A 72,089-nucleotide genomic window follows, 5' to 3' on the forward strand; every position below is an offset into this window, starting at 1 on the left:
CTCACACCAGAGTTCAATCTTATCCGAATCCATCTCCCCTCATTTAAACTGGGATAAATTACCCCGTATGTGACAAATTCAATCCTGGACGAGCCCCCACAATGCATCCACCGTGCCCTCAGTTGATCCCCGTTTGCCCGTAGTGCAATACTTTGGTGTAAGTACTGTGTAATGCCCTCCCCCAGTACACGCTCACAATATAATTACCAGACAATACCCAAAAGTGAGTAAATAATTGCAACTTTATAGTGATTTCTTAGTGATGGGTTAGTAGAAACAGATAACCTAAAGGCACCAAAGTAATTGCTGACAGCGCTTCTCCCTATAGATGCTGCCTGGCCTGCTGTGTTCCACCAGCATTTTGTGTGTGTTGTTGTTTGAATTTCCAGCATCTGCAGATTTCCTCATTGTCAGTTTGTGTATGTATTTTAATACGTTGGAGCTCACACCTCCGGTTCCTTCCACAATGACCTTCCGAGCCATCAGCCACTGTCTGAACCACCGGCGTCCAGTATCCGTCGCTCTGGAACCGCTGCCCGCTCCATGCATGTCCGTCCTCCTCGCTCGCCTCCCGAAAAAAGCCCGTGAACTCCCACTCAGCTTACACAGACAAGATAGCTTACCAATTCTCCATTGGTTATTTTTCCCCTTATCAGAACCATAACCCAAACATACGAGACACAGAATCCCATTACAGCATTACAGAGAAGCCATTTCATTATAAAATACAGAGAAGCCATTTTATTAGCCTGAACAGTTAACACCACTGTTAATGGTACTGAGAGCCCTACATAAATAATTGGATCATTGATACCTTTTGTATAAAATTACTTAACACATTTCCCTTTTCTGCTAAGCTTCCATGCAGGTCCATGGATGAAATTGACTTTGATGTTTCTACAGGAACATCAACTGCTTCTGCTGTAATTGTCTTCTTATTTTCTGCATACCAAATTCTATAAATAACAATGTAACATAATTTTAGCATTGAAGTGTAATTCAGAAGGGAATAATGTTGCATTATCATTTGTCAGCAAAACACAAAAATAAATGGAAAGACTGCTCAAAGCTTTTTTTAGTAATGCCACATCTAACAGGCATTAGTTGCACATAGCTGTGCTATATAACTCTGTGACTCTAAGTCTAGCTCTCATTTCTATTATATGGTCATTTCCATTTTTATTGTCCAGTTTCATTTTATTTATCTTCTGTCAATAATAAGGGCCAGAATAAATGTCTATGAATTAATTACATAAAACCGTGAAATATGCTGATCAACAAAGAATTTATATTGTTTTAACAGATTTTCAAGAAGTAATATTACAACAATCTTAGCAAAACTCATAACATTCTTTTCCATTATTTATACCTGTATTGTTCACAATTTTGCAAGGCTTCAGTAAGTGCAGGAATCTTACAATCTTCTATTTCTTGACAAAGTAAAGGCCATTCTCTGTGATGTTTAAGAGGACAAAAACAAATAGCAAAAGCATTGTGATTAATATAAGCTACTGATGTGTTTTGCAATCAGTTGCATTTATAGATTTAAGATAAAACTATGCAAACCCACTTTGTATTATAGGCTCCACATTATACTGTATTAGAATATAGACTTAAACTAATTTAAGCCCCCTATCTTACTGTGTTAATCAAATTAGTCATTCAGACTTCAGAGGTTAGGTCGGTGGTTGCTTCTTCTACAGGATGTGGGAGAATGGGGACATTTCCATTGAATACACCTGCAAGATGCGTGTACAGCTGCTGTGCCTGGCAGGCAGCCCAGAGCAGTTAGAAAGTGGTCACTCGGCAGGTACAGAAAGAAAGGAGATAGGTGACTGCCAGGGAGGGTACTCAGGTATGCAGGACTCTCCTATGGTCATTCCCCATACTAACAGGTATACCACATTGGATACTGTTGCATTGGAGGATATAGCTTACCAGCGAAAACAGCAACAGCACAGTTCAAAGTACCATGGTGGAGGTTGCTGTACAAAGGAAGAAATGAATAGGACTGGGAGAGCAACAGTGGCAAGGGTTTCTAGCTTGTTATTAGTGGGCGAAAGTGCAGAGTGGAAGATAGATATTGTATAGTCGCAAATGAGGCTCAAGTTTGCTATGTTGCTTCCCTGGTACAGGGGTCAAGGATGTTTCAGAGCAGCAGGAAAGGGGAAGGTGAACAACCAGAGGTCATGGTATGTGTACTGCAAGTAACAATGACACACGCAAGAGGATGGATAAGCTCCTGCAATGTGGGTTTCAGGAGCCAAGTAGACAATTAAAGAGTCACAGGCTAGCGAATATAGGAATAAAAGTATGATTGAAGGTATGGTGCAGGAATTTGGGTGTTAGGTTCCTGGATCATCGGCATGGTTTCTAGGGTATACAGGACCTGGACAACCAGGAGAGGTAATGTTGCCAATAGGAGAAATAATTAAAAAGTCCGTTAGGCTGAAAAAGTAAATTTGTGAACATCAAGGAAATTAAATGTTAAATTGTATTTATTTTATCACAAGGAGTATAACTAAAAATAAACTCAAAACGTTAATACAGGGGTCTATGATATTGTGCCTCACTGAGACATACACTAGTTGAAAGATGTGCAGGAATGGCAACTCAATGTCCCAAGATATAGAATTTTCAGGTAAGTTCTGCCTGATAGCAATGAAAGAAATGAGATAGCAATGAAAGGGGAGGAAGTTACTCAAAGTCTGCATTACTCAGTGAGGATATATTGGAAGGCTCCACAAACAAGGCCATATAAATCAAAATCAGAAAGAAAAAGGGTGCTTTCAACTTGGCTAGGGATTTATTACAGAGCTGTCAACAGACAATAGAGGACTAACAATAGATACATTAAAATAGGATTAATGTATTGGGGTTTCCAATTTCCAAATTCAGTGGATTGCAGTTAATTAAGCCATTGGTTATTCAGTGAAACCACTTATTTGGGACAACTCTTAAAGAAAAAACAAATCAAGAAAATGGCCAGGATTCCCTTTGTTTATGTGGGACAAAATGCCATTTAATTAGGGCAGCAGACTATTGCCAAACCTTCTCTAACTAGCGTCAGTCTTGTGCACGTCATTTGGTTGTTAGACACTACACCATGCTTAGAGCAATGAGTTTTTAAAATAGCATCAGTTAAGTGTTTTGTGTGTTCAAAGAGCAGTGACTTTTGTCACTATTTGGTAAGAAGTAGGCAGTAAGAAGATTCAGGACTGTTTCGTTCACTGAGATTTCAAGCATTCACTTGGAAATGCCGGAAATGCCAGAAATGGCTGGGAATAAAAATGAAACTATTTAAAGTCAAGTCACTTATATTGTCATTTCGACCAAAACTGCTATGTACGGTACATAGTAAAAATAAGACGACGTTTTTCAGGACCATGGTGTTACATGACACAGTACAAAAACTAGACTGAGCTACATAAAAAACAACAGAGAGAAAAAAAAAACAACTACACTAGATTACAGACCTACCCAGGACTGCATAAAGTGCAGGCATTACAATAAATAATAAACAGGACAATAGGGCAGTAAGATGTCAGTCCAGGCTTTGGGTATTGAGAAGTCTGATGGCTTGGGGGAAGAAAATGTTACATAGTCTGGTTGTGAGAGCCTGAATGCTTTGGTGCCTTTTCCCAGATGGCAGGAGTGAGAAGAGTTTGTATGAGGGGTGCGTGGGGTCCATCATAATACTGTTTGCTTTGCGGATGCAGCATGTAGTGTAAATGTCCGTGATGGTGGGAAGAGAGACCCTGATGATCTTCTCAGCTAACCTCACCATCCGCTGCAGGGTCTTGTGATCCGAGATGATGCAATTTCCAAACCAGGCAGTGATGCAGCTGCTCAGGATACTCTCAATACAACCCCTGTAGAATGTGATGAGGATGGGGGGGGGGGGGGGGGGTGGAAGATGGACTTCCCTCAGCCTTCGCAGGAAGTAGAAATGCTGCTGGGCTTTCTTTGCTATGGAGCTGGTGTTGACGGACCAGGTGAGATTCTCTGCCAGGTGAACACCAAGAAATTTGGTGCTCTTAATTATCTCTACCGAGGAGCTGTCGATGTTCAGCAGGGAGTGGTTGCTCTGTGCCCTCCTGAAGTCAACAACCATCTCCTTTGTTTTGTTCACATTCAGACAGGGGTTGTTGGCTCTGCACCAATCCGTTAGCTACTATTTCAACAAGTTAAGAACACTATGAAGAATTTGAAGGTATCAACAATCATCTTGATTGTTACCTTTGGTCTCCACCACACTAAGCTCTCACCTGTGGCTCCAAGTAGCTGCTTGCATGTACACAGCTTCGACAGGCAGACTAAACCAGATGAGAGCACTGGCCAGATGAGATCAACTGTGAGATTCAACTGCCAGGAAGCTGGCTCCAATGCTTCAAGGAGAGTAAAGATTATGGCGAGGCACAGAGATCTCATGGTTATCCACTGCAACCAGGGAAGACCCCAGTTGTAATGTCTACTCCTCCCACTAGACCTGGACGTTCAAGGTTGGGAGAGCGGAACTGCCCCAGCTTTTCCACTTTAAAAACTCTCACACACAGATTTTCTGTCAATGTTGGATACAATGGACAACCATCAATTGTACTGGTAGCTTTCTAATTTGTTTTGTTATTCATTTAAATATATATTTTGTTACTCAGTTAAATGGTTTGTCTTTTTTATACTTCTTTAACTATTTCCATGAAACTTCAGGTAATTGGGGCAGCCGCTTAAATTGGGTCAAAATGTACTGGTCCCAACATGTCCCAATTAATTCAAATCCGCTGTATATCCAATTTCTTGACTGACCAAAAATATCCAAGAGCATTATCATGCTGTTCAATAGTGGTAGGGCCTTGGGATGTGCTACCTGTGATCTGGCAAGAATCAGCAAGCCTGCACAATGTTTAAAAAGTAACTTGAGTCGTGAACGTAAAGAAAAGCTGGATGAATCCAGTAGGCCGGGCAGCATCTGTTGAAAGGAGCAGTCAACGTTTCAGGCTGAGACCCTTCGTCAGGACTAAAGGAGGAGGGGGACAGGGGCCCTATAAAGAAGGTGGGGAGAGGGGGTGGAATGTGCCAGGTGAAAAACCAATCAGAGGAAAGATCGAGGGGTGGGGGAGGGGAAGCAGGGAGGGGATAGGCAGGAGAGGTGAAGGAGGAATCAAAGGGGAAAGCGCTATGGGTAGTAGAAGAAGGCAGAATCATGAGAGAGGTGATAGGCAGCTAGAAGAGGAGACAGAGTGAAAGTGGGATAGGGAAGGGAGCGGGAGGGAATTACCAGATGTTGGAGAATTTGATGTTCATACCAAGGGGCTGGCAACTATGCAGATGGTATATTAGTTGTTGTTCCTCCAACGGAAGTTTGGCCTCATCATGGCAGTAGAGGAGGCCATGTGTGAACATATTCGAATGGGAATGTGAAGGAGAGTTGAAGTGAGTGGCAACCGGAAGATTCTGTCTGTTGTGGTGGTCGGAGCATAGGTGCTTGACGAAGCGGTCCCCCAATCTGCGTCGGGTCTCACTGATGTAGTGGAGGCCGCACCGGATGCAATAGATTACCCTAACAGACTCACCAGTGAAGTGTTGCCTCACCTGAAAAGACTGTTTGGGGCTCTGAATGGTGGTAAGAGAGGAGGTGTAGGGATAGGTGTAGCACCTAACGCTTGCAGGGATAAGTGCCAGGTGGGAGATCTGTGGGGAGGGACGTGTGGACCAGGCAGTTGTGGAGGGAACGATCCCCGCGAAAAGCAGAGTGGGGTATAGAAGGAAAGATGGCCTTAGTGGTGGGGTCCTTTTGAAGGTTGTGGAGGATAATATGCTGGATCCGGAGGCTGGTGGGGTGATAGGTGAGGACAAGAGGAACACGATCCCTGTTCAACTTCAACTTTCTTTAACATTCCCATTCAGATATGTCCATACATGGCCTCCTCTACTGCCATGATGAGGCCAAACTTCCATTGGAGCAACAACATCTCATATACCTTCTGGGTTGTCTCCAGCCCCTTGGTATGAACATCAAATTCTCCAACTTCCGGTAATTTCCTCCCTCTCCCTTCCCCCATCCCACTTTCACTCTGTCTCCTCTTCTGGCTGCCTATCACCTCTCTCATTATTCTGCCTTCTTCTACTACCCATAGTGCTTTCCCCTTAGATTCCTTCTTTAGCTCCCCCACCCCTTGATCTTTCCTCTGATTGGTTTTTCACCTGGCACATTCCACCACTCCCCCCACCTTTTTTATAGGGCCCCTGCTCCCTCCTTCTTTAGACCTGACAAAGGGTCTCAGCCCGAAACGTTGACTGCTCCTTTCAACGGATGTTGGGTTCATCCAGCTTTTTTTGTACGTCTTGATTTGACCAGAACATCTGCAGTGTACTTTGTGAATGTAAAGAGTTGGTCAGATCAAGCATAATTGAAGATAATAATGGTTATAGTTGATGCTATTATGAAAGGTCTGAGTAACAAACACTAGATATTAATAATTCTCTAATCAACATCTTTATGCACACTTCTCTCATGTCAGACAAAATCTGCATCAAGCTTTTGCACTAGAAACACTAGTTTCTAATGAGAAAGATCAATGTAAATTTTGCAGTAACAGCACAGCTAACCAACTTACTGTTTGCAAACCAATATCATGGAGTATATATTGAATCTAATTAAGGAATCTTTAAACTGTATTAACTGAAATTGCAAGAGTGAGAAGTGACATGCTGCATTGGCAATTCACTTGTTCTTTTATGAGATGGCCCATCCAAGATTGGACTAGTTCTGAAAGGTATTCTACTGTAAGGGCAATGACCAGAGGAACAAATGGGTCATCAACAGAAGAGTACAATGACCATAGAACTGCATAAAGGTAGGCATAACCATTACCAAGCTTGAAGCCAATAATTGAAAAACTCTCAATTTAATTCCCTGACCAAAGTCTTTTGTGATTTTGCATCCTATCTCAGTTGAAGCAAGTATAAAACAAAACCAATCAGGAGCAACAGACTATAGGGGTACAAATGCCCAGGCATCATCCCTGTTGAGGATAGTGGAGTTTGTCATTGAAATGCCGGTTTTAATTGATACCTGTATCTGGCTGAGAAGTGTTAATTCATCAGAAGCAAGTATAGTGTTGGCAAGTAAGTCTGAATATGTAATGCTTCTTAAGACTGAGATTACCACTTTAGGATTCCCAAAAGCTTTGTGCCATACTAAATATCAATAGAATTTTGTCAAAATTGCATGTATTATTATAGCAATTCCTTAAAACCTATGTGAAGAACTCTGTTGTTCGAAATAATAGGTAGAAACTCTTAGACACTACTCTTTGGTAACAGCTCTCCTTTCCCCTAGTTAGTGCTTATCACTTCAATTAAAAACAGAAAACCTACAGCATAATACAGGCCCTTTGGCCCACAAAGCTGTGCTGAACATGTCCTTATCTTAGAAATTACCTAGGGTTACCCATAGCCCTCTACTTTTTAAGCTCTATGTACCTACCCAGGAGTCTCTTAAAAGACCCTATCGTATCCGTCTCCACCACCGTCACTGGCAGCCCATTCCCCGCACTCACCACTCTTTGCGTAGAAAACTTAACCCTGACATCTCCTCTGTACCTTCTTCCAAGTACCTTAAAACTGTTCCCTCATGCTAGCCATTTCAGCCCTGGGAAGAAGCCTCTGACTATTGTCACGTACCCCATGACTGGGTTAAAGAACCAGCAGAAATGGAATAGGTACAGTCTTACGATAATGAAGAGAGTTCAGTTCAGTTCATGGTATTTAGTTGAGTAATATTGGGGAGAGAGAGAGAGAGAGAGAGAGAGAGAGAGAGAGAGAGAGAGAGAGAGAGGTGAGAGGTGAGCTGTTGCCGTCGATCTTCCCGTTGTCTTCTGAAATCCTGTTGTCGTCACCGACTATGACCATGGCATGTATGACTGTTCTTCAGTGGTGGAATTATCACCCAGGCAAGGGTGGACACACAAATAATTCCCCACGGGTCGCAGCTTATCACACTGTGAGCCACTGACCGACTTCCCCAAATCGATCCTCCAAAACCCCACCTTCATGTGGGTGCACAAAGCTCGTTCAGTGTACAACACTGTGTGTGTCTCGGTGTCTGTCTGTGGCCCAGCGGATCTGCTTTTTATCTCCACATGTTGGACACCAGCTGTCCATCAACCTGCTCCACCCACCGCTTTCTGCAGAAACTCTACAAGCAGGCAAGTGAACTCGGAGAAAAGTAAACAATCAGCAGAGGAACCATAACATCATTCTTTCGAGCAGTTTCTGTCTCTCTCTCTCTCTCATTGTGCTGGATGCCTCCCTCTCTCTCTCTTAATAGCAGCTCAGTTCATAGGGTCTCTTCTGGACTCCTTTTCCAGCCAGGGTGACCCCTGACACTATCTACATGATCAATGCCTCACATCATCTTATACATCTCTATCAGGTCACCTGTCATCCTCCATCACTCCACGGGGAAAAGGCTGAGTTCACACAACCTATTCTCATAAGGCATGCCCTCCAATCCAGGCAAGATCCTTGTAAATCTCCTCTGTACCCTTTCTATGGTTTCCACATCCTTCCTGTTGTGAGGCGACCAGAATTGAGCATAGTACTCCAGGTGAGGTCTGACCAGGGTCCTACAAAGCTGCAACATTACCTCTCAGCTCCTAAACTCAATCTCACGATTGATGAAGGCCAATGCACTGTATGCCTTCTTAACCACACAGTCAAACTGCGCAGCAGTTCAAGTGTCCTATGAACTTGGACTCCAAGATCCCTCTGATTCTCCATATGGCCAAGAGTCTTACCATTAATACTATATTCTGCCATCATATTTGACCTACCAAAATGAACCACCTCACACTTATCTGAGTTGAACTCCGTCTGCCACTTGTCAGCCCAGTTTTACATCCTATCAATGTCCCGCTGTAACCTCTGACAGCCCTCCACACTATCCACAACACCCTCAACCTTTGTGTCATCAGCAAATTTACTAACCCATCCCTCCACTTCCTCATCTAGGTCATTTATAAAAATCACAAAGAGTAGGGGTCCCAGAACAGATCCCTGAGGCACACCATTTGTTCTTTCTAAAAAATATTTACTGTTTAACAAAGCACTTCCAATACTATCTCATTATCATACCCCAAAATGGACACTTCTAAATGGCGCTTCTTGTAGTGTTTTTGAAAAACTAAACAAAGTAACTGCTTCTTGGTACTAGTTGCCTTATGTTAGAAGCATTGCTTATTATGTATATAGTAACAAGACTAATGTGGTATCTTACAGCAGAGTTGATGTGGTGTGATGTAGGTCACTAAGTACATGATCTTGAAGAAACCTGGTTGAATTGGAATGAAACTCCCAGACTCTCCTGCCCTTTTACCGACTACACCCCAATTATTTAGAAGACTTGTTTTTAAAGCTGGAAATAAAATGGAGGTTCATAATTGATGCAGATACTTTTCTGGAAGATGCAAACACATTTCCTAGAAAAGTGCTGCCAGAATTAAGATATAATAGAAGATGCAGTCCTACATAAAAGCTCATTCACAAGTAAAACATAAATGTAACATAAATCATTTACAATTTTTATAGGAAAACAAAAACAAATGCAAAGTCCATTTTAGAACAAAGTGATCAGAGTGGTCATAGTGTTGCTAAATTAAGTGGTGATTAGGGTTTTGCCAGTTGGTTTAAGAATGAAATGGTTGAAGAGGCTGCCTTGGTAGTGTGCGACTTCAGGCTTCTGTACCTCATGCCCAATGGTAGCTACGAAAAGATGGCATGGCCCAGATGATGTGGATCTTTGATGATGGATGTTGCCTTCTTGAGGTAAAGTCTCCTGTAGATACTACCCATGATGGGGAAGGATATCCCTGTTATGTGTTGGGCACAGTCCACTACTTTCTTCAGCTTTTTGCTTTCCTGTTACCATACCAGACCATGATGCAACCATTCAGGGTACTTTCAAGAGTACATCTGTAAAAGCTTGCTAGTGTTCGGCGATGAGCTGAACCTCCTTAAACTCCCAAGTAAAGATACTGGCATACTTTCTTTATGATTGCATTTAATATGTTGGTCCCAGGACTGATGATCTGATATGCTATCAGGAATATTGACTCTTTAGTGAAAGTTAGGATTAAGTGACCCTTTTTATTTTTTAAAATAAGAAAAATGTTCTTCTATAATCTACACAAAGGAACTGTTGAACACCTGTCAATAAAAAAAAATCATTGCCAAGTAGGCAAGCTTGCATTGTGTTAAGAAGCAAACAATCTGCTGAAATTCAGGAGGACCTGACCCTAAATACCAACAATTCCTTTTCCTCACCACAGATGCCGCTCGTCTTGGCAGTTCCTCCAGCAGATCGTTTGCTTCTTCAACTTACAGTATCTTCTGTCTATTGGCTTTGTACGACCAGATAAAGCACTCCTTTAAGGAGTGCATCAGTTGTCAATTTTTCAGTTTGTCTACTTTCCTCTATGTGATATCAGTAATTCCAAGATCAGTGCAGTTTTATATTTTGGAAGTCAGAATTTAAACTTGCAGCCAACAAATGGACAAAATGTTCATCTTATTAAACTAGTTGGATTTAAATATTTTTACTTGTATGTAACTCTGTAAATAATAGAAAATCTATATGAATTGAAAATGACATTAAAATGGCTAAAATATGAAGTATTGCACTCACTTGAATCCTGATGGAATATACAGTTTGTCGAATCGCAGGAAGTTGATAATATGCCTAAACATCTGACCATCTCCAATGATGAAAAGCGTCTTGCCATATGTAATCCATTGTGCTTTGTTTCGATTATACAGTAGTTCAGGATACTAACAGACATGAATCTTGTCAAAAAGGCTACTACACTGTTTATTTAATTATAGTCACTCAAGAAATTAAAATCATTGCCTTAAAGATTCGTAAGAACTTATATTATCACCTTAGAATTAATTTGTTAATTTTTTTCATATCATCTGCAAATTTGATGAAATAATTCACCAGGAGAAAGTCACATCACAGTTTATCACAGCAAATCACTGGCCCTTTGAACTAAACAGATATAATTTTACATCATTTTAGCATATTTCTTTCTTCCCATGTATTAATCTAGTTTTCCTTAAATATATTAATGATATCTGTCTTAACCACTCCATGAGGTAGAGAGCTTGTCACAGCATATTCAGAACTTCTAATCACAACACGATTCATTAGAACATAAGCATTTATAAAGTTGTCCTTTTAAGTTTTACAAAATATACTGACATAATCCTAGATATATTCCAATTAATGTACCAAAAGTATAACCGTAATAAAACAAGAAACTATTTAACTGGGCAACGCGTTACTAGACTATTCAATTTCTAGTCAAAGCTGAATCAGAAAATTCATGAGCTGTAGATCTAATGAGATCTGTCATAAGACCATAAGACATAATGGTTTCAGTCTGGAACCATTCTAGAATTTCTTCAGCTACCTCTTTCAGAACCCGGGGTGTAAATCACCTGATTCAGGTGACTTTACTCAACTTTGCCTCCTGACACTCTTGAGCTTCTGGCATACTGTTAGCAACTTCTACAGTGAAGACTGACACAAAATACCATTTCTTTGTCCACCGTACTATCTCTCCAGCATAATTTTCCAGTGGCCCAATATCCACCTTCTCCCTTCTTTTTCTCTTCACAGGGCTGCAAAAAACTTTTGGTATCCTTGCATATTATTGGCTAGCTTATCTTCATATTTCATATTTTCTTTCCTTATGGATTATTTAGTTCCTCTGTATTAAAAGTTTCCCAATCCTCTAATTTCCATCTAATTTTTGCAACAATATATGCCGTCTTGCTTTAATGCTGTCTTTGACTTCCCTTGTCAGCTACAGTTCCATCATCCTCCCTTTAGAGTACTACTTCATCTTCGGGAGGTATCTATCTTGCACCTTTCAAATTGTCCCCAGAATCTCCAGCCAATGCTGTTCTGCCATCATCTATGCTAGTTTTCCCTTCCAATCAACTTTGGCTAGCTCCTCTCATATGCCTCTGTAATTCTCTTTACTCCACTGTAATACTGATACATCAAACCTTATCTTCTCCCTCTAAAACTGCGGAGTGAGTTGTATCACATTATGATTATTGCCTCTTAAGGGTTCTTTTAACTTCAAGCTCTGTTAGATATGTGGGTTATGGCCAAAGGAAAAGTGGCTGGAGTTGCTTAACACTTCAGTGCAAGTGTGTTTATTAGGTGCATCAAAAATCAAATTTACAAAATTACAGAAAATAGTGTAAAAATAACTGCCAATATTTTCCTAAGGCTCCTGAGGGACCGAGTTAGGGAACTGGAGCTGCAGCTCGATGACCTTCGCCTGGTCAGGGAGAGTGAGGAGGTGATAGAAAGGAGTTACAGGCAGGTGGTCACTCAGGGGCCACGGGAGGCAGATAGGTGGGTCACGGTCAGGAAGGGGAAGAGGCAGGTACTAGAGAGTACCCCAGTGGCTGTACCCCTTTACAATAAGTACTCATGTTTGAGTACTGTTGGGGGGGGGGGGAACAGCCTACCTGGAGGAAGTGACAGTGGCCGGGCCTCCGGCACAGAGGACAGCCCTGTAGCTCAGAAGGGTAGGGATAGAAGAAAGAGGACCATAGTAATAGGGGACTCGATAGTCAGGGGTTCAGACAGGCGGTTCTGTGGAGGTGATCGGGAGTCCCAGATGGTAGTTTGCCTCCCTGGTGCCAGGGTTCGGGACGTTTCTGATCGCGTCCAAGATATCCTGAAGTGGGAGGGTGAGGAGCCAGAGGTCGTGGTACATATAGGTACCAATGACATAGGTAGGAAAAGGGAAGAAGTCCTGAAATGAGAGTATAGGGAGTTAGGAAGGCAGTTAAGAAGAAGGACCGCAAAGGTAGTAATCTCGGGATTACTGCATGTGCCACACGACAGTGAGTGTAGGAATGGAATTAGGTGGAGGATGAATGCGTGGCTGAGGGATTGGAGCAGGGGGCAGGGATTCAAGTTTCTGGATCATTGGGACCTCTTCTGGGGCAGGCGCGACCTGTTCAAGAAAGACGGGTTACACTCGAATCCTGGGGGGACCAATATCCTAGCGGGGAGGTTTGCTGGGGCTACAGGGCAGACTTTAAACTAGTAAGATGGGGGGGTGGGAATCAATTTGAGGAAACTATGGGAGAGGAGGTTAGTTCACCAATAGAGCAAGTAAGTAGACTGTGTGTGAGGGAGGAAAGGCAGGTGATGGAGAGGGGATGCGCTCAGCCTGAAGATGTAGGGGAGAAGAAAGAAAAGGATAATAAATTTGAATGCATTGTTAGGGATGAAAAGAGAGGAGGAGGTGGAGAGTATCTTAAATGTATCTATTTTAATGCTAGAAACATTGTAAGAAAGGTGGATGAGCTTAAAGCGTGGATTGATACCTGGAATTATGATGTTGTAGCTATTAGTGAAACATGGTTGCAGGAAGGGTGTGATTGGCAACTAAATATTACTGGATTTAGTTGCTTCAGGTGTGATGGAGTAGGAGGGGCCAGAGGAGGAGGTGTTGCATTGCTTGTCCGAGAAAATCTTATGGCGGTGCTTTGGAAGGATAGATTAGAGACCTCCTCTAGGGAGGCTATTTGGGTGGAATTGAGGAATGGGAAAAGTGTAGCAACACTGATAGGAGTGTTTTATAGGCCACCTAATGGGGAGTGTGAGTTGGAAGAGCAAATGTGTAAGGAGATAACAGATATTTGTAGTAAACACAAGGTGGTGATTGTGGGAGATTTTAATTTTCCACACGTAGATTGGGAAGCTCATTCTGTAAAAGGGCTGGATGGTTTAGAGTTTGTGAAATGTGTGCAGGATAGTTTTTTGCAACAATACATAGAAGTACCGACTAGACATGGGGTAGTGTTGGATCTCCTGTTAGGGAATGCGATAGGTCAGCTGACAGATGTATGTGTCGGGGAGCACTTCGGGTCCAGTGATCACAATAGCATTAGCTTCAATATAATTATGGAGAAGGACGGGACTGGACATAGAGTTGAGATTTTTGATTGGAGAAAGGCTAATTTTGAGGAGATGCGAAGGGATTTAGAGAGAGTGGATTGGGTCAAGTTGTTTTATGGGAAGGATGTAACAGAGAAATGGAGGCCATTTAAGGGTGAAATTATGAGGGTACAGAATCTTTATGTTCCTGTTAGATTGAAAGGAAAGGTAAAAGGTTTGAAAGCACCATGGTTTTCAAGGGATATTAGAAACTTGGTTTGGCAAATAAGGTGAAAGTAAATCCGAAAGGTTTCTACAGTTATATTAAAAGCAAGAGGATAGTGAGGAATAAAATTGGTTCCTTAGAGAATCAGGGTGGTCAACTATGTGTGGAGCCGAGGGAGATGGGAGAGATTTTGAACGATTTCTTCTCTTCGGTATTCGCTAAGGAGAAGGATATTGAATTGTGTAAGGTGTGGGAAACAAGTAAGGAAGTTATGGAACCTATGACAATTAAAGAGGTGGAAGTACTGGCACTTTTAAGAAATTTAAAAGTGGATAATTCTCCGGGTCCTGACAGGATATTCTCCAGGAACTTGAGGGAAGTTTGTGTAGAGATAGCAGGAGCTCTGATGGAGATCTTTCAGATGTCATTAGAAACGGGGATTGTGCCGGAGGATTGGCGTATTGCTTATGTGGTTCCATTGTTTAAAAAGGGTTCTAGAAGTAAGCCTAGCAATTATAGACCTGTCAGTTTGACATCAGTGGTGGGTAAATTAATGTAAAGTATTCTTAGAAATAGTATTTATAATTATCTGGATAGACAGGGTCTGATTAGGAGTAGCCAGCATGGATTTGTGCGTGGAAGGTCATGTTTGACAAACCTTATTGAATTTTTTGAAGAAGTTACGAGGAATGTTGACGAGAATAAGGCAGTGGATGTAGTCTATATGGACTTCAGCAAGGCCTTTGACAAAGTTCCACATGGAAGGTTAGTTAAGAAGGTTCAGTCGTTAGGTATCAATGCTGGAGTAATAAAATGGATTGAACAGAGGCTAGATGGGAGATGCCAGAGAGTAGTGGTGGATAATTGTTTATCGGGATGGAGGCCGGTGACTAGCTGGGTGCCTCAGGGATCTGTTTTGGGCCCAATGTTGTTTGTAACATACATAAGTGACCTGGATGATGGGATGGTAAATTGGATTAGTAAGTATGCCGATGATACTAAGGTAGGAGGTGTTGTGGATAATGAGGAGGGTTTTCAAAGCTTGCAGGGAGATTTATGCCAGTTAGAAGAATGGGCTGAAAGTTGGCAGATGGAGTTTAATGCTGAGAAGTGTGAGGTTCTACATTTTGGCAGGAATAATCCAAATAGAACATACAGGGTAAATGATAGGGCATTGAGGAATGCAGTGGAACAGAGAGATCTAGGAATAACAGTGCATAGTTCCCTGAAGGTGGAGTCTCATGTAGATACGGTGGTGAAGAAGGCTTCTGGAACGCTGGCCTTTATAAATCAGAGTATTGAATACAGAAGTTGGGATGTAATGTTAAAATTGTACAAGGCATTGGTAAGGCCAAATTTGGAATATTGTGTACAGTTCTGGTCACTGAATTATAGGAAAGATAACAATAAATTAGAGAGAGTGCAGAGACGATTTACTAGGATGTTACCTGGGTTTCAGCACTTAAGTTACAGAGAAAGGGTGAATAAGTTAGGTCTCTATTCATTGGAGTGTAGAAGATTGAGGGGGGATTTGATCGAGGTATTTAAAATTTTGAGAGGGATAGATAGAGTTGACGTGAATAGGCTGTTTCCATTGAGAGTAGGGGAGATTCAAACGAGAGGACATGATTTGAGAGTTAGGGGGCAAAAGTTTAAGGGAAACACGGGGTATTTCTTTACTCAGAGAGTGATAGCTGTGTTGAATGAGCTTCCTGTAGAAGTAGTAGAGGCCAGTTCAGTTGTGTCATTTAAGGTAAAATTGGATAGGTATATGGACAGGAAAGGAGTGGAGGGTTATGGGCTGAGTGCGGGTAGGTGGGACTAGGTGAGATTAAGAGTTCGGCATGGACTAGGAGGGCCGAGATGGCCTGTTTTCGTGCTGTGATTGTTATATGGTTATATATGATATCTACCAGAAAACACAATAATAGCTCCATACTACTTTTGTCCACTGTTAAGTCCTTGCAGCCATGATCTCTCTCCAACTGATAATAAAAAACTCAGTTTATTAGGCACCAGGACATACCATCTGTAATTACCCATAAAGTTAACTTAAGACTCGATGCATCCCACAATGTAGTTACAATCATATTACAAAATAAATGGAAGAATTCCCCCTTAAATACAATATACAGACAATGTATACATATTTACACATCCCCATTACTACAGAAATTGAATATTTCACTGTGTATGGTGGGAAGGCACCATCCAGCCAATATAAGTGCATCAGCTCAGTTTAGGTTGGGGAATAAATTTAAGTGTGTACACTCAGCACAATGACAACAGAATGACAAGGCAATGACTATGTCTGTAAATGCATATGCGTAAGGAGTGCACTCTATCATATTTCCATCCTCCTCTCCTGCTGCACCAAGACATGTAATCTGCAGTAACATTTCCTTTCCCTGCTTTATGGTGGATGCAGGATTTGAAAGGTTGAAGCTCCAGGTAACACTCTGTCACTCTGGTACTACAGTCCTCCACTGTCTGAATCCATGACATCACTCTGTGGTCTGTGCAGAGGTTAAATTCCCCAACAAAAGGTAGTACTGAAGGCTGTCAAGGGCCACTTAAAGGCCAGACACTCCTTTTCAATGAAGAAATACATGGATTCCATTGTGAGGAGTTTTTGGCTCAGGCAAAAGATAAGTCACTCTTCTCCAGGCTCTCCAAACCCGCATTGCTCTAATGCCTACTCCTGAGGCAGCCATCCATCTGGAGAAGAAACTATTAGTCAAAGTCTCAGCTCTGAAGTACAGATGAAGAACATGTGAGTTTTAAAGACTGGAAAAGTGTTTTCACACTCACTTGTCCACATCACTGGGTTACTTACAAGTTTCCCAGGAAGATTAGTCAAAGGTGCGGCCAGAATGGCAAATTGGGGAATGAACCTGTGATGCCACCCTACCAGAGCCAGGAAGGACTTCACTTTGTCCACTTGGGCTCAAATTTTTTGATGTCCCAGCTGATAGCCAAGGTACCTGGTTTTCCTTTTTGCCCACTCACATTTTTGTAGATTGAGGGTGAAACCATCAACATATTTTCCAGGATCCTGTGCAGATGATCCCAGAGCTCTAACCACATCTGGCTGTAGACAAGCACATCACCTAGGTAGACCGCAATACAGACCTCAGCCTTGTACCATCTGATTCACCAATTGCTGGAAGGTTGCCAGTGCACTAAGAAGACCATAGGACATCATGGTGAATTGAAACAGAACCAGGATTGGAAGGCTGTGAGGGGTTTTGATTGGTCATTCAGGGGAACCAGCCAGTAGCCTTTACAAAGTTCCAGTCTAGTAATGTCATTTCCTCATGCAATTCTTTCTAATAGGTCATCAAAGAGGGGCACAGGATAAGCATTCAACTTCTGGAAGTCAATGAATATCTTCAGGGTACCATCCTTCTTGGGGCCAATAACGACAGGACTACTTCACTCACCATTTGAAGGCTTGATGACTCCCAGTGCCAGCACAGTCATCATCTCATCCTTCAGGGCCCCCACAAACCGCTCTGGCACTCTGAAACAGTGTGTCATACTTAACTCTGTTCATGTTTGATCCTGATGGGATGTCTTAAGACCTTTGTCAGTCCTGGTCTCTGCTGAAACAGTTGTGAAAAATAAGCAAACACCCTCTGCAGCTCCACTGGTTAGCAGCCATCAAGACGGAAGAGGTCAATCCTCCATGTCTCCATAGCCCCTTCAGAGTCATCATCAAATGGGTACATTTGTATTAAATTTAGTATAACAAAAGCTCCTGAGTGAATAAACTTTTATTTCAAAAATCAAAAAAAGATAGAGGACCTGTCTTACCAAATTTTAGATTTTATTATTGGGCAATTAATATTTGTTATATTACTTTTTGGATTCATGGTATAGATAACCAGGATTTTATATAGATATAATAAGGAGAGAAAGACTGAGGTAGTTCTCTTTTGGAAAAAGACAGTGAGGCTTTGAGAAGAAGTGCGGTGGCGGCCATTTTCACATTGCTTCTCAGATCAGAGTTCTGAGAGGCGGGACTGTGCAGGCACGCGCAGGAGGCCTGGGAAGGAGGGAAGATATAAAAAGAACGCAGCCTTAAGAAGCGAGCAGCTTCGTTTGTGGGCAGCGGAGTGATCCGGGAGCAGAGTGTAGGGCTTGGGCTCAGAGGGCACAGTACGCTTATCTTTTAGTTCTCCTTGTTATTTTCAGTTATTCGGGAAGTATGAGTGTGAGGGCAGCTTGTTGTTCTCGATGTCGGATGTGGGAGATCCTGGAGTCTCCGAGCCTCCCGGACGTCCACATCTGCGCCAGGTGCGCCAAACTGCAGCTCCTGAGGGACCGAGTTAGGGAACTGGAGCTGCAGCTCGATGACCTTCGCCTGGTCAGGGAGAGTGAGGAGTTGACAGAGAGGAGTTACAGGCAGGTGGTCACTCCGGGGCCACGGGAGGCAGATAGGTGGGTCATGGTCAGGAAGGGGAAGAGGCAGGTGCTAGAGAGTACCCCAGTGGCTGTACCCCTTGACAATAAGTACTCATGTTTGAGTACTGTTGGGGGAGACAGCCTACATGGAGGAAGTGACAGTGGCCGGGCCTCCGGCACAGAGGATGGCCCTGTAGCTCAGAAGGGTAGGGATAGAAGAAAGAGGACCATAGTAATAGGGGATTCGATAGTCAGGGGTTCAGACAGGCGGTTCTGTGGAGGTGATCAGGAGTCTGAGATGGTAGTTTCCCTCCCTGGTGCCAGGGTTCGGGACGTTTCTGGTCGCGTCCAAGATATCCTGAAGAGGTCGTGGTACATGTAGGTACCAATGACATAGGTAGGAAAGGGGAAGAGGTCCTGAAACGAGAGTACAGGGAGTTAGGAAGGCAGTTAAGAAGAAGGACCACAAAGGTAGTAATCTCGGGATTACTGCCTGTGCCACGCGACAGTGAGAGTAGGAATGGAATTAGGTGGAGGATGAATGCGTGGCTGAGGGATTGGAGCAGGGGGCAGGGATTCAAGTTTCTGGATCATTGGGACCTCTTCTGGGGCAGGCGCGACCTGTACAAGAAAGACGGGTTACACTCGAATCCTGGGGGGACCAATATCCTAGCGGGGAGGTTTGCTGGGGCTACAGGGCAGACTTTAAACTAGTAAGATGGGGGGGTGGGAATCAATTTGAGGAAACTATGGGAGAGGAGGTTAGTTCACCAATAGAGCAAGTAAGTAGACTGTGTGTGAGGGAGGAAAGGCAGGTGATGGAGAGGGGATGCGCTCAGCATGAAGATGTAGGGGAGAAGAAAGAAAAGGATAATAAATTTGAATGCATTGTTAGGGATGAAAAGAGAGGAGGAGGTGGAGAGTATCTTAAATGTATCTATTTTAATGCTAGAAACATTGTAAGAAAGGTGGATGAGCTTAAAGCGTGGATTGATACCTGGAATTATGATGTTGTAGCTATTAGTGAAACATGGTTGCAGGAAGGGTGTGATTGGCAACTAAATATTACTGGATTTAGTTGCTTCAGGTGTGATGGAGTAGGAGGGGCCAGAGGAGGAGGTGTTGCATTGCTTGTCCGAGAAAATCTTATGGCGGTGCTTTGGAAGGATAGATTAGAGACCTCCTCTAGGGAGGCTATTTGGGTGGAATTGAGGAATGGGAAAGGTGTAGTAACACTGATAGGAGTGTTTTATAGGCCACCTAATGGGGAGTGTGAGTTGGAAGAGCAAATGTGTAAGGAGATAATAGATATTTGTAGTAAACACAAGGTGGTGATTGTGGGAGATTTTAATTTTCCACACGTAGATTGGGAAGCTCATTCTGTAAAAGGGCTGGATGGTTTAGAGTTTGTGAAATGTGTGCAGGATAGTTTTTTGCAACAATACATAGAAGTACTGACTGGACATGGGGTAGTGTTGGATCTCCTGTTAGAGAATGCGATAGGTCAGCTGACAGATGTATTTGTTGGGGAGCACTTCGGGTCCAGTGATCACAATAGCATTAGCTTCAATATAATTATGGAGAAGGACAGGACTGGACCTAGAGTTGAGATTTTTGATTGGAGAAAGGCTAACTTTGAGGCGATGCGAAGGGATTTAGAGAGAGTGGATTGGGTCAAGTTGTTTTATGGGAAGGATGTAATAGAGAAATGGAAGTCATTTAAGGGTGAAATTATGAGGGTACAGGATCTTTATGTTCCTGTTAGATTGAAAGGAAAGGTTAAAAGTTTGAAACCACCATGGTTTTCAAGGGATATTGGAAACTTGGTTCGGAAAAAGGGGGATGTCTACAATAGATATAGGCAGCATGGAGTAAAGGAATTGCTCGAGGAGTATAAAGAATGTAAAAGGAATCTTAAGAAAGAGATTAGAAAAGCTAAAAGAAGATACGAGGTTGGTTTGGCAAATAAGGTGAAAGTAAATCCGAAAGGTTTCTACAGTTATATTAAAAGCAAGAGGATAGTGAGGGATAAAATTGGTTCCTTAGAGAATCAGGGTGGTCAGCTATGTGTGGAGCCGAGGGAGATGGGAGAGATTTTGAACGATTTCTTCTCTTCGGTATTCACTAAGGAGAAGGATATTGAATTGTGTAAGGTGTGGGAAACAAGTAAGGAAGTTATGGAACCTATGACAATTAGAGGTGGAGGTACTGGCGTTTTTAAGAAATTTAAAAGTGGATAAATCTCTGGGTCCTGACAGGATATTCCCTAGGACCTTGAGGGAAGTTTGTGTAGAGATAGCAGGAGCTCTGACGGAGATCTTTCAGATGTCATTAGAAACGGGGATTGTGCCGGAGGATTGGCGTATTGCTCATGTGGTTCCATTGTTTAAAAAGGGTTCTAGAAGTAAGCCTAGCACTTATAGACCTGTCAGTTTGACATCAGTGGTGGGTAAATTAATGTAAAGTATTCTTAGAGATAGTATTTATAATTATCTGGATAGACAGGGTCGGATTAGGAGTAGCCAGCATGGATTTGTGCATGGAAGGTCATGTTTGATAAACCTTATTGAATTTTTTGAAGAAGTTACGAGAAATGTTGACGAGGGTAAGGCAGTGGATGTAGTCTATATGGACTTCAGCAAGGCCTTTGACAAAGTTCCACATGGAAGGTTAGTTAAGAAGGTTCAGTCGTTAGGTATTAATGCTGGAGTAATATAATGGAATGAATGGGAGATGCGAGAGAGTAGTGGTGGATAATTGTTTATCGGGATGGAGGCCAGTGACTAGCGGGGTGCCTCAGGTATCTGTTTTGGGCCCAATGTTGTTTGTAATATACATAAATGATCTGGATGATGGGATGGTAAATTGGATTAGTAAGTATGCCGATGATACTAAGGTAGGAGGTGTTGTGGATAATGAGGAGGGTTTTCAAAGCTTGCAGGGAGATTTATGCCAGTTAGAAGAATGGGCTGAAAGTTGGCAGATGGGTTTAATGCTGAGAAGTGTGAGGTTCTACATTTTGGCAGGAATAATCCAAATAGAACATACATGGTAAATGGTAGGGCATTGAGGAATGCAGTGGAACAGAGAGATCTAGGAATAACAGTGCATAGTTCCCTGAAGGTGGAGTCTCATGTAGATACGGTGGTGAAGAAGGCTTCTGGAACGCTGGCCTTTATAAGTCAGAGCATTGAGTACAGAAGTTGGGATGTAATGTTAAAATTGTACAAGGCATTGGTAAGGCCAAATTTGGAATGTTGTGTACAGTTCTGGTCACTGAATTATAGGAAAGATATCAATAAATTAGAGAGAGTGCAGAGACGATTTACTAGGATGTTACCTGGGTTTCAGCACTTAAGTTACAGAGAAAGGGTGAACAAGTTAGGTCTCTATTCATTGGAGTGTAGAAGATTGAGGGGGGATTTGATCGAGGTATTTAAAATTTTGAAAGGGATAGATAGAGTTGACGTGAATAGGCTGTTTCCACTGAGAGTAGGGGAGATTCAAACGAGAGGACATGATTTGAGAGTTAGGGGGCAAAAGTTTAAGGGAAACACGAGGGGTTATTTCTTTACTCAGAGAGTGATAGTTGTGTGGAATGAGCTTCCTGTAGAAGTAGTAGAGGCCAGTTCAGTTATGTCATTTAAGGTAAAATTGGATAGGTATATGGACAGGAAAGGAGTGGAGGGTCATGGGCTGAGTGCGGGTAGGTGGGACTAGGTGAGATTAAGAGTTCGGCACGGACTAGGAGGGCCGAGATGGCCTGTTTCCGTGCTGTGATTGTTATATGGTTATATGGTTATTTGGAGGAGAATCTGGCAATGGGGTTTTCTTTAGCTTCTTTATTAGGAGCTCCCCTTCCTTTTTCGTTCTCCAGAATAGGTAGACAAGCTCTCAATCCTATTGTTAAACATACTTTAAAAATTTGGTTTTAGTTCCGTAGATTTTTTGAATTAAATAACTTTCTACACCCTAGTAATATCTATTCTAATTTTATTTAAACCATCAACTCTGGATAAGGTTCTTTAACAAGGAAAACTAAAGGAATAAAAACTTTTTAGATTAGTTTTTACAGGATTGTTTAATGTCTTTTTCACAGTTAATTGATAAATATGATATCTCTAGTACTCATTTTTTTTTAGATACTTACAGGTTAGGAATTTTTTGTGATTTTCCACCAAATTATCCCTTGGCCTACCCATCAAATTTGGCTTATGCTATTTTTCAGCTTAAACCATTTCAAAAACGATTACTAGCTATTATTTATGAACAGTTAATGAAAGCTTGCATGTCGCCTAATGATAAGGTTCAACGCACTTGGGAAATAGAACTTCAACATTCACTTTCAGATGATCAATAGAGTAAGATTTATTATCTAATTAATAATTCATCTATCTGTGCACGCCATTCCTTAATTCAGTTTAAGATAGTACACAGGGCCCATATGTCAAAAGATAAATTAGCACATATTTTTTCTAACATAAGCCCTATTTGTGACAGATGTAACGCAGAGGTGACTACTCTATCTCACATGTTTTGGTTCAGTGTAAACTTAAATAATTTTTGGAGGGATGTGTTTAGAATATTATCCAAAGTTATCGGTGCAGATGTACAACCCAATTGACTCACGGCAATTTTTGGGATTATTCCAGAGGAACCATGTAGAGTTTCTGCTTCCGTTCAACATGTGATAGCCTTTTCAACTTTACTGGCTAGGAGAGCTATCTTGTTATACTGGGAAGATTCTAATCTGCCTACTGTTTTTAAACTGGCTCTCCTCCATTATGTCATGTTTAAGTTTGGAGAAAATTAGAAGCCGGACGCACATCTTTTAATTTTGAGCAAGTCTGGTGACCCTTTATTCAATATTTTCGTATGATTTGATTTATTTTTATTTATTTTTCTTTATTTTCTATAGGGAAAATTCTTCCTTATCCAAGAAGGTTTGGAGGTGACTGGAAGGATGTTTTCTCTCCTCCTTTTCTTCTAATTTTATCCTCAAATGGACTGCCCAATCTCTCTTTTCTTTTTTGTTTTAGTTTAGTGGGTGTTTGTTTCCTTTTTATAATAAAATTTCCAATTTTTTAAATATGATTTGTTAAGAGTTGTGGTCTCTTGTTTACATTATATATATAACATTATACTTATCTGATTTTGACAATATATACATTTTTCTGCTGTTTGTATGTATTTGTATTATGTGTTTGCCAAAACTTCTCTGATTTGTAAATATTTCTCTTACTGGAAAATCAATAAATAAAAAATGATTGGAAAAAAACGGGTACACCATCTATACAATTATCAACAGAGGTAGGAGAACCAGCATATTTCTCACAGTGCTGTTACCAACCTAATTTTCTAGGCCTTTTGATTCCTTCCTCCCATTGACTAGCATGCAAGTCAGGCAGATATTATAACCCGGCCATTGGTTTGGTTTGCTCAGGTCATGCCAAAATACAAACCAGCATGGAGTAACAGATGAGTGTGTCTCGCTATTTTCCTTTCCTCAGTAACTTATGTGACACAGGCAATTTTTTTCCCGATTCATGTTAACTAGCAGTTTCTTAGCACACTTATATTCATCAAATACTTTGTGGTCTTCCAGATCAACAGTGAGTTCCACCAGCGACTCAGACTTCCAGTCACCATGGACATACCAGACAGGTGTTTGGTGACTGTAGTCAACACCAAAGGCAAGAGCGTAAGTTTTCTTAATAAATGACAGTGAGCCACTAGAATCTAAAAGAGCTTTAATAGGTTTTGACTATTGTAAACATGGGTTCTTTTTCCCTCACATTCTGCTTGATTTCCTTACCATATTATCATAATCATCACCACATTCTCCCTCTCTCAGTAGAGAGCACATACCTGACAATTTGGGCTTCTTGAGAGGATACACAGGGGACAAGATCTGGCTGCTGACAATGCTAGCAAATTAAAGTCTTAGAAACAACTACCAAGGTTCTTTGTCCTCTTTTCTCCTGAACTTGCTGACTTTACTTCCCTACTGAGTCTCCAAAGGAGTATACTTGTTGCTGAGAGAAATGGCCACAGGGGAAGCTGCACTAAGTGCTTACTCCCCTTAATTCACATATTAGATGGTTGACCACCAAACAAAGCCTACGCTCCAGGTATGCCCACTTCAGTAAAAGTCTCAGCCTCCTGGTTGGTCCCAAGTACATCCAGCTTCAGCTCCTTAAACCTGTCAAGTCAGGAGCTGAAATTGGCTGCACTTTCTGTAAATACAGTTATCAGAAAGACCATTAGGTATCATGCAATCCCACATCTTACAGGAAGAGCTTTCAATCCTGCCTACACTTATTATACCTTTAGCTCTAACTTCTTAAGCTTAAATTCTACAATCAACTAAATGACTCCAAAACCTCAGCGCCTTTAGCCTATGCCTGAACTCGCTGAAACCTGTTGAGCCAAAGCCTGCCTGCATCAACAATGGGCCGCTCAAATAATACTCACTCCTGACAAGGCTTGATGTTTTCAAATAGCTCCTACCTTGCAACATTTCAGTCTCTCACTTGCTACTTGAAGACATGACTTACTCCTGAATAGACTTGCCTTTATCAAATGGCTTCTACCCTACAAAATTTCACTCTTTCACTTGCTTCTTCAAATAACTCACTCCTGTCAAGATTTGTTGATTTCAAATGGCTCCCGCCCTGAGAAAAGTCACTCTTATTCACATCTTGTTATCAGGAACCAGCCCCAGTATTCTTTTATGCTGATCAATATTTAACAGTTGATGAAAATTAAATGGGACTAATCCATAATGCTCTTTTATTGTCAAATATATTATCATAATGCACATTTTGGGTTTGCATGTTTACAAAAGTTATATTTCAATAAAGGCTGCCAGGTGTGGTTGGACATATTCTGGCAGTTCCATCACAATATGAATGGATGAAACTGTTTTAAAGCAGTAACAGAAAATATGAAATAGCAAATTAGCAACTTCCTCTGTGCCACCATAATTTTCTTTTACTTTGAAGTCAATGGGAGAGAAAATTAATTGGGGTAAAGCCCCTATCATATAGTTATTTCTCATTTTACAAGAAGTTATGTAGAGCCGGCACAGAAAAAGACCAAATCAGTCCACTAATGACAGTGATGTTTAATTCAAGCTCTTTCCTGTTCTCCTTCAAGGACATAATCTTCAGTTGACTATTCTCCCAGCAAATGGTGCTATTGAAATGAGATACCAAATGGCTTTATTGCCATGAAATTGTCATTGACTATAAATAATATGACCAGATAATAAAATAAGGATTAGAGAGAAAATAGGTCTAAAAAAGTATCTGATAATATTGAAAATTTTGCTGGATTCCAACATAGCCATTGCTTAATGGAAAAGTTCTTAGAATTTGCCTTAAAGGGATGAAACAAAAAAATAGTAAATGCTTCTTTTTTCTCCAGATGTTGTTCCCTAAATGTCAATGTTGGAATCATTTCAAAATATATATAATAAAACTAATTTAGAATGTGTTGTCGCTAGACACAAAAAAAAGTTACCATAAAATAATTTGGCTGAGACTTTAAAACTCCAGGGTGAACCTAATGTTCTACAACATAACCCAAGGTTCTACCTCTGCCCTAACTTTGTATGGGGTAAATTACTGCATTCTTAGTCTAAACAGAAAGTGGAATTTATCATATACTAAATCAGGAGAGAGGTGGAATTTTAGGCTGTGTTATTACCTTCCTTAAGTGGCTCGTAAATTAGCAGGACCATCTACTATAGCGGTCACCAACCTTTTTAAGCCCAAGATCCCCTACCTCGGCTTTAGTAAAAGGCAAGATCGACCCCAGATCGATTAGTTATACGCATGCGTACCGGGACAGAAAAGACCGGAAGTAAAACCCCGCAACCCGGAAGTAGAAATAATATATAAACACCAGGGGTACCCACCTTTTTTGCACTGCAGACCAGTTTAATATTGACAATATTCTTGCAGACCAGCCAATGGGGGGGTGGGGGGGGGAATGTTAAACATGACCGGAATACAGCGATACTCGAAGCAAGTTCCTTATGTCCAGTCTATTCTGCTATTTAGTTTTCGCGGCTCTCGGCACTTAGTTTCTGTCCCGCTTGCTCACTTTTTTCCCGCTGAAAAAACTCAATGGGTTTGTCTCTGAGTGCAGGGTGCTTGGACTCAAGGTACCAAAGCCATTTTGAGTGCTTCATTGCCTCATTATACAGTCTGCCGGCCCAAACTGCAGCCTTCCGCCAGCCACCGGACGCCTTGGCCAGGTGTGGCTGGTCGTGGGTGGGGTGAGGACAAAGTCAGGGCCGGAGGTCTCCGTACCGGGGCCGCAGCAGTTGCAGTCCGGACAGAGCGACTGACTGAGCGAGGAGTGCGACAGGACGTGTGCCCGCCCCCCTTGTAGGATCTATTGGTCGACAAAAGTTTGTTTCAGTAGATCGCAGCGCGATAGCTGCTCTGCTACTTAGGTCATCTGTGAATATTTTAGCACTGGGTTCCCCATGAACATCTGGTGTGCTAAACAGGTTCAGAGGCGGCGCCCATCTGTCTGCGCTCCAGGCATTTCTTGTTGGCTGCACAAGGCCAACCAGTGATCCCTGGCGTGAGAGTATCACTGCGTTTAGGCGACTGATTGGATGCATTCAAGTTCAACAGTGGGCGTGACAGTGAATGAGGAAAGGTGCAGCTGACTCATAACATTTCCTCGTGGCCTGGTGGGATGGGGACCACTGAATTACACTGTGTGTGCAGGGGAGCTACATGCACGTGCACTGGGCAGAAAGAACAGAACTAAAACCCCGCAACCCGGAAACAATCTCTCAACAGTATTTGTGCATTTATTTTTCTTTTTTTTTTTCGGGATCTACTGGGAAAATCTCAAAGATCGACCAGACCATCGTGATCGACGGGTTGGCAATCACTTACAGTACATGGGACAGAAACACCTTGAACTCACTCCACCCTAAATTGTATCACAGATTCTTGACCTTTTAGGGATTATTATATCATTATGAATGAGTCTTTTTTAGAACTACAGGTCATGAGAATAGCTTAGATTTTTTTGTAACATTACACTTTTTTCCTGTTTCATCAATTACAATATTAATATTACCAGTAGTATGTTTAGTACATCTGAAAAAAAACATCAAAATAATTATTTTGGACAATATTCATAGAACTGGTATGTAAGCTGATGAATAAATTATCTACAAAGCAGATGACAGAAAAATAAATTAGCTTACCTTCAGGAAGGTATTCAGGTAAGTGGCGTACCAATAATTTCCTACATAAACTTTCACAATCTGAAGAAGTGTATGGCTGTCGACATCAGCAATCCAACTGTCATTTGAGGTACCTTAAAACAATTGAAAAATTTAAAGTTGAAAATTACTGCAGTTAGAAAATGATACGCACAAATAAAATTTTAAAGTCTTGGTTTTATTAAAAGTACACAAAATTAAAACATCACAGAAGGGAACCATTTAGTCCATATATTTTATCTTTCTCTCACAACAATCTGATCAGTTCCATTCCCCACCTTTTTCCCAGAAGTCTGCAAATTAATTTCCTTCAGCTACTTCCAATTAGCCCCAGTTAGCTCTCTTTTCACCACCCTTACACAAAGTTCTAGGTCAGAACCACAGTGTAAAAAGGGTTTCCTTGCATCATTCGACAATCACTTTGAATTTGTGTGTTCAAGATTTTCAACCATCTACTTATAGTAACAGATCTTTCCCCCTGTATAGTCTATCTAAAGTCTTCCTGTTCATGTCAAATCTCTTCTTACCCTTATTTAATCTAAGAATTCTTTTTTCATTTGAATCTTATAGCTGTAATTCCTCACTATTTGAGCTATTCCTGTATGTGTTTTCTGTGCTCTTTCTAAATTGACATTCTTCCTGAAATACAGCAATATGAATTGACCACAAAACTCCAGTTGTGGCATAATGAGTGCCTTGTAAAAGTAACTTCTGCATTATGATCTGCGCTTCTACTTATGAAACCCTCAAGCTCATTTGCTTTACTAATAGCTCTTTCAACATTGCCTGCCACTTTCAAATTTGCTGCATTTTAGATTAACATACTTATCTGCAATCTTGATTCAAGTGACTCCTTTCTTCTTTTCTGGAGATAAAGTTGCATGGCATCCTTAATTGGCTGATACAGGCTGTCATGTTGGTCCAGATAAACACAAACTGCACACATTTGAGACATATCTTCAGTGAAAGGTAAACGACATGTCCCTAACCAGCTCCTGGAGACACAAATAATGTCAATCTTTTGGAGTTACAATACAAAAAGTAAAAGCAGGAATGAAAGAAAACAGTGACAATTTATGGACACAACACAGCAAATTAGAACAAACTATGAATTAATCATCATTAACTTTAACTTGCCATCAGCTTTATTACAGAATCAAAGAACATTGCCAAATAGTCTAAAGACATGCTCTCTATTCTCTGAAAACATACCAACTATCAAAAAATTACAGTGACATGAGATTATGAACTTTCCACTTAATAAATTGATTTTATTATTGCCAAGTGCTCCACGGTACAGTGAAAATTTTGCTTGCATACTGTTCAAACAGATCAATTCATGATAGCATTGTACCCAGGTAGTCCAAGAGAGAATAAAAAACAATCACAAAATACAGAATAAAGTGCTACCGTTACAGTAAAAGTGCAGGTCAGGTTAACAAAGTGTAAGGTCATAACAAGGTGAATTGTGAGGTCAAGAGTCCCTCTTATTGGACAAGGTAACAGTCCAATAGTCTTATAGCAGGAGAATAGAAGCCTTCCTTGAGCCTGGTGGCATGTGCTTTCAAGCTTTTGTTTTTTTCTGCCCATTGTTGAAGGGGTTGGGGTGGGGGGGGGGTGAAGAGAGTTAGATGGCATCTTTGATCACTTTAGGATCTTCACTGAAGCAATGGTAAATATAGACAGACTACATGGAGGAAAACAGCTTTTGGTTATGTGCTATGTCCACAGCTCTTCACAATTCTTTGGCAGTCAAAAGCAGAACAATTGCCATACTAAACTGCAATGCATCCAGATGGAATCAGAAGGGACATGCCAAATTTCTTTAGCTTCCTGAGAATGCAGAGGCAATGGTAAGCTTTCCTGGCCATAGTGTTAATGAGCTTGGACCTGGTGATGTTTACTGCTATAAACTTGAAGCTTCAGCATTGTTGATGTAGACAGGAGCAGGTGCACTGCCTTTGCCCCTTTTGAAAGTCAATAACCAAGCTCTTTAATTTCACTGACGATGAGGGAAAGGCTGTGGTCATCACACCATTCCAGTAAGCTCTCTACCTCCTTCCAATACTCCAATCCTTCACTATCTGAAATTCAGCCCACTACAGTGGTATCAGCTGCAAACTTTTGGATGGAATTAAAGCAAAATATGGCCAAGTAGTCGTTAGAGTTTGGGGAGCAGAGTAGGGGTTGAGGATGTAGCCTTTTGGGGCAGCAGGGTTGACGATAATCACAGATGAAGTGTTGCTGCATGTTGGTCAGGAAGTCAAGGATCCAGTTGTAAAGACAGGTGTTGAGTTACAGGTCTGAGTTTAGAAATGAGTTTGCTTGGAATTAGAGTACTAAAGGTGGAGCTGTAGTTTAATACAGGTGTCTTTACTATCAATGATCAATCAAGAATGATTAACAAAACAAGCTCCAAAAACGCTACTATCCAGAGTGACGTAGGAACCAGCATGAGAGAGTTAAAACAGCATGATGAAGCAAATGCGACACCAATCAGTGAGAAATGTTCAGTGGACAATCTATTTCAATTTCCTCCTGGGATTGGTGACAATCTTCAGTCCATTTAATTAAACTCCCAGCTAAGATCACTGGATACAAGAAAGAACATGGGGGTGAGGCAACATCCTGGTTGAAGAGCTGAAAACCTATGGTCCAGAAGTATCTATACAAATATCCAAGTTTTTCTAACAGTCACAATACTGCAGAATACAGAATAATGCTAGATGTGCTTGCTGCAATTGGCAACAATGAAGTGGTTCAAGATGGCTGTTCACAACCACTTCAAAGGCAACAAAAGATGGACAACAACTTAAGAACTTTCAAGCAACATTCAAAATGTGAAAAATTAAGAAAATAAAATAAATCATAGTACTGAGTTCAGTAGTGTTTATAACTACAAACAGGGAAATATACAACTATAAATGCTATAGGACCACTATTATTTTATTTTCTATTGCAAGAATGCATTTAATTACTTTGAGAAATGAAATATTCAATATTATGTGAGTTATGAAAACAAAATTATATACATTATACTCAATATCAGTCAACAATTAGAATCAATCATATTTAATATCAAATTTAATATAAAGTACCTGACATGTTTAAAAAGAACTCCATTGCCAAAAATATATAGTTTCATCCCATTAAGGCTGCTTTCAATGCAAAGCTGTCCTAATGCTGAATCTGGGTACTTCACTAATAATTCCAGGACAAGGACATATAATGGCTTGCTTGCCATAGCGCCTACAGCGTCACAACCCACTTCAGAATGATGCACAGAATTGCCAGGAATAGAGACATCTTTGGAATTACCTGCTATAATAAAATGAGGTATGTTACTCAAAATTGCAATTGTTAATAAAGTGTAATAACATTGATTTTCAACTTACTGTTAGGGTGGAAAATTATCATTGAGGACTAGTGATTAAGTTTCAAACCTATTTTAATCTTTAAAGAATATTTTTATAGCTGATTAGTCAATTCAAAATCTACCCATCTTATTTTGTAAAGAGATTTGCATTGTATGATTCCTATAAAGCTGCTGCAAACATTATACAATAACCTTTCTTATATTTTAATGTTGAATTACTGTTCTACCCAGTAAAAAAACTGATAATTCAGCACCCAAGTTTCAGAACTCTTGATAATTTAAGCATTCGGATCACTCATTGATACATCAAGTTTTCTCTATCTGTGGAACTATCAGCCATGTATAACAAGCTGTAACTGACTTAATTCTGTTTTCCATGCTCCCTATATGTGTGTTACGTGTAAAGAAAATGGAAGTTTTGGGAATAGTGCAAGTAACATCTGATAGTCCAGAAAATCTGACACATTGGCAAAATTAAAATCCCAAGAGTGCCAAATTATCAGACTTTTATTGTATTTAGTTGACTGCAGAGAATCTTTGGGACATTCAAATATGATGAAAGACACCTTATCAACATCTTTGTTTTGCTACCCAATCTGACAGCAGCTTATATACTCTATGGGTGTTATTTGCAAAAAAAGTAGCATTACCCTTTCAAAAAAATGTGAGTCTAGGAAGTACAAACAATTATGGGCACAAGCACCCAAAATAAATTTTGAGTTCAGATGTAAGAAGCAAAGTAGTCTGAAATAAAATTAATGTTGTTACAAATCTTTAAAATCGTATTTTTAAGTTTTTATATTTTCCATTCCAGATATTAAGGTAGACATGTAATTAGTTCTGTCTCAGCTAATTATGCTTAAAAGTTTCCATGACATTTGTAAACTAATTCAAGAAAAACTGTGCACAAGTAATCTTCCCAATAGGCAGTTACTGTTAAATGTTCATTAATTGTCTAAAACAAAAAGACCACTGAAATCAACATTTCTTTTTTTCCAAATATAAAGATATTACCAAATAACTCACAAAATATGCTGGAGGAACTCAGCAGGCCAGCCAGTGTCTATGGAAATGAGTACTGTCATTTTCTTGGGCTGAGACACGTGTGTTGTGTGTGCTGCTTGGATTTCCAGCATCTGCAGATTTTCTCTTGTTTGAGATTGCCAAATAACGCAATAGTTTTTAATTTGTTACCTTATACAGCTTTGTCATGTTTTCATCCTAAAAGCAGGACATTTTACTTAAAAAGATCCTTCGGGAACACAAAGACTTACCCCTGTCTCTCCTGTATGATTTCACAGCTTTGATGAGCTCTGGAATTTGAAGCATCTCCATTTCATTCAGAAGAATTTCAGTTTCTGAAGGTTTGTCAGGAAGAATAAGTTTGCCAGTCAGAAGGAAATTTGCTGAAAATTAGAATGATCATGTTGACTTCAGTGTTCAACATAATTGATTCAAATTCCATCAACATTGCCCAATAAATAATAAATGTTTTTCTAATTTGTTTTTGCTTTGCATGCTTAAGATAGAAAAAAGAGAAGGAAAAGATAGTCAAAACAGCTTCATGGCAGGGACAGAAAATGCTCTCTGTACTAAACTGAAAGAAGAGATACTTATCAATGTAACAACACAAAAGCTTGTTTATAGAATTGCATTGACATATAGATTATGATTGGCTTGCAGGTTATTTCACTAAGGAACTGTGTGCAGGAGTAAGGAGGAAAATGGACCCAATAATGGATTTCTGGGAATCACTAGGTGTATATGCATTAGATAAAAATAGTTGTCAGATATTGGCTGATAGCATTCACACAAAATTTGTTGTAGAAAACTGTAGGTAGGATGTTCTCTAACTACATGCTGTAAAATGGTTGAAAAGAACCAGAACTAGGTGTAGCTTATTTCTGGTTCTCCAGAAAGATCAGAGAAATGCGTGTACAGTTTTTACTAAGATGGAGGAAGCACAAAGAAGTCATGGAATATCCATCTGATAAGGGTTTACCGGGGATAGACAGGGAGATGGAACTAATTTGAAAGCTTTATGAAAGTACAATAAATAATTGAAGACTGTTGCATAATTCTGGTTAGGAAACAGAAAATAGGCTAGATACTTTTGTGTAGCGTTCTTATCTGAAATACAGTTCTTTGATGTTGATGCCAATAAAACATTTTCTTTTACATATCTTAATTCTGGGAACATTTTATAAAACTATTGAATTTGATGTACGTATTTTGAAAAACAAAATTACTTCTACATTTAAAATCATAATTTGCTTCCTTATTCCAAAAACCAAAAATCCTCATTTAATTGAAAAGAGTCTGCAATTTGACACCAGATTAGACCTGGAAGTCTGAAACGGAATATCAGCCTTTTAATACCATGCTCATCAAATAAAACCAAAGGTCTGACATGCAATCTTCATCTTGGAGACAGCAGTATATATAAAACTTCCTATTTTGTTTACTGCAACTTTTTTAGACAAGCTGTTTTGTAATGATGTAATATTTTACACAAGATTATGGTTTATATTTCAGAATGTCTGTTATCTTCAATGAAGTAAATCATGCAAGGACACATAACCTAAGGTGTACATAACTAATAAACCAGATTTTCTGCAGATGCTGGAAATCCAAAGCAACACACACAAAATGCTCTAGGAACTCAACAACTATGAAAGTCAACATTTGGGCCAAGAATCTTCATTAAGACTGGAAAGGAAGGTGAAAGGTACCAGAGTAAAAAGGGGTTTGAGGGGAGAGGAGGACAAGCTTGAAGCTGATAGGTGAAGCCAGATGGGTTGGAAAGGTAAAAGGAATCTAATTAGTGAGGAGAGCGGACCATGGGAGAAAGTGAAGAAGGGATGCCAGTGGGAGGTAATAGACAGTTGAGAAGATGTAAGAGGCCAGAGTAGGGAATGGTAAGAGGGAAGAGGATGGAGAAAAGAAAAAGAGAAAAAAGTTACCCAAAGGAGAAATCAATGTTCAATGCCATCGTCTGAAGATAATCTAGATGGAATATGAGGGAGCTTCTTCACCCTGAGAGTGGCCTCAGAGCAGAAGAATAGTCCATGCTGAATAGACTGACATATTGGAACAGGGATGGGGATAGGAATTAAAATAGTTGGCCACTGGGAAATTTTGCTTTTGACAGACAGAGTGGAGGTGCTCAACAAAGCAGTCCCCCAATTTACACTGGGTTTCACCAATGTAAAGGAGACTGCGTCAGGATCTGCATACAATAGACAACTCCAGATTTGCAGGTGAAATGTTGTCTCTGCTGTAAAGATTGTTTGTGGTCCTGTATGGAGGTGAGGGAGGAGGTGAATGGGTAAGCATAGCACCTCTTGCTTGCTGATATACGTGTAAGGAGGGAGATTAGTGGAAAGGATGAATGAACAAGTGAATCCCAGAGGGAGAGATCACTGGAAAGCAGAGAGTGTGGGGGGGGGGGGGGGAGAGTTGGAAGTAAAGATATATTTTTGAACAACCACTCCCCTACACCCTTTCTAAAGGTGGAAACAATCACTTCAATTTTTTCATATTTTTCCTTAAATAATTGATTCAGTCATTGTACAGAAAACACCAAGGTCAATGACCAGTTGATAATTGTGATGCAAGGTAACACTGCAGGAAGTGTAACTTATTTCTGGTTCTCCAGTAAAAAGATGCTCATGATATGCTGGGAATCCCAGCACAAATAGAGTACAGATAGCATATTAATACTTGTGCAACCATCAGGTTTAGCCAGCATGCATTTGTCTAGGGAAAGACAGCCTCTGGCTCAACCAAACTGAGAAATCTCATTTGTGTGAATGCTATGTGATGTATTGCCTGGTTACAAATCTGTACCACAAAATTTTAGACAGTACGCTATATGCAAAGAGACAATTGAGCTTTATAAATTATAATCTGATTATAGGGTCAGTAAAGAAAATAAAAAGAAAAAGGGCCCATTTTAATGAAACAGTCTAACGTGCACGTTGGAGCTCACGGTTCCGTCCACTTGTTCCCCATCAACCTCCTCTGAGCATCAACTCCCGGACCCTTGCTCCACGTCCACTTTGTCCTGCGGTTTGCCAACTCTCTCCACTCTTTGTCTCTCACCAACAAAAGACTATGAATACTTTCTCTCAGACCCACAAGAAAGAAACAAAAGACATCTCATTGGATATCGCACATTCCAAAGCCCATTATCTCTAGTCATAACCCAAACAATGCTGCTACAGAGAAATCATTATATTAGCAGTGAAACACTGCAGAGGCCATTATGTTAGCAGTGAATCCTTACAGAGTGTTTACATTTGTGTAACTTAATTTTAGCAACAAAACTTAAATGACTGTGAGAAAGTTAACAGGATTTATATTTGTAACGAGGTATCAATATATTTGCAGATTAATTACCTATATATCGAAAATTACTCCAGTCAATTCCTATTAGGACAACTCCCTCACACAACCACAGCAAATTATCTTCATTGATTAAAGTAGGGTATTTCTTCACAAGATCTAAAGGAAGAAAATACCAGTGCACCTCTTCTTCAGTATCCAACAGGGGCGTATCTATCAATCCTAATGGAGCTTTATCAGTTAAACCTAAAGCAAAACAAAAAAAAATCTCATTTGCCTTCAAAAACATTTCCCCTCAACAGTTATCACATTTCAACATATAACATTTAGAAGTCAATTTCTCCAAGGACTTAATGGTTGATTTGATATTGAACAACAGAGGGCAGCAAAGTCTCATATTGGAGCTCATGTTTTGCTGTTTGTATCTCACCTTTGATTTGCTTTCCTTATAAGATCACCAAAATATTTCTAACTGATGAATTAGTGAATGCAGGCTATCAGCAAACACAGAAGATTAATGAAATACCAATGTGAACTATTACAGCATTTTTAATGCTTAGTCAAAATGATTCTTATGCTTGTGTTGTTTCATGTCATGGAACTGATGTTGCAAATAACAGCAATTATGTTTGAACTCAAGAAGAAACATGTTAATATGCTAAAAGTTAAATGTTAAAAGTGCTAATTTGCTAAGTAGTTTAGCATCCTCTGTCCTCCTTTTCAGATTGAGAGATAGAGTTTGACAAAGTTTAATGATTATTTTTGTACTAATAAACAGAGCTCAGGTGAAAACTAATTAGCATCAAGTTCTCAAACTCATCCAAGTAATTTCAGAATTTTGCTATTATTTCAGATTTTCAACACTTAGCACTTTCCCCACACAAAACATTCGACAATGTTTTGATTTTCAAATACAGTTGGATACATTGTTATCAGAAGATCTGACTGGCATGATCCATTGAAAGATAAATATTGATTGAAGATTCCCTTCTAAAATATTTCTACTGAAAGGAGAAGGGGTAAAGGCAGGTTAGTGGTGCCTTCCTTTAGGTTCATCAGATGGTGGAGAGGCAAGGGATCTTGCTACATGGCTTAATCTCCATATTTTACTGCCTTGGGGTGCTTATCTGGACAGTAGAACTCAATATCCATAGTTAACTGACTGTTGGAGGCCTCATCAGGGAAATGGTAGGATGTTTTAGCTTCTCAACTTGGCCCATATTCCCTTTGAAAACTGATGACCAAATGGCACCTATACAAGGATAGTTTTGCTGGACTGCTGACAATTCCACAGGACTTAAGGCAAGCAACTGCTTTGTATTCAGAACAGTCAAATTGCAATATGCCTGAGGAATGGCATGACCTGAAGCCCCCAAATGATCCACAGCTCTATCAGGCCGTAGCCTTGCCTCTGATTCCCGCACTGTGGAAAACTGGCAGATTGCTAAAACACCAGAGGCAGGAATGCTCTCCCACTCTCCATCCATTTCCAGCACCTCATGCAAACACTGGAACAACGCAACCACATCAATGTTCCAACTCCCCAGCCGATATTTGTTGAAATTATACACAGACAATGCCACCAACCAGCAACAACCTGCGGCATCCAATTTTACCAAGGTCAGGATACAAGTCAGTAGATTGTTGTTGATCCTTGCCTGAAAATTGGCAGCATATATCCACTACTGCCCATTTCATTGCCAGAAACTCCAATCTATGCATAGGGCAGTTTCAAACAGATAGTGACAGACTCCAGCAAACAAAAGCAAAAGTCTTGATATAGAACACTGTCTAAACCCTCACACCTGGTGTCTGTATGCAGTATATATGGCAACTGAGGGTTTGCAAAGGCCAGTACATGCTTTAGTCAGCAATTCTTTCAGCAGCTGAAAGGCCTCTTCACACTTGGCATCTCATCTTTCCCCAAAAGGCTCCAAAGGTCTAAGATAAACCTCGCCTTCTTCTCCCTTTCTTCCCCAAGGGAGAGTAACCACACAGAAACTGATTCAAAGGGTGGTTTACTCTGAAGTAGTTCTTCCCAAATCTCAGGTAGTACACACAAAGGAAATGAACCTAGCACACTCACATTCTTGGGCCTTGGCCATGTGGTTACCATCTCCATCTTGAACAGATCCATAGTCACTCCTTCCTACGAGACTATATCTCTGACATAGCTGACAACTTACAGAACTGGCACTTGTCCAATGACAGATTTAAACCTTCAGCTTTCAGATGGTCTAATACCTTAAGTAGCTTCATTTCATGCTCTTCGAGTGTGATCCTGAACACAATGAGATCATCCAAGTACATGACTACCTTAAACAGGTTCATATCTCCAACAGTCTTCTCAATAACACATTGAAAAGTCGCTGGTGCTCCTGATATGCCCTGGGGCATTCTTTCAAGTGGACATACGAATGCAGTCTTCTCTTTATCAACTTCACTCATGGATATCTGATAATACCCACTCCTCAGATCCAACATACTCAGGCAGGCAAGAGCATCCTCGATCAGTAGAACAGTATATTGGTCAAGGACTGTACATCTGTTCAGTGTCCGATAGTCAACACACATTCGTTCCTTCCCATTCTTCTTCCTCACCACCATGGGCGACCAACAGGGACTTCTGAACTCAGTGATAATGCCAGCTTTCTTCAGTTTCAGCAGGTGCTGTCGAGCAGCTTCAATCTCCACTGGTAATAACCATCGAGACATTTCTCTGAAAGGGGAGTGCTCTGTCACAAATAATGTGACAAGTACTCTTGGAGCAACCACCATAAAACTCATCAGTAAAAAAGTCATCTTTGCGCTTCAGCATCTTCTCAGTCAGTCTCCTTTTCCATTCCTTGCTACTAGGGAGATACCAAAGTTGAATAACTTTACTATTCTTTCCCAATCTAAAACACTGTCTCTCTCCATTTTCTCACTGGAAAACAAAACATTACCATTACAGGGAAAAGATCTACCATCAGCATCTTCTGTCTGAGGGAAAATTCTCTCTCCCAGGTATTCCTGACAATCACCGTCATCCTGTTTTAATGGACAGTTGAAGGTTTCTGCAGTTCAGGTCTAACCAGCACTCTGGCAGGTGAATACAACTCTTCTCCATGATCCTCTGGAGCATTCACGAGGAGGGCCTCAGTGTTGGGCATTCCAGGGAACTTGGGGTTTCCCCATCATTCTAGCTACTTCCCCTGGACATAACATGATGGGTTTGGACTGGGTGAACCACACAGTTCCTCATCTATGCTCATCATCCTGCTTAAGAGGAACTTGCATCTTCTCAAAAACAGCTCATCGAGTGAATGGCCATGGTTTTCAAAACCTTTCCTCCCTCTCTCTTTTTGCATGCTCACAAAAGCATTCTCACGATGGAAGTATTTGTTCCCACAAGAATGGAAGATTCCCCTTTTTCAACCGGATCCAGACAGACCAACACTAGTGTAACAAGGGTCTCAGCTAATCCAACATCTGCTTCCAAAAACTCCAGTTTCAACTACAAGTAACCTTTATATGGATAATCATCAGTACCAAGACCCCAAATTTCTAGGGCACTGAGTGGAGTCAATGGTAAACATGTCAAATACCAGTTGTAAAAGGATTTGTAAAGTAACTTGAGAACCTGTGTCAAGTATAGCTCTGTGACCATCCTCTCCACGGTTGTAACAGAAAATACTGGTCATTTCCCTCATCAAAAGACTCCTTTCAGCATCATTCCTTTGCTTTGCACGTCCTACAGTTGAGTTAGGTTTCCTATCAGACTTGTCAAACTTGGTTGCAGCACTAGCTGACATCAACTGAGATGCTTTGACTTGCAGGCTTTTCCAATTCATCTTGCAAAATCTCCACTTGTGTGGCAGCAAGAGTTGCTTCAGCAACAGGGGCTATCACTGAGTACATTACCTGACTAGTGGAGGCCCCCCACTCTTCCAACATATTTTCTTCCTCTTTTACTTTTCTGAGCAATTCAGCAAACAAGGGAGGGGGTGCATCTTATGAGATGTTTGAATACTTAAAGCGATCACCTCATGTGACTGTGCACCCTTCACAACTTGCTTCGTCCTTAATTGATTTATCTCAGCCAGTTGCATGGCCCCCCTTACAGCACATGCAATGCAGCTGAATCTCTAACCTGAAAAGATTGGTAGAAAGTTTCTCCCCTTTCTCCTGGAACATGTGCCTAAACCTCATCATAAGATCGGTTGGGTTGTCCATCATGCCAAAAACGCTTTCTAATGCATGCACGTAGCCTACGGACGTGGCTGAGTTTTCTGTTTTAAGGACCTCACCTCCTCAGCAGCCTAACTTTTTAAACTTTCTATCAGTCACTGTTTTTTCATATTATCTGAGAACCATCACTCATTCAGTAACTGAGATGTCTGCTCCGCCAAAGCCTCATATGGGCTTGACTATACAGAACACTCTCAGGCTTCAGTAAGTTTAGCTCTCCGCAGATACACTTTGGCATTTATCAACTAGTGATATAATAGCTGAAACCAGCTCAGAATTTAAATTAACTGCTGAAGGACTCATTAGATCTTTCACATCAGACAATTCTTTTCCCTGACTTCACAGAAAGAAGAACACTTCACTTTAAATTCTTCACCCTCAGCTACTCCCCCCCCTGTTAAAAAATATGGACTGCCCATGACCCTGCCCATCTATCAGACAGCACAACTTCAGTCACGTCATGGATAGCCTGGACTAACATGACATTTCCAGTTGATTGGACAAAACATTGTTCAACAAGTGTAATTTTCCCCAATACTTTTACAGAACTCACCACTCTAAGTAGCACTTCGTTGGGAGTTCAAATACCCACCCTGCTCACAACACAATCATTACTTGTGCATAACCTCTTTGAATCGCACCAAACCTTAATCCCTGCAGCATTCATAATAAAGTACCTTAATTACAACATACCTTACCTTCCATAAACACTAGTTTAAACAGTGACTTAAATAAACACACAAATAAATTACTTAATCAATCTTTATAAAGCATTCACACAGCATCCAAAACCTGAACGAGCACCCCACAAATGCAACCTTCTCACTGGATTCATATACAAACTTGGCTCATTAACTTATTCTGCTAACAGCCACCTTTCATAAGCAATATATGTCTAGGGTTGGTATGATTTGGGGTTCAACCAAACAGGAAAGTTAAGATGTTCTGACCAAGGAACACTGATTGTAGCAAATGCTGTGCAAATACTACTCACACACAATTATCAGTTGCCAAATAATGAAAGATTGTACAGCCGTATAAAATTATGAAGGAAGTATATTTACCATTTTTTCAACTTTATCATAGGAAAACTTTAACAGGAAAAGAAAAGCAAGATAAAAGGGCCCATGACAGTTAAACCAGTCTAAATGTGCACATAAACATTGGAGCTCATTTCCATAGAAGAGATGTGTATCGCTTTACTTATGGCACTATAGTGTCCTCTTTGGATGGGATCCTCCAGGCGTCTTCCCTGGTACTCTCTGCATCTCCCACCAAAAACACACACAGACCAGACTACTGTCCTTCAGAAATCTCATCCTGCCCAGTTCTCTAGAATCTTCTCTCACATCCCACCGGGCAGAAAGTTACGAAATGTACACAGACAGTCCTGATCGGCTGACACAACATTAAGTTGAGCAACATGGCTCCTTATCCTTAGCCGAAACCAAAACACACTATTAAAGCAGGACACACTGCTTTTACAGAAAACTGCTGAAATAAAAATACTTCACAGCATAGCAGAAGAAATCATACCCAGGGCATTACAAATAATTTTCTTTACAATTATCAAAAATCACCAATGATCTAACTTTTGACAATAAATATCTTGAAAAATTTACTGGTTTAATCTACCTGTGAATGCTGGACTTTTAATTTGAAAGTCTGAAGGTTTACTGTTACATCTTGTTCTCCAGTAATTCCTATAGGCTCTTTGAGTGACTGGTACATCTTCATGTCGTACACGCAAATGATGTTTATTTTCTTTCAAATTATCCAAAGCCTATTAACATATTTGCAAATCAGTACATCTTGCACAAGTTGCTATTTGTAAGAAATAGTTCTACACATTCTCAGAACACTTTTCCCTGCAACAAAACCTTACAAATTAACAGTTAATATCTTTCCTTCTACAAAGAGGAGAAAATCTGCAGATGCTGGGAATCCCAGCAACATACACAAAATGCTGGAGGAACTCAGCAGGTCAGGCAGCATCTATGGAAAAGATTACAGTTGACATTTCAGGCCGAGACTGTCCTGCTGAAAGGTCTCCGCCTGAAACATCAACTGTACTCTTTTCCAGAGATGCTGCCTAATATGCTGAGTTCCTCCAGCATTTTGTGTGAAGATTTTTCCTTCTTTGGCTTTTCAACCAATTACATCATTCTTGAGCCAAGAAATCAAGCAAGTGATTGATTTTAGTAACACCATGCAGTGCTTGCTGCTTAGTAATCAAACTATAATTATGCAAGTAGCACAAATCAGTTAGCTCTTTCTTTCATCACTAAAAATTGAAGATTAGAATTTTTGCTAGCTAGGTGTCCCTCTATGGCTTGATGTTTCAATATTATTGAAAGCAATGGATTACAAAATTCCTTTATCTGCAAAACAGTCAGTCTGGTGAGGTTGTGTACCACCGAGGTATTTCTGAGTACTTGCTGGTCACTAAGCAGCTTACTCATACATAAATACAAGATAAAAAAACTGTGGGCAGTATGCTCAGTTTTCCAATATATGCTACTAGTATATGAAGCCGCTACACTGCATTGCCAGATCCCTCTGGAAATGCTAAGGCATATTTAATCACTAGTATTAGAAGCAGGAGGGTGGTGGGGTGAAGATACATCTTAAAAGAGGTGCAAGGTGCTCCTTCCATCCACTAGCCTGCAGGTCACCCTTGGGCAAAGTGCATCAGCTGTTTTGATCCCCCCCCGATCAGCGTCATATGAAGCTATGGGAACAGATTTTGGCTGGTTGTATGAGCAGCTGGTGCATACCACAAGTCCCAGTTATGCAACAACTGATATGAAACAGACAATTTCTGAAGACTATTGATATGGCTAGGTTACTTTGTCTTGTAAACAGTAAAGCTACCTCTACATAGATAATTTTATAGCTTTTGCTGCTTGTTGTACAGTCTTCTGCTTGTCAAAATATGCCATCAAAAATACACTCCTAATGGTTGAGAAAATAGGAAAAATTAAAATATAGTTTGGAAAACAATTTCTAAATGTCCAATGTAAATTTCATCTTTTTGTACATTTTTCTCATATTCACATTATTTCAAAGTTAATTTTATTATCAATGTACATAGATGTCACTATAAACAACCCTGAGATTCATTTTTTGTGGGCATATTCAACAATCTATAGAATATTAACTATAACAGGATCAACAAAAGATCAAGCAGAGTGCAAAAGACAACAAACTCTGCAAATGTAAATATAAATAAATAGCAAAAAATAATGAGAACACGAGATGAACAGTCCTTGAAAGTGAGTTCATTGGCTGTGAGAACATTTCAATGTTCCGGCAAGTGAAGTTGAATGTCACTATCTCCTTTTGTTCAAGAGCCTGATGATTGAGGGGTAGTAACTGTTCTTGAACCTGCTGGTGTATGTCATGAGGCTCTTGTACCTTCTTCCTGTTGGCAGCAGTTCAAAGACAGCATGACCTGGGTGGTGGGGATCTCTGATGATGAATGCTGCTTTCCTATGACAGCATTTCAAGTCAATATGCTCAATAGTTTGGAACGCTTTACTTACAATGCATTGGGCCGAATTCATGACTTTTGGTAGGATCTTCTATTCAAAGGCACTGTTGTTTCCATTCTGGGCTGTGATGCACCCAATCAATATACTCACCACCACACAGATACAGAAGTTTGTCAAAGTTTTAAATGTCAGCCCAAAATCTTTGCAAAATCCTAAGTAGTGGCACTGATGTGCTTTCTTCACAATTGCACTTAGGTGCTGGGTCCAGGATAGGTCCTCTGAAATAGTAACACCCAGGAATTTAAAGTTGTTAACCCTCTCTACTTCTGATTCTCTGATAAGGACTGGTTCATGGACTTCTGGTTTTGCTCTCCTGAAGTCTATAATCAGTTCCTTAGTCTTGCTGACATTGAGTGAAAGGTTGCTGTAATGATACCACTCAGCCAGATTTTCAATCTCCCTTCTATATGCTTATTCATCGCCACTTTTGATTTAACCAGCAACAGTGGTGTTCTCAGCAAATTTGGAATATGGCATTGGAGCTGTACTTGGCCAAACTGTCATACGTATAAATCCAGTAGAGTAGGGGGCTAAGTAAACAGCCTTAGGCATACATGTGCTGGTGGAGAATATAGAGGCTATGTCATTGACAATCCAAAGAGTCTGGGATCTACAGGTGAGGAAATCCAGGATCCAATTGCTCAAGGAGGTATTGAGGTCAAAACTTGGAGCTTATTGATTCATTGTGAGGATAATAGCATAGAATGTTGAGCTGTAGTCAATAAAGAGCATCCTGATGTATGCATCTTTGCTGACCAAATGTTTCAGGATTCAGTGAAGAGCCAATGAGATGGCATCTTATGTGGACCTGTTACTCTGGTAGACAAATTGGAGCAGATCTAAATTGCCTCTCAGGCAAAGCACATCATCACCGTGTATGTAAGCGCAATTGGATGATGGTCATTATGGCAGGTCACAACACTTTCTTGGGCACCAGTATAATTGAAGCTTGCTTGAAGCAGGTGGGTATCACACACTGATAAAATGCGAAGTTAAATATCTCAGTGAATACACCAGTCAGTTGACCAGTACATGTCTGTATTATGTGGCCATCTACTCCATCCAGCCTGGATGCTTTTTGTGGACAGACCTTCCTGAAGGCAGTTCACACATCAGCTTCAACACTGAAATCATGAGATCATCAGGGGATGTGGGAGATTGTGATGGTTCTTCCATGTTCTGACAGTCAGAGTGTTATTTCTACAAGGATGGCATATTCCATATTAGGCAACAACATATCCAGAGTTCAGGCACAAGTAAACATTTCTGTTGATTTTCAAGGTGAGGTAAATTAGACCTGTTTAATTGAAATATATTACAACTATTAATCAGGAACTCTTTATGAATTTCAGAGGCTTACATACTTTGAATATACAATTTGCAGTTGCCCATTAGAATACTTGAAAGTTTTTTGGACAAAGGTTTCTTCCTTGCCATCCACCTCCAATCCACATTAATCAGAGTGCCATTTTAATTATTGAAAAGGGATCACCAGAGATCCAACAAGAGAATACTATCAGCACCCTCAGAATGAAATTCTGTGAGCTGCACAAACCTGTGGTACTTTATGAAAACAATGATATTTACAATTCTCTCAATCTCACTACTGACAAAGCCAGGGAAGTTATAATTCTGTGACCCAGATCTACAGTACAACAGATTCTGCAGTTGGACAGCCATTATTAGTTAGGCAGGCATCAAGTATTAATTCATGCAGTGAGACTCGTGAGGAATTTAAAAACCAAAATGCAGATATTTACAAAATATAAAAAATGCAGAAAGCATGTAGCATGTCAGGATGCCTGCTACAGAAGTACGAGAATGTACTAATTAGTAAACTTGAAAAATATTTCTGCATGCAATGTTGCTGTAAAAACATCAAGGAGAGCTTAACCCTTGACTTAACAAATGCAGGATATTGACTGCCAGAGAAGAAAGATAGCATGCCACACAAAATTTGAGTTTGCCACTGGTTATCATAGTGTTGGTTGCAGAGAAACAGACACAACTCATCTGTGCAGACAAGTTGCCAAACGGAACTAATCCTACCTGCTTGCCTTTGGCTTTTATCCCTCTTAAGCCTTTCCAAACTGCGCACCTGTCTAAATGCTTTTTAAGTGCTGTAATTGTACCCACCTCTATCATTTTCTCTGGCAGCTTATGTCACACAACACCCTCTATCTGGGAAAAAGTTACTCTTCAAGTCCCTTTAAAATCTCATCCCTCTTAACTTAAAACAGAAGTTTTACACAAAAGCCTTGTGTACACATTTATAGCTAGGGTGCTTAAGACTTGCCCAGTACTGTATTTGTCAACATGGAGCAGATAGCAACTTTGCACAGGTAAATTGCGCGAGAGCAAAGGACTTTGGGAATGGTGAGGATGAAGCACTGCAGAAGGGGTACAGGACAGGTGATAGAGGAATGCCATGTCAGGGGGTGGTACAGGTGCAGATACACCCAGCCTTGAGACACCAGGCCAAACAATTGGTTTATTGATCAGTACAGAATGTCTCTCTGGTGCCTCCCACTCACTCCCCACTCCCTTCCCCTTTTCCCAACTATGATTCTCCTCTCCTTGCTCATTTCCCACTCTCAGTCCACAAAAAGAGATCTGTATCAGAATCAGATTTATCGTCACTCACACGCCATGACACTTGCTTCTTTTTCTGACAGCAGTACATTGAAATACATAAAATTACTGCAGTACCATACAGAGTCTTACCTATAGTTAGACATCCTAACTATACAAATGTGTCTAAGACTTTTATACAGTATGGTATACCCTCTCTTACTCCAGGGAAAAGATTTTGGCTATTCACCTTATCAACACCCTGAATGACTTTATGAACCTCTTTTTGGTCACCCCACAGTCTCCCACACTCAAGGAAACTGCCTGAGCCTATGCAAACTCTTTTTATAAACCCAAGCCCTCCAGTCCCAGAAACATCCTGTTCACATCCTCTCCAGTTTAATGACATCCTTCCTATAACAGGGTGACCAAAAATGCAGACAGTACTCCAAATGTGGCCTTACCAATGTCTTGTACAGCTTCAACATGATGTTGCAATTCCTGTACTCAATATCCTGACTCATTTGCTATATACTATCTTGTATGACGTAGGTAATCATGATTGTTCTTGTCAAATTTTTCCAAAGGAATTTTTTGAGCATCTTCTTCCGGGCAGTGCTTTTACAAGACAGGTGGTCCAGCTATTATCAATACACTTCAGAGATCACCTGGCATCAGTTGGTCACATAGACTTCTGATATGCACCAGCTACTCATATAACCATCCACCACCTGCTCCCATGGCTTTACATGAACATTTTTTGAGCATCTTCTTCCGGGCAGTGCTTTTACAAGACAGGTGGTCCGACTATTATCAATACACTTCAGAGATCACCTGGCATCAGTTGGTCACATAGACTTCTGATATGCACCAGCTACTCATATAACCATCCACCACCTGCTCCCATGGCTTTACATGAACATGATCAGGTGGCTAAGCAGCTGCTGCATCTGCCCAAAGGTGACCTGCAGGCTAGCGGAGGGAATGAGCAGCTTACACCTCCTTTGATAGAGATGAATCTCCACTTTGCCACCCCAATATTCTCACTGGTAAAAGCAAACCTTCATCCCTCGGCCCAGCTGTGTTGCAACTTTCAAGTAGCTATGTACTGTGCTCAGTTCTGGTCACCTCACTACAGGAAGGTTATGGAAACTATAGAAAGGGTGCAGAGGAAATTTACTTGGACGTAGCCTGGATTGGGCAGCATATCTTATGAGAATAGGTTGAGTGAACTTGGTCTTATCTCTTTGGAGCAATGGAGGATTAGAGGTGACCTGATAGAGGTGTACAAGATGATGAGAGGCATTGACTGTGTGAATAGCCAGAGGCTTTTCCCGGAGCTGAGATGGCTAACACGAGAGGGCACAGTTTTACGGGACTTGGAAGTAGGTACAGAGGAGATATCAGGGTTAAGTTTGTTTTTAAATGCAGAAAGTGGTGAGTGCGTGGAATGGGCTGCTGGCAACGGTGGTAGAGGCAGATACAATAGGGTCTTTTAAGAGGCTCTTGGATAGTTACATGGAGATTAGAAAAATAGAGGGCTCTGGGTAACCACTGGTAATTTCTAAAGTAAGTACATGTTCAGCACAGTATTGTGGGCCAAAGGGCCAGTATTGTGCTGCAGGTTTTCTATGTTTCTATGTAACCGTATTGTATTTGAAATCAGTACAAATATGGCACAGTTCAAAGTGTTGTAGCACTTAACTTGGCATATCTTGGAAAATCATGGAATTTGAGCCATTACTCTAAAATTCCAGAGGGCACTTCAGTAGAAACTCTCTGCCACCTTTTTAATTCTGTTTTGGTAAAGAGGATAAATAATTTGTGCTCCAACACATCCCTGTTAAGGAGATCTATGTCAAAGAAAGAGTGTATATTCTCTTCCCTGTAAGTATTCTCACCACTGTTGTATTGACTTAGTAGAATATTGATTTTGAGGGCTGGAGCTCCAGTGACAAGTAACTGAGCGAAGTGCTAGCAGCTGTACTAAATTACAATGCAAATTATCAAGGCCTGTGCAGGTTTCCTTTTCGGGTACCACCAAACATTGCAAATACCTGTCCTTTTACAAAGGATCTCAGGCAGTTTTTTTCCAACCAGGTGCATTGGTATGATTTGATGCAGACAAACCACAATGTGCAGGAATACCTCTTATTTAGGATGTGTCTTATCACAAACTGATTGAATCTTTTTTTTTAAATCCAAGTTGTACTATGCACCATTTATTTCAGGAAACTAGGCATGGCAATAAACTCAATGTCCCTGTTAATAATTGTGAGAATGTTATTTTAAAAATAAATAAAAAGGTGCCGAATAACATGAACTATTAATGAATGTGAAAATTACTCCATTCAATCCTATCACTTTTAATTGTACGTGGGACATATAAACAACTGATTTTTAATGTTGATTTGAATAATAAAATCTAAACATCTGAAATTTGTGGAGTTCACATGTTTGTAGGGCCATGTTGCTTATCATAAAATACCAGGTGCACTGGTATGATTTGATACAGCCAAACCACAATGTGCAGGACTACCTCTTATTTAGGAAGTATCCAGGCTCCCAAACAAATCCAAAGAAACCAAACCAGCCCCTCCATTTCTAACAACACACACAAAATGCTGGTGGAACACAGCAGGCCAGGCAGCACCTATAGGGAGAAGCACTGTCAACGTTTCAGGCCGAGACCCTTCGTCAGGACACATTTCTAAGGCATTTTTAGTAATTAAATCCAAATTCAGACTGAACACATTTTCTATGACAAATCAATTAATATCGCTATAAATCTTGCTAAATTTTTGGACCATCTTTGCTTGCTCATATCCAACTTTTGTACCACATCTACAGATTTGTATACGAATGATTTCGTAATTACCATATTTTAGTTGCTCACCATATCAATGGGAATATTAGATGTCTGATGAACACGCTTAACTATTTTTGACCATGCCTTCTGCAACAATGCACAATGTCCCCAGGTAACAAACAGGTTCCATTTTTTACCGATTTTGTTCATAAGTCAGAAAATGCACAAAAAAATTCATTCACTATAACCATATCTCTACAGTATTGTAATGAATAGCATGAAAAGCACATGACTGTTGAGAGTGGAAAGAAATGGGAAATAACAGTAGTTTTGGCTCTCATAGGAACAAACGTACATATGCAAGTTAGACTTTTGAATTTAATATCATTGGATCTGACTTGAGAACAAGGGAACCTGTAAGTTGTGAGTTCTTAACCTGGGAACAACCTTTACAAGGTAGAGATATTACTGTCCACAAGGATACAAACATTATCCTATTGGACTTGCAATCATGCGCTGTTCTACATATTATCCGTTATTAATACCTGTTGCAGAGGTGTTAGACACATTGATGTAGCTTGCTCGTACAACAAACTAATTTCAGAAAGGCAAGAGAAAGACAGCTTTGATGTATGCAAATAATAGTGAACATGGCGGAAAGTATATCCATCTCGGTCAATAAAAAGTCTGGCATCATCAGAATGAAGAAGACTGGAAGCTTCTTGCCACAATACTGAGTCACGGAACTGTAAAAGTTTTGACTTTGGAATTGAAAAGAACCAGCCTCCTACATTGAAATAGACAGAATCTTCTTCCTGATAGTCTCCTGGTGCCATTATATTTCTTCCCTTTTGTGGAACTGCTTTAAAATTAAACAGAAAATAATGTTTAGTTACTCTTCTGAAGCACATTACAGTTAGCTCCTGTATCAAATTATTTAAGTACTTTGTACCACGTATACTCTAGATTAAACAAACAGAACTTAGAAACAATTTACTCATGGTAGACAGATGAATATTTGTTTAGAATTGGAACTGGTTTATCATCATCACGTACTGAGGTACAGAGCAAAACTTGTCCTGCATACGATTCATAGAGATCAAATATACGGTGCATTGAGATAATACAAGATAAATACAAGAGAAATACAACTACAGAATGCAGAATAAAGTGCAGCAGCTACAGAGAAAGTGCAGTGCAGATAGACAATAAGATGCAAGATCTTATTAGGTAGATTATAAGGTCAAGAATTCATCTTATTTCACTAAGAACCATTCAAATGTCTTATAGCCCCTTGTCCCTTCAGAGCAAAATACCCAAACATAATCAAGACTGCTCCCACATAATGCAGAGATGTTAATGCTACATCTCCAGTAGCAGTCATTTTAAATCAAATCGAAACCACTCAGAGACTAAGCATGGGGTGGGTTGGGGGGGGGGAAGGGGTTGATTCTGTATGATGCGCTCCAATAACGGAATTCTAACTTGAAGTAGGCTAATTTCTTTAATAAAAAACCAGCAAAAACAAATTGTCTTGTAATGATAACACTAACAATATAATAAAATAAATATTCTAAGTACATTCAAATGCACTTAAGCATTCTTAAACATACTTAAATGATAAGCAGTCAATAAAAAAAATAATTCCCCCAACTTATTCCCTACCCTAACCTACTCTAACAACACTAAAACTGAAAGACAAAGCATGAATATGTAACTATACTCTTCACTTAAAAAATGTGCAATACAAAATACAATATGGACAGACAGAAAATAGATACATGGCTCCTGTACCCTAGTCCTTAATTACACAGGGCAACAAATATTTTTGAAAGTGTTGCTTCCTCAGATTTTTGTGTTTTTTGTTTACGATAGACTTCTTGGAGCTAAACACAAATATAATTTCAGACTACTTATATCATATACAAATTCAGAAAAAGAATAAATCGACTTTTAATGAATATAATGTGTTTAATTGCATAATGCTGCTGATGCTTTGCAATGTTCAATGAAACTAAAAATGTTTTGTTGATAATTTTTATTTGTATTCGGTGTTTGAGGCTTCTCACTTAAGTGTCCAACAATAATCTGCCAGCACTCTTGGATTCCAGATGCCCTGATACTGCTTCTACATGATTGCAATGTCCTGGTGAAACCTTTCACCATGCTCGTCACTGACAGCATTAAGATTTGCAGGGAAGAAGTCTAAATGGGAATACAGAAAATTAGTTTTTAGTGACATGTTGCACTTCATGGTTTTGTATGTTTGAAGCATATTGTCAACCAGCTGCACATAGTTTGGTGCTCTGTCATTGTCCTGTCATTGTCAAGAAAATTTTCAACAGCATCGTTGAATGCCTTCCATACAATTTTTTCCAGTCCCACTAGAAGCTCTTTGAGTTGCCTGTCATTGATGACCTGTTTGATACGTGGACCAACAAAAAATCCTTCCTTAATTTTAGCATTAGTTATTCTAGGATACATCAGTCATAAATAAAACCCTTCATGGAGATTTTTGTGCCTGGTGACAGTAAATTCCATCCCTCCAACCTTGAACCCAGTAATTCTGCTTTTGCCATTGAAAAACTCAAGTCTCTGACCAGGTCATTTAACTGAGATTAAGTTATCTGAGGCCCACTTGACATTCAAAATCTGTGTATCAGTGTCAGTTTCCATTCCTTGTTCATCTTCATTCCTCATGGCATCTTCATCTGCCTCCTCTTGACTCCATATCATATTTTTTAAAACCTGCCCTAACATGCAGCATACATCCTGCTTAAGTATGCCCAGGTAAGACAGAAAACTTTTCAGCTTACATTATAGGCAACAATTTAATTGATTTGAATTATGTATTGAAATAACATATATAGACAATTTCAAAACAGTGGTGTGCAACAGGGAAATATGGTGATTTTCATGATCAGCAGCCCCAAATCAATAAGATACACCCAAAGGTATTCAGGAAGCAAAATACTTGTTGTTTAGTGTTATTAAACTATAATAATTACAACTATTTCCTACTTAAAAATAGGAGACATGAAATGTTAACATTCATACAAATGTCCTCTTTCTTCTTCCACATGAGTCATGCAACTGTCATCTAGGCCAGATGGTACCAGTACACTGTATAGCTCAATACAGAGTGATCTTTACCACTCTGTCAAGTCAGTAAGTCAAATCAAAATTATGAAGCTTCCAGAACTGTAGCTCCTCAAACCTCTGTCTTCTGTAGAAGACATATCTTATTACTCCTTGACCCACTGTTTCCAAAGCAAGTGTAACATCCTGGGAAAGGTTTCAATGCTAATCTAAGGGTGGTTCTGTAGCAGTAGTGTTTTGGTTATGACTAGAGATAACAGGGGCTTTGAAATGTTTTGCCATTCAAAGAAGGGAGTTTTTTTTTCTTTTTGTGTGCCTGAGAGCAAGTTGGTTGAGATCTTTTGTTCGGCGGAAGATGGAGAGAGAAGATGCCAGAACTGAGAGGTCGTAGACGGCAAGACGGAGTAGACTTGGAATGGGGTCAGGAGTCAATGACGCTCAGAGAAAATCAATGGAGAACTAACGTACAGGAAAACTGTGAGCTCCAACATGCACATTAGACTGTGTCATTAAAATGGGCCCCTTTTCTCTTTGCTTTCTTTACTAACCATATAGTTAAATTAAGAATTATAAAGCTCAATTGTTCAATTGCATGTGCTGTACCATCTGATATTTTGTTGTACTGATTTGTAACAGGGAAACCCATCTCGCAGCATCCAAACAAATGAGGTTTCACAAGTTTGGCAGGGCCAGAGACTGTCTTCCCCTAGACCAGAGGTTGGCAACCTGCGGCTCCAGAGCCACATGCGGCTCTTTGATCTCTGTGATGCGGCTCCCCGTGGTTTGTTAGCTTTTGAAATGTAATTCGAAATTTGAAGATTATGGTGATCTTGTACAATATGAAAACTTTGCGGAGACACCGTTCCCTGGCACATCCGAACCGGCTCACAATTAGCTACCGTTCCGACTAAGGGAGATAGCCTACGGGGGTTTGTGAGTACGTGTCTTTTGGAGCATCCGCGCCCACGGGGACGGGTTGAGGGAGGCTTTAAAGCAAGGCTGTTTAGTTCGAATAAAGTTACCTTTGACTGCAGTCTTTATTTTAGCGCTGCGTGTAGCACACCGCTACAACGTGTTTTTTATCGCTATTAATATACATCACCACTGCCAACGCCTGACACCCGCCAGTGCGCGATTTCTTTTAATTTTTCGATCCAAGGTAGGCTAACTACGGAGTAACCTTCAACCCAACGTCTTTTTTTCGGAGTTCAAAATGTTTTTGTTGCCTGCAGAAATGTAATTTCGTTTTCTCTGCAGGAGTTCATCAATTTCATAAATGCAACACATTATAGTTTGTTTATACATAGCATAAAGGCAAAAAAAAACCCGTTGTATGCAGTGTTATTTCATTTTGTGGCTCCCAGTGTTTTCTTTTCTGTGGGAAATGGGTCCATATTGGCTCTTTCAGTGGTAAACGTTGCCGACCCCTGCCCTAGACTAACGGCGCTAAGTAAACTTGACAGTTACACAAGTTTGACATATATTGGATTTGCTTTCATGTACAAAGAACATAAATGTTTTCCTGATAAAGCCTTCAGGAGCAACAGATGGTTGGGTATTAATGCTTCCTGATCACTAGGATAGTAGGACCATTGATAACAGCCTGCACTTCACAAAGATCTGTGTGGAAACTCTCTTTGTCAAAATTCTGTATATTCATGGAAGAACTGAGGACCTTTCTCACCCACATACTCCCCTTTGTAAACTCGAGAATTCATCTGAAAATCTTTCTTAGCCAAAAAGTAAGTGACCTTCATTTCAGCTTTCCTGAGCTCCTCTACTGAGAGACAATCTCAACCAATCTCTCTCCCTAAAGAATATCTTTGCTATCCTGCATTCAAGACAGATTGAGCAAGAATGATATTCAATTGCTTCCTCTTCTAAGAAACACGAGCAGGTTCTTAAATCAAAGAATCCAGGTTACTGTCTTCCTCAAACAGGTCCAAGACAAGAAGTGATAGATTATATATGTTACAACATACACCTCCTCTTCAATCTGTATGACATTCATCATATAATCCCCTTGACTTTTGGATCATCTAGCAGAAGTTCTCAAGAACAATCAGGATTCGCATTCATGCTAAAGAGACTGAGGCCCTGATGCCCACATCATATTCTTCAGAAAAAACTTTTCCCTCAACCCTCTACAGGCCACATCTGTAGGGTTACTTGAAGTGTTTACATTCAGATGCTTGCTGTGAGACCTTAAGAACTTCATTCTTGAAATACTTCAGGACAGAAATACTATCAGTCCAAACAACTGAGTTCTGAAGCTGCATATGCATCTCCTTCTTCCACAATGTGTCCATACAACTTGCCATCATAGTACAGAGGAGCTCCATGTGAGGCATAGAAACTGATTTCAATGGATCTACCTTAGATTTACGCATGATAAATCTGAGAATACATGTCATGCAACAATAGGTAGGTCACTCCTCCGTAGCCATCTTCACTTGCACCTGTAAAGTGGTATAATTGTGCAGCAATAACTTCTCCAAAATAAGTGTTTCAAACATTTAACAACCTTAAAGACTGGCAGAGTTCTTCCAGCCAGCTTGTCTACTCATGAGCAACTGATAGTGGTATAGATAATTCCAGCCAAATCTATTCTTGCATACATCTTGTAAGCTCTTCCAAGCAGATAACACCACTGGACTCAAGATTCCTAATGGATCATAGATGGAACTAACTGGAGAGGTTACCCTTTTTAGTAAATGGTCTATCTTGGATCTTGATGCTAAACTTGAAGTTTCAGACTGAATGAACTATTGCACACCCAGTACTCTCTCAAAGTAACATCTTGCTCCAAATCCAAATCTTTCATGTCTTTCGCTCTTTGCTCTTCTAGTATCACAGATAGCACACTATGTCTGCTGCTTATCAACTTTGAGTCAAAAACTACCTTTAGCAGAGATGGAAACAAGCTCATAATAGAGAGACACTGCTTCTTCCTCTGAGAACACTGACACAAAGCAGTCACCAACACAGGAGCAATGTAAAACCTCATCCACTGTCTCACAACTGAACTGTTCTTCATGGTCTTCTGCACATTCCCTAAGAGTGAAATTGGCACAACTTGGTGGTGAAGTTGCTCCAAAGAAATGTACCACTATTCTAAAGTCTATCATATCTTGACTGGAGTCACCTTCAAGCCACCAAAGAAACCTCAGCAGATCTGTATCCTCTGCTGATATTTTAACCTGATGAAACATTGATTCATTATCTGCCATAATCACCACTGCTTCTTTTCTGAATCTGCTTATAACTCCAGTCAGTCAACTAATAAGATCTGGTTGCTCTAACAGCTGAACACTGTGATATTCCCTGAAAAGTCACTCCACAGTCGAACACAATATGGAGTTTTCCTTTTCTGAGATGACAAAGAACATGGGGGATGGCACGGTAGCATAATAGTTAACATAATGCTTTACTAATTCCCATCATAGCCTGTAAGGAGTTTGTATGTCATCTCTGTGACCACATGGATTTTCTCCAGGTGCTCGAGTTTCCTCTCACAGTCCAAAGACATACTAGATGATAGGTCAATTCATCATTGTAAACGGTCTTATGATTAAGCTAGGATAGGATTAAACTGAGGATTGTTGGATGGCCGGGCTTGAAAGGCCTCCGTGCTGTAGCTCAATAAATAAATAATGTGGAATATACCAGATTTTCCGAACACTGTGTTCTAGAGTCTCTGCTGCCACTCTTTTAGCATAACCCTTGGAAATGAAAGGTGTGTAGTCAGCATAAAATAACAAATGTTTCTTAAAATTTCTTCCTTAGATTTAGAGCATGCTATTCAACGATCTTCGTACAACTAGATGTGTTAATTTCTTCCTTTCTCACTCAAAGGTAAATCTATCTGGTAGTGTTCATCCACCAATTTCACAGAATTTGCAACCAGCTCCATGAATTTGTGGTCTTGTCTTAACAAACCAGGTTGTTCAACTGTCTGCATTCTGGGAAATCTGTCTTGAACTGATGCTGTCAATGCTCATTCAAATTCAAAACTGAGATACTGTTAACTATCAGCCCTGGCTGAGCAGGCTCTTCCATCACCATGGTCGCCTTTCACAGTCCAGCCCAGCATTGTTCTGATTGCATAGGATCCATCATTAATACTGTGAAACACTTGTAACAGCTCCAATGCTTTAGGTACATCTGTCAGTCAGCAGCTCAATATCTGAATCAATTTCTGGCAAATTGACATGCTTCAGGTGAGACCATTCCTGGAGATCCTTCTGATGAGGAAGATTCCCTATGTGCTTTCCTGCATATAGATGTTAGGTCGTTCACAATAGTTTTCACTATCTAAATAAGCCACTTCGAATCCTGAAACAATAACTACTTACAACCTTCTGTTAACCCACACTGCAAAAAAGAAAGCATGTCCTTTTTCCTGAGTGGTTGAGCTTGTTCATTAGGCCTATTGTGCAGAACACTGCTGTACTTCCATGATCTAGGAAAGCACTGTATTGTTACTATTCTTTGACTTCACTTGTACTGGAACTATAGGAAGTTTACAATCAAGATCAACAGCCCTCCAGAAGCCATTAGATACCAGGGTGTTACTTACTACTGTGTCTGATTCTTTCACAGCATGTTCTGAGTCTGTCCCCTTTTCATCAGAGTGAATATGAAGTATGCTGGGATGCTTGCCATTGCATACCTTGCATGAAAGATGCTTGTTGGAATCCTTATCAATGTGTCCTGTACACAAACAACAAAAGCTGACACCATTTTCCTTTAGGAAGCCAATCTGCTCATTATGATCTTTTTTTTCTCTAGCTGATGGCACAAATCCAGTGTATGTTCACCCTTACAGAGCATACAAATCCATCTGTTAGTTCCAGGTTTGGTTTTAGCTTTATTTCTCACAGTACCCACAGTGGTGTCAAAGCTGCTTCCTTTAGTCTTAGAATGAACTTGTGACTTAAGTTTTGTTGACACCTTTGCTTACTGCAGATGATGTAGCATCTTGTATATTTCCAAATACCAGTTGTGTAGTAATCTTAACTTATTTTTCAATAAAATCAACAAATGTCAGCAAAAGTAGCCTCACAGTTGTGCTCAGTTTGCAGTTTTATTTCCCATAATTCTCCACCTTCCCCCCCACCAGCCCATTTCCCTCCAGCCTATCACTTCCCAGCTCTCTACTCCATCCCTCCCCCTACTTCTTATCCCCCCCTTGACCATCCCATGTTACTTCACTCCTGATGAAAACATCCCCACTACCTCCTCCCATAGATGCTGTCTGGCCTGCTGAGTTCTGCCAGCATTTTGTGTTTTTTATTTATTTCCAGCATCTGCAGATTCACTCATTTTGCCAAGAAATTGTGATTCAAGGAATAAGGCACACAGATTCAACCTCATGGGCGAGATACACAGAGGGGTTGGTTATGAGTGGGTTTTATAAAGCAGGGGATGGATAGATTGGAAATTGACTTACACAGAAACACTGAAAGCAGATTTCAAAGTTTACTTTACTTTCAGTTACATTTCCATAAATCCGTCTTCACTGAAGGGTTCTGACAGAATATCTCCACCAAATGGATAGCTTCTACCACACTGTTATAAAACTATTGAATGGCTCGCTTGTACCATACAATGAACTCTTGACATCATGAACTACCTCCTTATAAATTTGCACCTTATTGTTGCACCTGGACTGCACTTTCTCTGTATCTGATGCACTTTATTCTGCATTCTGTTACTGCTTTTCCTTGTACTACTTTAATGTTGGAATGATAACATGAGACGTTTTCACTGTACCTCAGAACCTATGACAATAAACCGAGTTACCAGATCGGCTGCTCCTCGCTCGCCTTGTTGGCACTGTTTAAGCCCGGGTTGGAATGGACAAAAGTAGTTTTGTAGTATCATTCACCATCAAACAAGGCTAAGTGCCTGCAACACAATAAAACCAACACCTATATATCATGTTTAAATCGCACTTGGTCCACTATTTTACCTCAGTCTCCAGTTCCTTCAGCATCGCAGCCCGAATCAATTCACGTCCCATGTCCGTTTGATTTTCCCTCTCGCGACCCCTCGAACATTTTGAACAAAACCGCCCTGAAGACACGCGCACCCTTGACCCACCGGGCTCTCGCCCTGCGCGCGCACCCTTGACCCACTTAGCTCCCCCCCCCCTGCGCGCGCACCCTTGACCCACCGGGCTCCCGCCCTGCGCGCGCACCCTTAACAATCCGGGCTCCCGCCCTGCGCGCGCACCCTTGACCCACCGGGCTCTCGCCCTGCGCGCGCACCCTTGACCCACCGGGCTCCCGCCCTGCGCGCGCACCCTTGACCCACTTAGCTCCCCCCCTGCGCGCGCACCCTTAACAATCCGGGCTCCCGCCCTGCGCGCGCACCCTTGACCCCTGAGCTCCCGCCCTGCGCGCGCACCCTTGACCCACTGAGCCGCCCTGCGCGCGCACCCTTGACCCACCGGGCTCCCGCCCTGCGCGCGCACCCTTGACCCCCTGAGCTCCCGCCCTGTGCGCGCACCTCGGAACACCGGCCGCCCTGCGCGCGCACCCTTGACCCCTGAGCTCCCGCCCTGCGCGCGCACCCTTGACCCACCGGGCTCCCGCCCTGCGCGCGCACCCTTGACCCCCTGAGCTCCCGCCCTGTGCGCGCACCTCGGAACACCGGCCGCCCTCTACGCAATGTGCGCGCCGTTCCTCACAACTACTTTCCACTCCTACCGCACGTGCGATTAGGAATCCCAGTTCCGCCCTCACTCCCAGCCGCCTCTTCCCCTCCCCTACTAAATCGCCCCAAATTCATAATGAAATATAGCTGCTACCTTGCCTTCTCTATAACTGCATCAATATGTTGGGATCAGGTTAAATCCTCAGAGATATTGACACTCAGGAACTTGAAATTACTCACTCTCTCCACTTATGATCCTTCTTTGGGGATTAGTTTGTGTTCCTTTGTCATAATTCACAAACTCTGCCATTGAGTTGTGCTCATTTTTAAGAGAAGGTGTCTGACGTAATGATGTCAGTGTAAAGTAATTGCTTTTAGTTTGTGATGGCAGCTATGGAGGTGTGGTGAACTATGTGCCTGTCGGGACATGCCCCCTGCTGACTGCTCCTGTGGCTCCTCCCACAGGCCCCTGTATAAAGGAGACCTGCGGCCTGAAGATCGGCCTCAGTCTCCAGGACCTTGTATGATAGACACTCACTCCTGGTTCCTTCTTCCAGTCAATAAAAGCCGATATCTCGCCTACGTCTCAGTGTGAGTTATTGATGGTGCATCAATTTTATTGACTGGAAGTTTTAAAACATGGAACCCGTTTTGCGTCCGGACCGGTTGGATTTGGACCCTCAAGACCCTGACGCAGCTCTCGCTTTTGAACACTGGCTTGCATGCTTCCAATCGTACTTGGCGGAGCTTCGTGCGACTGAACCCGCCGTTATGCACAGAATCCTACTCTCGAGGGTCTCCTCCAAAGTTTACTCCATTATCCGGGACCTGCCGACCTACGAAGGGGCACTGGACGCCCTCAAACGACAGTACCTGCGGCCGGTGAACACCGTCTACGCAAGACATCGCTTAGCTACCTGGCAACAGCGGCCTGGCGAATCGTGCGCTGAGTTTCTCCGAGCACTACAGACACTCGTCCGAGCTTGTGACTGCAAGACGCTCACGGCAGAACAGCATGCGGAGCTGCTGGTGCGAGACGCCTTTGTGACGGGACTGAGGTCAGTGTACATGCGCCAGCGGCTGCTGGAGAACTCGGATCTTACCTTAAGCTCGGCGATAGAGAAGGCCAACGCTCTAGAAGCTGCGCGGCATAACGCCGACGCTGTCCAGTCGTGCGATTCCCCGCCGGTTTCGTGGACGCCTCAGACCCCGCCACCGCCGGCTCCCGGGAGCGAATTCGCCAACGCCGCGGCCAGTCGCCATTCCACGAGCTCCCCGACCCAGACCACGGCTGTGGCCCGTAAGCAACTCGTGCTTTGTTATTTCTGTGGCCAAAAGAAACATCCTCGACAACGCTGTCCAGCGCGAGAAGCGACCTGCTCCAGCTGCGGAAAGCGGGGCCACTTCGCCAAGGTCTGTAAGTCTCAACCTCGAGCGGAGTGCAGCGCTGCGGGTGAAACGTGGGGGCCGCCATCTTGCATGCCGGGATGTGGGCGGCCATCTTTGTCGACGTCAGCACGCCCCGCCCCCGATCCTCGGATGCTGACCGGGTACCCCGGATGTGAGCGGCCATCTTTGTCGGCGTCAGCATGCCCCGCCCCCGACCCTCCGATGCTGACCGGGTACCCCGACGGCGATCCAACTCTGGCCACTGTGACTCTCGACCAAAGCGCCCCACACCAGCTTGCAAGATCCATGATGGACATCCAGGTGGAGGGGCATTGGACTGGATGCCTGTTTGACACGGGCAGCACTGGGAGTTTTATTCACCCGGACACAGTGCAACGCTGCGGACTTGCAACGCGGCCGGTCAGTCGGAGGTTCCATTTGGCCTCTGGGTCGCAGTCCGCAGACATCCGGGCGGGTTGTGTAGCGACTTTGGTGGTGCAAGGCACAGTATATCGGGACTTTGAACTGCTGGTCATGCCTAATCTGTGTGCACCTGTGCTATTGGGGCTGGACTTCCAGAGCCATCTCGAAAGTGTGACTATGGTATACGACGGGCCCCTCCCACCACTCACTGTCAAGAATCCTCAGTTTTGTGGGACTTCTTCACATACCCCGCTACTGACCACACACACACACGGACACACACATCCCATCCAGAACCAGGCCAACAGCTGCGCTACCGACACTTGCAGCCTCTCCACTCTCAAGATCCCTCCCCCACCGCTGTTCGCCAACCTGACCCCCGACTGTAAACCTGTGGCAACCAAAAGCAGGAGGTACAGCGCGGGGGACCGGGCCTTCATTCAGTCGGAGGTGCAGCGGCTGCTCAGGGAGGGGATCATTGAGCCGAGCACAAGCCCTTGGAGGGCCCAGGTGGTTGTTGTTCGGACTGGGCAGAAAAATAGGATGGTGGTGGACTATAGTCAAACCATCAATAGGTTTACGCAGCTTGACGCATACCCTCTACCCCGCATCGCGGATATGGTCAACCAGATTGCTCAGTATAAGGTGTACTCGACAATAGATCTGAAATCCGCTTATCACCAGCTCCCCATCTGCCCAGAGGACCGCCCCTACACCGCCTTCGAGGCGGGCGGCCGGCTCTATCACTTCCTGCGCGTCCCTTTCGGTGTCACGAATGGTGTCTCTGTCTTCCAGAGGGAAATGGACCGGATGGTGGACCAGTACCAACTGCAGGCCACATTTCCCTATCTGGATAACATCACCATCTGTGGTCATGACAGGCCAGATCACGACGCCAACCTCCAACGGTTTCTCCAAGTGGCCGCAGCTCTGAACCTTACTTATAACAGGGACAAGTGTGTTTTTGGTACCACCCGCCTTGCTATACTTGGGTATGTCGTGGAAAACGGGGTTATTGGGCCTGATCCCGAACGTATGCGCCCCCTGTTAGAGCTCCCTCTTCCCACCACTCTCAAGGCCCTCAGACGGTGCCTGGGGTTTTTTTCCTATTACGCCCAATGGGTCCCCCATTACGCAGACAAGGCTCGCCCCCTGGTCAAGTCTACCTCGTTTCCCCTCTCTGCTGAGGCCTGCGCGGCCTTCAACTGCATTAAAGCGGACATTGCCAAAGCTACGATGCATGCAGTGGACGAGACCGCTCCCTTCCAAGTGGAGTGTAATGCCTCCGATTTCGCTCTGGCTGCTACCCTTAATCAGGAAGGCAGACCAGTAGCATTCTTTTCTCGCACCCTCCAAGGCTCTGAAATTCGGCACTCCGCGGTGGAGAAAGAAGCCCAGGCCATAGTGGAGGCTGTTAGGCACTGGAGGCACTATCTTGCTGGCAAAAGATTCACTGTGCTGACCGACCAGCGCTCGGTTGCGTTCCTGTTCAGCAACCAACAGCGGGGCAAGATCAAAAATGATAAGATTTTGCGGTGGAGGATAGAACTCTCCACCTACACCTATGATATCCTGTACCGGCCTGGCAGACTCAATGAGCCCCCTGATGCCCTATCCCGGGGAACATGTGCTAGCACACAGCTCGACCAGCTGTACGCCCTTCATGCACAACTTTGCCATCCGGGGGTCACCCGATTTTACCATTTTGTGAAAGCTCGGAACCTGCCGTACTCCCTGGAGGACATCAGGACGATGACCAGGGACTGCCAAATTTGTGCCGAGTGCAAACCGCACTTCTACTGTCCTGACACGGCACAACTTGTCAAGGCCACCCGCCCTTTTGAACGCCTGAGTGTTGACTTTAAGGGCCCCCTTCCCTCCACTGACCGCAATGTCTATTTTCTCAGTGTTATTGACGAGTTCTCACGGTTCCCCTTTGCCATCCCCTGCCCCGACACCACTGCCACGTCCGTCATAAAAGCCCTGCGCCAGCTCTTCACTCTGTTCGGGTATCCCTGCTATATCCACAGTGATAGAGGGTCCTCCTTTATGAGTGAGGAGCTGCGCCAGTACTTGCTAGCTAGGGGCATTGCTACCAGTCGGACCACGAGTTATAATCCCCGGGGTAATGGCCAGGTAGAGCGGGAGAATGCCACAGTGTGGAAGGCCACACTTTTAGCCCTTAAGTCCAAAGGGTTGCCGGTCTCTCGATGGCAGGAGGTCCTCCCTGAGGCACTGCACTCTATCCGCTCTCTGTTATGTACGTCCACCAATGCCACCCCTCACGAACGCCTATTCTCTTTTCCCAGGAAGTCTGTCACTGGGACCACCCTACCAGTTTGGCTGACGTCCCCGGGGCCAGTGCTGCTCCGGAAACATGTGAGGAGCAATAAATACTCCCCGCTGGTGGAGAGGGTTCACCTTCTCCATGCGAACCCCCAGTATGCTTACGTGGTCTTGCCTGATGGGCGGGAGGACACGGTCTCCATCCGCGACCTGGCACCCGCAGGTGCAGCAGACCACTACCCTGAAGGCTCTCCGGTAACTGTGAACCCTGCACCAGAGGTGACTCACTCTCTCCACTTATGATCCTTCTTTGGGGATTAGTTTGTGTTCCTTTGTCATAATTCACAAACTCTGCCATTGAGTTGTGCTCATTTTTAAGAGAAGGTGTCTGACGTAATGATGTCAGTGTAAAGTAATTGCTTTTAGTTTGTGATGGCAGCTATGGAGGTCAAGTCTTTATATATATTTAAGGCAGATGTTGATAGATTCTTGATTGTTTAGGGCCTGATGGGATACACAGGGCAAAGACAAGATTGGGGTTAAGAGGGAAAATGGATGAAACATGATGAAATGGTGGAGTAAACTGAGAAGACCAAATAGCCTAATTCCACCCCTATATTTTATGATCTTATACTACCCCCAACTCATTTCATCTGACTGTAACCCATCCCTTATCTGGTTCCATTTTCACCTTCAGTAACTACATCCTCTCCTGTTTCTAATGATCACCTTCCAGCCTCTGTCTCCATCTCCCCTTCTGATCCCTCCCCCCACCTAGCTCCATTCGCTCCTTTTTCTTATTTGTTTTGAACTATGACCCACCAGCTGCTGTCACTCAACCTCACATCTTTCCATCTCTACTTGGCTCCATTTAGCTATCATTACTACCTATTGGTTGGCTCGTGGCCTAGTGGGCAAGGCATCAGACTAGTAACCTGAAGTTCACTGGTTTGAGCCTCAGCTGAGGCAGCATGTTTGTATCCTTGAGCAAGGCACTTAACAACACATTGCTCTGTGACATCACAGGTGTCATGCTGCATGGGTCCTAGTGCCCTTCCCTTGGGCAACTGCCAGTCTCCCATACAACCCTGCCCAGGCCTGCGCCCTGGAAACTCCAGGCACAGATCCATGGTCTCTCAAGACCGACAGATGCCACCACCACCACCACTACCTATTGCCTGCCAAACTTTGCTATATTCCTCTCTTTCACCTCTTTATATGGCCATCTCCCCTCTGAACCTTCAGCCTTGATACAAAATCTTGAGTAGAATAGGTTTGTTGAGAGCAAATTCAAATCTCCAGTCAAAACTTGATATAACTGCTACAGTTCATGTGCAAAATTAAAACAGGATTGAGCATAGATCTACAGACGTGTAAATGACTAGCCTACAGAAAGCAAGATTGGTACAAATGCATCTTCTTTCTTGGAAGCTGTCAGAGATTAGAGCTTGTGACCCGGTTATTCACAGTGTACGTCAATGATTTGGAGCAAGAAATTAAATGTAACATTTCCAAGTTTTTGTTGTACACAAAGTTGAGGGGAGAGGTCAGGACAGTTGGTTCACTGTTACAATTATACTCGCAATGATGCTGCAGGGTACTCGCCCTATTATCTGATGTTCGGGCGGGAAGCGAGGATGCTCTTTGACTTGTGTTTTGGGGTTGAAGTGGGTGAATTACCCGGGAAGCCCTATCTAAAGTATGTGTCCGATATGAAGAGGGAGTTACAGCAGGCGTACGAGTTGGCCGAGGCGGTGGTTACCAAACAAAATCAGAGGAATAAGAGCGGTATGACCAAAAGGTGAAGTTTGTCCAATTATTGCCAGGCAACTGGGTCCTTTTACGGAATTTGGGACTCCCTGGTAAGCACAAGTTGGCAGATTGATGGGCGGCCAGCCCCTATGTAATAGAGAGCCAGAAGCCGAATCTACCAGTTTACCGGGTGAAACCTGAGGATGGGAATGGGCCTATCAAGGTACTCTATCGGAATCACCAGCTGCCCCTGGGCCAAGCGGTGCAGGTGGACAAGGAGCCAGAGTGGGAGGTTGCGCCTAGTACAAGGACTCAGCGAGGGAAGACCCACTGATGAAGAGTCGGGACGGGTCCTTAACCCGGGAATGGATACCGATTTGGAAGATGACGACTCAGATGAGTGGCCCCTGTTCCCATTCGCTGGCGCTCCAGTACCAGAAGAGGAGGCTCCTGCCCCTTCCCGTACTGAGTTTGGTGAAAGGAGGGAAGGTATTGAGGGTAAGATGGAGAGGCAGCCAGCCTTGTGGGGAGAGAGGGTGGAACCTGAGCGTGAGCCGGAGGGTTTTCAGGTGAGGGGGGAACCCCATGAGGGAGGGGGTGAGGGTCTGTCAGGTAGACCTGGGGTGTCCGAGACAGTGGGTTTGCAGGTGAAGAGGGAGCCCAGTGAGGCAAAAGGGTCAGCAGAAGGGGTACGGAGATCTCAGAGAAGTAGGGCCCCCCCCCCGGAGCGGTTGACGTATATGGTACCAGGAGAACTGAGTGTGATTTCTACTGCTCTGGGTAGTTATGTCGCTGCTTTCTGCACCTGAGTTGGGTTTTGTGTGTTGCAAGAAGCTTTGGGGAACTCTGGTAATGCCATGAGGGCATTACATTTGCTGGTGAGGGGAGAATGTACAATGTCCTGTGTATGTTACTCAAAATAGCTTCTTTGTTTTGGTAAGAGTAGGAATGCTTCTTTGTCTGATAAGTGTTTCTCTCGCAGTTGTTTAGCTTTAGACTTGCTGATATGGGGATTGTATTCATTTGTTAACCAATGGGGAATGTTATTTTGTCTTGTGAGGCTGGGAACTTGGGGGGGGGGGGGTTGCGGGTTTTCGAGAGTCAGGAGGAAGACGCCGAGGAAGGTGGATGTGCGCTGCACTGCTTGGTCAACCACCGGGGGTGGTCCCGGGTGCGAAGACGTGGAGGTCGGAGGAAAGCGACGAGGGGTCGAATGGTTCGATGGTTGAGCTCCAACGATGTGCACTAAACTGACTGAACTTTGATAAGTTGACGCCTTTTGCTTTTTCTTTTCTTTCATATATATTGTACTGGCTAGTACTCTTAGTTTTAGTAAACTCTTTAAAGTGTATTTCATAACGGTATCTGGTGTGAATTTGATACTGTGTGCAGGTGCGAGGCATAAACTTGATTCTCACAGCATCTGCGTGTACGGGAGGTGGGGTTGGTGTGTGGCTGGATCTCCTTTTCCCCTAGACATATACCAGCCTGTTAGTTAAGTGTTACAGTTTTAAAACAAAGATCGATTCTAAATGGAAGGGGCATGTACATTGAGATCCATTTGACCTTTTACACTAGGTGCTGAAAAGTGCCAAATTCAACAAGCATTTAGGAATGCAAATGATTCATTTTTTAAATTGCTTCGATAAAGTATCAAGCCCAGGATCCGTCAAAGTGGAAGATGGCAAACCAGCCAAAGATGTGTTTTTTCAGAAATCTTAGTTGTTACAACAAAGCAGCTCTTCAATGTTTACATTGCATGGACATACTTGCTTTTTGGACAAATACCATCTTCAAATTTTTGGAATGAGGCCCAATTTGAATATAAGGAGGTGATGCTATAAGGTTAAATATTGATAAACATCCCTTGGATTGATTACTATAACGTGGTCAGATTGTAAAACACAGATTATGAGTTTGCAACCTATAGTTATATCAGTAGAGATGTTTTGCACTGAATCGGAGTTACAGGATTTCAAAAACTGTTAACTAAGAAGATCAAACACGTTAGATGGCCATTCAGGAATAGAAGTCTACTATTCCTCTTCACTCAGGCTCCAAATGTCTGGGTTTGGTCACTGCAACAAATTTCACTTTCAGTCATTTGATATAAAATAAAACCATGCAGAGAAATTCAAATTACAATTCTCTTTAGATTCAACTCTTTTGGAAATTATAACCTATTTTTGACTGTTTTGAATGCTGGACTTTTAAATTGGAAAATTTATTTCCTACTTGCTGTTTTGTTTACTGTTAAATCTTTAAGTTGCATATTGAAATCTCTCTCTTTTTAACCAATTCCTACTAAAGTAAATTGAATTAATCTTTTCAATCTGTCAATACTGGAGCTAAGTGATACGTTATTTATAAATGTTCTAAAAGGAAGTTATCTTACACACACATTCTTATACAATAAATTGATTTTTGATTCTATTCAGTATAGTTTTTAAAATCTAAATGTAATTCAGGTTTCCAGGGCAAATATAATTTCTTCAGTGAAAATAAGATATTTTAAGTTTGAAAATAGTGGTTTACAAACTTAATTCAAATATGGCCTTGTTAAAATAATTAATATTGATAATTAAATGTGAAGTAATCACAAATGAATGTAATATTCCACAAATCAATTTTTAGGTCATGAAGAATCCACATTTTATTGTATTCAATTTAACACATACCAGATTATGCCATCATCTGTATAATATACAAGATCATTTTCTCAATATACCTTTCATCAATCTCATACAGGATTTGGAAAAAAAAAGTTCTCTGAACGACAAGACTGTTCACAATCACATGCGTTTCTGTTGATATGTTATTTTACCCATTTCTAGTTTCCCCAGATTACAATCACACCTTCAATCTCTCATCAGTCTTATTCCATAAGACAAGACAAAGGAGCAGAAGTCGGCCATTCAGCCCATCAAGTCTGCTCCGCCATTTCATCATGAGCTGATCTAATCTCCCCTTTTGTCCCATTCCCCCATCTTATAATTTGCATATAAACATTGAACAAATGTTTCTTCCCTGCAAAATCTGTGGTGAACATGGTCATGGTTTGATCTGTAATAGATAAAGATTCATGCCACACCACACTAAGCTGCTAATTAAAGTTAGCTCATCACATTATTAGCCAAAAATATACCCTTGTTGGTTCTAGAAGATATTCTTGAAAAGCATAATGTTTCACAAAAAGTAGATGAACCAGCAGTTTCAATGCTGTAAGATATTACACTTATGTATTGTAATGGCAGCACAAAGTATAAGTCAAATACAAAACTGAAAAATATCTTAAAGTAACAAATTTGATTTCATCAACTTGGCGATCTTAATTCTATTTACATTGTGCACAGAACTTGAAATATTCATATTTAGACATTCTAATATTTCATTTGTTCTGGTTTTGAAAGATCAAGTGAATCTGCTTTCATTTAACTTTCAGTCAATGCAATCTAGTTCACAATAAATTAGAAAGTAATTATCCACTTATTACTTATGTGTCTTTTTCCAATTATTAAGTCTCGGGGTTTCATCATCAATGTACAGAGGGAATACTAATGGTCCCAAAATGAATCCTCTCAGAATCGAACAAACACCATTGTAAAAGTACACCATCATATTTTGACATTTCCATTGTAGCTATGAAGACACGGTAGATCTAAATGTAAATTTAAATTTGTAGCTATGTGCCACTATGTTTTGTGACTAGACAGATCCATAAATTAAATGTATATGTCAAATTGCATAATGATCAAAACACATTCTCTTAAACACCTTCCATTCCATTCCCTGAGTGCAGAATGGCAATTGAAACCATTAGGAACATGATCAACACTTAATCTTTCTAAATAGACAGTCAAAATAAAGGCTACAAAAACACAACTGACACAGAAACAGAAAATACTGGAAATATTCAGCAGGTCAGTGCTGCCTATAAAGAGAACAGAAGGATCAGTTCCAGAACATTCTAAAAGTTTATGCAAACTCATCTACCTGAGCATCAACTCTGCTTCTCTCCCATAGATACTGCCTGACCCCTGCTATACACTTCTACCGTTTTACTGTTTTGTTTTAAAGTGCTTCAACACTTGAAGATTAAAGGTTAGCTTTATTTGTCGGATGTACTTAGTGAACTGTGATATGTGTGTCAAATCAGCAAGGGTTCTGCTGGTGGCAGCCCACAAGTGTCAGCATGCTTCTGGCCCCAACATAGCATGGCCACAACTTTCTCACCCTCACCCTACATCTTAGGAATGTGGACAGAAAGTAGAACATGCAGAGGAAACTCACACAATCACGGGGAGAACATGGTAGGAATCCAATCCCATCTGTATTCACTGATGCTGTAAATCTAGTGCCATTACTACTTAGTAAATTTTACATTTCCAACATCTATATTTTTATGTTTTTCTAAAAAACTTCAGATGCTGGAAAGCTAAAATGAAAAACGCTGAAGCACTCAGTGGGTTGGTAAACTAAAAGGAAGTGTTAATGATTCAGGTCGATGATCCTGGCGGCCCTGTTTAGTGATTCCACCAACACTGATTCTTATTTCAATTGCCATTCCTAGCTTATTCTCAACACTATTATTACAGTTTTATAACTCCCAAGACAATATTATTATGTGGAATACAATTTGGTATAAGCTCCACTTCTGTGTATTGCAAGCTATATGTAATGATCGGAAACTAGATTACAAGTTTGTTCATGTGCATGAAAAACTGCCTATTTTAGCAAACCAGATAGAAACATTTATTACATTCCAGGAACGTATCGCCAATTCATTGCACGTTACCAACCGTTTACACATAAAAATCAAACTAAGACTTCGTCTTGTAAGCATCATACATAACACTTTTGATTTTAAAAAGGTTAGGAACACACACAGACCAGTTGAGGTCTCTCTGCATGACAAACTGATTCCAATGTTAACCCTGCCTATTCTCCAATACATTTAGTTCCAGGTGGTCTAGCATTAACACAGCATATTTATTCCAGACCAACTGTTAATTTTGTCAAACTAAGGGTTTATCTGCACAAAAAATTTAGGCTTTGCTCGTGTACTATTTCCTACAAAAATTAATTTTTTTAGAATTGGGTATTTGATGAAGTTACACTAACTACTAAAATGAGTTCCTGTACTAACTGCACTTTCATTACACTATATCTCTATTACTGTGATGGCTGTATTTGAATGATGAGGGTTATCTGAGATTCCTGAAGCTGACAGCTTGCTCCATACTTCTGTATGCCGAGAGCCAAGATTTGGCATGTCTGTCCCCTGTTGAGTTGCATTCAGCAGTTCTTGTAAGTAATTATAGGAGGATATGATGGCTCTAAAAAAAATAGATAACAAATAAGTGAACAGAATAACAAAGCAGAAATAGCACTGATATTAGAAACTTACACCTGTACTTCCAAATATAAAGTTTACTTTAAACAGAAAAGTTCACAAAAGGGTAACAATACCAGCTGCTATTCGATTCGTCATGTTCAGTGGTGGTTCTACATAACAGCAATCCGATGAATCCGAATCTCCCATCCTTTATTCCAGTCCCTGTTGTCAATGTTCTTGAACAGCATCTTGTAGTCTACATTCAACAACAAGATACCTGATGCTATCACTCTCCCCTTTCTGCTTGTAAATGAGGGCAATGGAGTCTGATATGCTGCCAGTTAGACGCAGAACTTTAAGCTGGAATATTCTATTTGCTTGTTCTCCTGTTCCTGTCATATTTTCCTTTTCATTTCCAGTTTTTTGTACTCAACCTGGCCTTACAAATTACTCTGGTGGGACTGCAGGTTTCTGGAAAGTGAATGCTTTGAGGAGATATGTGTTTCAAAATAGAACAACACCTCTGATTAGAATTTATGTAACAGTGATGTCTTCACATTGTTGATTACAACTTTTTGAAAAAGCAAATTATACCATTTCAGGGCAATTTTCTGCTACAATATGGAAGTTTTAAATTATTTTTACAATACTGCAGATAACAAAAATATTACCAGGACATTTTGAAATAAAGGAATTTGAATAGCTTTTAGGTGCAGTATTTTAAGTAGCAGAATGATTATAAAAACATAAAATAATATATATTGAAATTACATTGCTTGCTAAATTTGATGCACTGGATTCTGAATGAAATATTAGATATTAATATATTTCCTGATTTTCAAATAAGACAGTTTTGCTGACATACCACAAATGTTTTCTTTGTTTTTATTACCTATGACTCTCTTGTAACATTGTGACAGTGTCCTTTAATTTGTTGCGTTGTTTAATTTGCTGATTCAAATATTCCACTCGCAAATTTACTCTCTCATTTTCTCTGTGAAGTTCCTCTAAGAAAACAGATAAACAGAAAATGGTTCATCATTTTATAAGAATTATTCAATATTTTGGTTTATATTCAGGTTAAATCTCTGTCAAGCAACTTTGATGTTTGGTTGGTAAACATTAAATTAACAAACAGCATCAAAGGTTTTGAAGTGGCAGGGTTATTATATATTAACATACTTACTGCAATAATTAGCTCCTAAATCCTTAATATTTTAAATTTTTCCCTGAATATTCAAATTCCTAAGTAGGTGGTTTACAAAACCAAATGGGATATCTGGATTTATACATTAGATCATCAAAATCCAGGAATGTAATATGTAAGTTAGCAAACTTTTACAAGTGAAACATTGCTTAGCAATTTTCAGTTCCTGTCAAGATATGACAAGTAATTCTACATGCTGAAACCTGATACACCAACATCCTCTGTGGAAATAGAAATTCTGCTATTAGAGAAAACTTGTAGAAACCCTTCTGAACATTCTACAACACTGCAACTGCTGGTTCCCCCTCATCTCTTCTATTGCCAATATACTCCAGTCAAACAGGATTTCCTTTCATAATTCCATATTCCACAAATTCCACCACTGTACTTACAAATGATCCTGATGTTTTGGAACACTCAAATTACAATATGTCCCATAAAAGATTATAACTGTTAAAAAAATGATTTATTATGAACACATTTATAAAATTACCAAAAATTCCACAAATTCAAATTATTAACAAAATATGAAATTCACCTTGAGCTTCCCTTTTATATTTGTAGCCAAAGACTTTCCATTTGATATCCTGTGCTAGTTTGACACTGGCACAGATCTGTAGGTAGGCTGCCCAGAATTTCTAGCAGTTCCTGTACCACTGTCTCATGGAAATTAGTCAACATGTTTTGGACTTCCACATTTGTGAGTTGGCTTTTACGCTAGGAAGTGACAGTAAGGAACTGCCCTTATTTCAACAATTTCACCCAAGTAAATCACAAAAAATGAATTGATCGTATAGCTAGACTAGAGGCAGTTAGGTTTGATGGTCAAATATGAATCAAAGTTTCTCTTACCAGTTTTAATATTTGATGTAGCATCCCACTTGTACTTCATTGCTGGATTCATGGAATGCTGTTCAACTGTGTTGTAAGTGAAGTTCTTTATATGGTGGTTGAAATTAATAGCAAGGCAGGAAACTAAATTAGCCTTATTATAATCTCAAACATAATAAACAATCTTACAGCAAGAACATGCAAAGGTTAGTACCTTGAAAGTCAAAAATAAATAACTCTGGAACTACATAGGGAAGACAGCATTTGCAGAGGATTGCTAGCTTCACATTCTAGTACAGATTCTGCATGATCATAATTAGACCATAACATGTAGGAGCAGAAGTATGCCATTCAGCCCATCA

At 41.3% G+C, this 72,089-nt stretch overlaps 1 protein-coding gene and 1 long non-coding RNA gene across 2 annotated transcripts in view; both read right to left on the minus strand.

Moving 5' to 3' along the window:
* Positions 1 to 271: 271 nt before the first annotated feature.
* Positions 272 to 57,677, minus strand: LOC132406760 (BTB/POZ domain-containing protein KCTD19-like). Its single transcript, XM_059992704.1, has 11 exons — positions 57,650 to 57,677; positions 49,291 to 49,607; positions 41,447 to 41,594; positions 35,636 to 35,827; positions 32,509 to 32,640; positions 30,957 to 31,179; positions 28,684 to 28,853; positions 27,841 to 27,953; positions 10,685 to 10,827; positions 1,370 to 1,453; positions 272 to 956 (listed from the first exon to the last, which is right to left on the minus strand). The coding sequence occupies exons 2-11, from the start codon at positions 49,579 to 49,581 to the stop codon at positions 788 to 790; spliced, it is 1,665 nt and encodes a 554-aa protein (XP_059848687.1). The 5' UTR covers positions 49,582 to 49,607; positions 57,650 to 57,677; the 3' UTR covers positions 272 to 787.
* A 9,322-nt stretch (positions 57,678 to 66,999) lies between these two features.
* LOC132407156 (uncharacterized) overlaps positions 67,000 to 72,089 on the minus strand; it is a 19,419-nt gene continuing 14,329 nt past the window's right edge. The window contains exons 3-5 of the long non-coding RNA XR_009516383.1: positions 71,749 to 71,833; positions 70,582 to 70,696; positions 67,000 to 69,690 (exon numbers count right to left, since the gene is read on the minus strand). This is a non-coding gene — a long non-coding RNA (uncharacterized LOC132407156). The remainder of the gene's footprint in view (positions 69,691 to 70,581; positions 70,697 to 71,748; positions 71,834 to 72,089) is intronic.

The sequence above is a fragment of the Hypanus sabinus genome, chromosome 17 (genome assembly GCF_030144855.1).
Source record: "Hypanus sabinus isolate sHypSab1 chromosome 17, sHypSab1.hap1, whole genome shotgun sequence".
Lineage (NCBI taxonomy): Eukaryota > Metazoa > Chordata > Chondrichthyes > Myliobatiformes > Dasyatidae > Hypanus > Hypanus sabinus.

What these genes read in the sequence shown, in the direction of transcription:
- LOC132406760 (XM_059992704.1), bottom strand. Translation starts at nt 49,581, where the DNA reads ATGGCACCAGGAGACTATCAGGAAGAAGATTCTGTCTATTTCAATGTA. An exon ending in GAGTAATTTTCGATATATAG is followed by an intron (nt 32,641 to 35,635) that starts GTAATTAATCTG and finishes TCTAATTTTCAG; the next exon opens with CAAATTTCCTTCTGACTGGC. An exon ending in CAAAATTGTGAACAATACAG is followed by an intron (nt 957 to 1,369) that starts GTATAAATAATG and finishes TGTTATTTATAG; the next exon opens with AATTTGGTATGCAGAAAATA.